Source organism: Plectropomus leopardus, chromosome 13 (genome assembly GCF_008729295.1).
Source record: "Plectropomus leopardus isolate mb chromosome 13, YSFRI_Pleo_2.0, whole genome shotgun sequence".
In the NCBI taxonomy this organism is placed as follows: domain Eukaryota; kingdom Metazoa; phylum Chordata; class Actinopteri; order Perciformes; family Serranidae; genus Plectropomus; species Plectropomus leopardus.
In genome coordinates this window covers 32,425,934-32,498,022 of record NC_056475.1, presented here as the reverse complement: position 1 = coordinate 32,498,022, position 72,089 = coordinate 32,425,934, and the positions used below count along the sequence as shown (strand labels likewise).

Here is a 72,089-nt window from a genome sequence, read left to right as displayed (position 1 = left end):
TTTTCCCTCTTCCTTTGCAGTTCCAGCCCTGCCTGTTTATTTTGATTATCAATAAATATTTGATTTATTTGGAAAATACGTCTCTGTCCTGTTTCAGAAACAAATCTGTGTGCCTTACTGATCTTCCAATTATTAATATTTTGAGGTATTTCCTGGGGCGCACTTCCTCAGGTGGCATTGTCGGTTCTCCCCCTCACATTACCTAGTGAACACATGCCTCACCACGCCACATTTTTGGTGTTGTCGGCAGGATTCCGTACAGGCAGAGATATATATATATATATATATGTATATATATATGTATTTTTTTTTTTTTTTTTTTTGTAATTTCTTTTCCCTTTTGCAACCCAGTTGGTTTGTTCAGTTATTTGTGTTGTATAGGCTTGTGTTTGTGGGCAAAACAGCAGTAAGGTCCGCGATGGATCCCTGAGCTGCAAGCCAGTACCGTTAACCCCTTCTTCTGTTTCCTAATGGAGGAGGAACTCTCCCAGTTAAGAGACTTGGTTGCACAGCTGCAAGCTGAGAATTGACGGATGCGTCAGGAACAAGAGGCCAACCAGCCCGGGACCAGTGTCACATCAGCAGGCCCCTCTGCCCCTGCAAACCCCTCAGTCAACATCCCAGTAACCGAGAGACTGATTTATCTTCCCAGAGACAGGAAATGCCCAATATTTAGAGGTAAAACTGGTCTAAGCATTGTTGAGTGGGTGGAAGAGATCCAGGCTTGTATACGGGCTAGGCATCTGTCATCAGCTGAAAGAACACTGTTCATTTTCGATCATTTAGAGGGAGAGGCAAGAGAAGAGATTAAGTACCGGTCCCAGGAAGAAAGGGAAGACCCAGATAAGATTTTGGCTATCTTACAAGAACTGTATGGGTGTACCAGATCTTATGTGTCTCTGCAGGAAGATTTCTTTTCAAGGAAGCAACAAGAGGGTGAAACACTGCAAGAATTTTCTCATGCATTAATGTGTCTAATGAACAAAGTTGTTAAAAAGGTCCCTAATGGTCTAGTGAATAGGGATATGTTACTCAGAGATCAATTTGTTGAACATGTGTCTGATTGTAACTTAAGAAGAGAACTTAAGCAATTTGTCCGAAGCCACCCTACTGCCACCCTGATAACTGTCCGCGGGGAGGCCATTAGGTGGGCACAAGAAGGAATGCCAGGGGGTGGGAGGGGTAGAAGTCACTCTGTCCCCTCTGTGTTCGGTTTCCAGCATATAGTTCAGGGAGGTCCACACAGCTACAGTAAGGAAGCCAGTTCCTCCTTTAGCTCCGAGCTAGGTGAACTGAAGGAGATTCTCAGGAACCAGCAAGAACAGTTAAATCAGCTCACCAGAAGTCTGGCAGCCCTTAACCATGCCCCTAGAGCTCAGTCAAACCAGCGCCCAAAAACTGTCATTTGTAGAAGGTGCCAACAACCTGGCCACTTTGCTAGGGAATGTAAGGGCAAGTATGTAGCTGCAAGGCCCCAGCCAGCTTCTGTAGCAGCACCCTCCAGTTCTAATGACAGGCACAGTTTTTCAAACCAGGGAAACTTTCACTCCCTGAACCGTTGAGCCAAAGTTCAGGTGGGGGCTCCTCAGGCTCAGATTCTGCCGTAGATGCTCCTGAGAATTTGGTGGCAGCTTGTCCAAACATGGCCATATTGATGGGGGGAGTGTGGGTTCCATGTCTGGTTGATACAGGGTCAATGGTGTCAACCATAACTGAGAGTTTCTTCAAACAGCATTTTGAACCTTGGGGCCAAGAAAAACTCCACTCTTGTAACTGGTTGAAGCTAAGTGCTGCTAATGGGCTAGCCATACCATATGTGGGCTACTTTGAGTTGGATGTGCAGCTTTGTGGGAAAGTAATTGCAAAGCGGGGAGTATTGGTGGTCAGGGATCCCCCAGACAGCATGTCCTCAGTACCTGGTGTGCTAGGAATGAACATTATCAAGGAATGTTACTGGGAGTTGTTTGTACAGCATGGTCCAGCCCTCTTTAACTTACCCTCTGTGTTGCAGGCTCCTGCCCCGATTCAGCAGGCTTTCCAGAAATGTCACCAGGTCCAGGCTAATGCCCCTCCTGATCGTTCAGGTCGAGTGAAGGTGAAGGGAGGGAGGGTCTGCAGAGTTCCAGGGGGTACCATGAAAACTGTAGCAGCCACATGCTCCCAGCATCACCTGGCAGATGCATTGTTTGAGCCTCTTAGCAGTGGGCTGCCTGCAGGCCTACTAGCATCCCCAGCACTGGTTTGTGTGAACAGAGGTACTGTTTACATTTAATGTAGGGACCCAGGATGTTGTACTGTACCCCCGAACTGTTCTTGGTACCTTGAGTCACGCTCACCTTGTGAGCTCGCCTGCAGGTCTTGAAGAAGGTGAGGTAGCAACCACAGTCTCCTCCCAGACTGCTAGCAGTTCAGTGCGGGACAAGATTGCTGCAGTTGATTTGACAGCACTCTCAGAGCAGGAGCAGTGTCAGGTCAGGTCCCTACTGCACAAGTACAGTGGTGTCTTCTCAGCTCATGAGGGAGATATAGGTTGCACTAATCTCATTTCCCATGACATCCCTTTATTGGATGACGTACCTGTACGGCAGAGATATAGGCGTATCCCTCCTTCAGAGTATGAGGCAGCAAAGGCCCACATCCATCAGCTCCTAGAGGCACAGGTGATCAGGGAAAGTAGTAGCCCCTTTGCCTCTCCCATTGTGCTGGTAAAGAAAAAGGACGGCAGCCTTCTGTTGTGTGTTGACTACAGACTCTTGAACAGCAAAACCCGAAAAGATGCATTTCCTTTGCCTCGTATTGAAGAGTCTCTTGACGCCCTTTCCGGGGCCCACTGGTTCTCAACCCTGGACCTGGCTGCTGGGTACAATCAAGTACCAGTCACAGAAAAGGACAAGATGAAAACAGCATTCTGCACACCCTTTGGCCTGTTCGAGTGGAACCGGATGCCATTTGGGCTGTGCAATGCCCCAAGTACTTTTCAGAGACTCATGGAAAGAATATTTGGGGATCAGCACTGCCAATCATTGTTGCTGTACTTGGATGATGTTGTTGTTTTCTCTTCCACTGTAGCAGAACACGTGGGGCGTTTGGATGCTGTGCTGGGCCGCTTGCAGCAAGAGGGTCTCAAAGCAAAGTTGGAGAAGTGCTCCTTCTTCAGACCAGAGGTGAGCTACCTGGGCCACATCATATCCAGAAATGCCGTGTCCACGGACCCTGGTAAAATTGAAGTGGTTTCACAATGGCAGCGACCTAACCATGTCTCTGAGTTGCGCTCCTTCCTAGGATTTGCAAGCTACTACCGTCGGTTTATTGAGGGGTTTGCCAAGCTGGCTGCCCCTGTACATTGCCTGGTTACAGAACTGACTGGCACAAAATCCCGCAAACCTTCTGGACCGGGTCTACCTGCCGCATGGACGGAGCAGTGTGAACACAGCTTTGAAGAACTCAAAAGTAGGTTGGTGTGTGCTCCAGTTTTGGCATACGCCAATTTTTCCTTGCCTTTCATCCTAGAGGTCGACGCAAGCTACAGTGGATTGGGTGCCATGCTCTCGCAAGAACAGGATGGTAAGGTCAGACCTGTAGCTTATGCTAGTCGTGGCCTTAGGCCTACAGAGCGTAACATAAGCATCTACAGCTCAATGAAATTGGAGTTTCTGGCCCTCAAATGGACTATGACCGAGAAATTCAGAGACTATCTGCTGGGACAGAAGTGTGGTGGTGTACACGGATAATAACCCTCTCAGCCATCTATCCACATCCAAGCTCGGTGCTACAGAGCAACGTTGGGCTGCACAACTGGCTGCATTTGACTTTACCATCAAGTATAGGCCTGGTCGAAATAATCAGAATGCAGATTCCCTCTCCCCGCAGTATTTAGCTTGTACAAATGCATCAGCCTACACAGCTTCTGGCATTCTACTTCCAGAACCACTGCAGCAGGCCATTGGAGCTAATCAAGCAGTCCAGGCTACCATCTCAGCTTTCCCTTGCCACACCCAAACTGACCTACGTGTTTTGCAGGAAACTGATCCCATCATCCAGGATTTCCTGAGGTTTTGGACCAGGAGAAAGGGCCCTGATGCAGCTGAACAACGCCAGATCTCCAAGGAAGCTTTGATGCTGGTCAAACAGTGGGACCGGATAGTGGAAAAGGATGGGGTGCTGCATCGCAGAGTCTGTCGTCCAAAAGGAGAAGAGGTTCTTCAGTTGGTGCTGCCAGTGTCACTCAAGAACCAGGTCCTACAGCAGCTGCATAATGAACATGGACATCAAGGTGTCGAACGAACAACTGACTTGATCCATCAGCAGTGCTACTGGCCGGGGATGCACCATGACATCAAGCAGTGGTGTCAGGAGTGTGAACGTTGTCAGGTAGCTAAAGACACCCAACCTGTTGCCCGTGCCTATATGGGTCACCTGCTTGCCTCCCATCCAAATCAAATACTTGCCGTTGACTTCACTTAGCTGTAGCCATCAAAAAATGGCATGGAGCATGTTTTGGTCATGACAGATGTCTTCTCAAAGTACACACAGGCAGTCCCCACCCATGACCAACGAGCTTCAACAGTGGCCAAGGTGTTGGTTAATGAGTGGTTCTGTAAGTTTGGTGTACCAGGTCGTATCCACTCTGACCAAGGCCGGAACTTTGAGAGCAACCTCATACAACAACTTTGCAGCATGTATGGCATTGAGAACAGTCATACCACTCCCTACCACCCAGCTGGTAATGGCCAATGTGAGAGGTTCAACTGTACCCTACACAACCTCTTACGCACCCTGCCTGCGACTAAGAAAAGGGATTGGTCATGCTACCTACCACAAGTGATTTTCTCCTACAACACCATCACACATCAGTCCACTGGTGAGTCTCCATTTTTCCTAATGTTTGGGCAAGATCCTCAGTTACCTGTTGACTTTCTGTTGGGCAGAGTCTCAGAACCTGTCGCCGGCAGCACCCATGACTGGATTGTGGAACACCAGACCAGGCTACGCCATGCTTTTGACGGTGCTACGAGGCATTTGGAGGCAGCAGCAGCACGGCGTAAGCAACATCATGACCAACATGTGCGAGATGTTCCCCTGAGGGAAGGTCAGTTGGTCTATCTCAAAGACGTCGGACTTAGAGGCCGCCACAAGATCCAGGACATCTGGGCCTCAGTAGTGTAGTGAGGTATAGCACCTGACACAGTTGAGTAGTGCTTGTGAACGCACTTCCAGACTCCACTCCTCAGTAACCACTCCCTTAATCACAGCCAGCCTATATAAGGGACGAGTGAGCACATGCTCCTTCTTTTTGGCTGCTGGTTCCTGTGTGTGGTGGCTGCTGTTTGCTGTACTGGTAGGTACGGGAGCCCTTGTCAGTTTAGTTGTCACGTTTTATGTCTTCCCTGCACTTTTATTTAAAGCCCCCCTTTTTTTCTCTCTGTAAGGCTGAAGGTAGCAGTGGTGTCTGAGCCTTCCCCCTGCTGCGGTGGTCTGGTAATCCAGGTGGTTCACGTGATTTACTGCTGTTTTGCCCTCGTTTTGCTTCTGTTTTGTTGTTTGGGTTCCTGTTTTGCTCTTTGTATTTTGCTCTTAGTTTTGCTTTCTTACTCTTATTTGCTTTTGCATTCTATTGAGTTATTTCTTTTAATTTATTAAAACAATTGGGTTGCTGTATTTGTTAATTTTGTTATTAGTATTTTTCTTTTAGTGAAGTGGAGCACCATTTTGTTGGGGAGGCTAGGCACCCCGGGTGAGGTTCCTACACATTGCATGTAAGTAAAGGCACTGGGACACGATTGTTGTTCTTGAGATTGCTGTGAGGATTGCTGTGAGGTTTGCTGTGTTTCACTGAGGTGAGTAGTGGTGGCACCTTTAGGCACCCCTCCATAGTAGTCTGCCTCCCCACTGATGGCCTCTGCTCACTCTTTTATTTAGGTTATGTTGGGCTGAGTTTTTTTTTCGATATTTTACCACATCTCTGGTTTTTAGATTGTATTTGTTAAGGCCTTTTTTTTAGATGACTTTATAATAAAAATATTTTTAATCCCTTTAATGTTTGTTTATTGATTCAGTTTATTTTGACTAGTTAATTTTTCCCTCTTCCTTTGCAGTTCCAGCCCTGCCTGTTTATTTTGATTATCAATCAATATTTGATTTATTTGGAAAATACGTCTCTGTCCTGTTTCAGAAATGAATCTGTGTGCCTTACTGATCTTCCAAACATTAATATTTTGAGGTATTTCCTGGGGCGCAATTCCTCAGGTGGCGTTGTCGGTTCTCCCCCTCACATTACCTAGTGAACACACGCCTCACCACGCCACACATGAATAGAATACACCCTCTCCTGCTCGGCCATGGGTATGTTGCCATTCATGGTTTATTTGGGTTACCAACCTCCATTGTTTCCTGAGCAGGAGGAGGCAGCAGCAGTTCCAGCAGTGGCAGACCATCTTCGCTGGGATAAGGGAGTGTGGCAGATGGTCCGTGCGGCTCTCGGTCGCTCCACCGAGAGAAACAAGCGGTTGGCTGACCTCCACCACACTCTGGCCTCTGACTATCGTGTGGGACAGCAGGTGTGGCTCTCGTCGGGGATCTATCTCTCCAGATGGAGTCCCATAAGGTTTCACCTCGTTTTGTTGGGCTTTTTGAGATAGTGAAAATCGTGAACCCTGCGGCTGTAAAGCTTAAGTTACCTGCTGCTATGAATATTCACCCTGTGTTCCACGTCTCGTTGCTTAAGCTGGTGTCTTCCAGTGACCTCAGCCTTCCGGCAGTCCCCCCTGCTGTACACACACAGTACTTACACAGGTGCTGACTTGATTATGGAGTATCCACTGTTTCCCTTTTTTACCCTGTAGTTTCACAATACTTACCCAGTACTTCCACATTTTTGCATCTGTATAGAGTATCCACATCTGGATAGAGTATCCATCTGGACAGAGTATCCACTGTTCCCTTTTCTTTCCCTGTACTTTCATAGTTCTTACAGGGTTGCGGGCTGGATTATGGAGTATCCACTGTACCCTTTTTTTTACCCTATTATTACATAGTATTAACTTTGTACATACAAAGTACTTATCCTGGAGAATCTTGAATCTCAAGAATCGTGGTGTGTTGTGTAACCCGCCTAGGGGTCATCAGAGTAATTGAATATATTAGGACCAGTCTCTAGATTTGTAGGAGGAGTTGAACGAGAATGAAAGACACAATAAGCAATTGGAGTCACAGGGTGCGTTTCACTTTAAAGTATGTTAAAATGTAGGCATCAAACAAAAATCAAAGGGTCCATATTTAACCAAGAATAAACAAAAAAATAAAGGTTCTCTCTCAAACCAGTATTCTAGTATCAATAAAGCAGTGGATACCATATAAGTGCATTGAGTACATCAATACCTGTTTTAACAGGGCTTCACAATCTGAACACATAACATAAATCCCATTTAACTGGTTGTTTGACCAAACTAAATTGCAAGGAAAGAAATTTGTCTCTGAGTGCCAGAGTTCATCATTCCTGTTTCCATTCCCAGCAGAACAGCATTTCATCCCTTTTTATATCAATCATAAATTATTTACAGCTTTACCATCATGAAATGTGATTATTTGATATTTTAACCATGAATCATGATTATTTAAGATTTTAACATCATTTCAATCATGAATTAAGATTATTTACCATTTTAATGATGAAGCTGATGTGTGTTTCCTTTAAAATCAAAGTCTGAATAACAGCACCAACACCATGTATCTTGTGCACATCACATCACATTCTTATAATCATGGTGGTTTAAAGTGCACAGATCTCTCTTTTCTTAAACACTATGTCATTAGCATACAACTTGTGTCACGAAGTGCTCTTTAACTTCACAGATTATTTTATTCAGGAGGCAGACAAATGAACAGGCAACACGTATAACACTCTTGCTACTGTGTATGAGTTCGGTGACTAACTTCATGTGGTACTAATACCCAGAAGCCTTTTCTTCACTGTGAGTCTAAGGAGCCTACAGTGACATCTAGTGGTGTAACATATATATCACTAACAGGGTCACATCACATCTCCCCCTTTTCAGTAGCTCTCAGAAAAAAGGCACATTAACATTTATTGAATAATTAACTTAGCTTCCAACTTGAAATAAATTGTATAATGTCAACAGCGGTCCAATGCAAATTTCGACCTCAAACACATTTTCACTGTTCCACAAACAAAAAGACCTTTCATATGTTCTCACTTTTCTCCCTTTGTCCTGTTTTGTTTTTCCTTTTTTTTAAGTAAACATCTTGAACTTGTCATGCATACATGACATGGGAGATTAACACCTCTTTTTTCTTTTATTTTGCAACATAGTCTCCTAACCTGATCGGTGGTTCAACTGCTCTCCCTGCGATTTGATTGAATTTAGGGGGAGCCCAGGTAAATTCCACAGAGTCCATCAACGTTCTAGTCAATGCTTGTTATTCCACCAAGTGCTACGCAACATCTCAGCAGTGACCTGCCGCTCCGCGTGAAATACACGGCGAGTCTATTTTTGCCGGACACAGACAGCAACTGCGTCAAGCCGCACAGAGCAGATCATACCAGGCAGGAAGTCAAGCAGACTCAGGATCATGTTTAACTTGACTAAAACGTTACATCGGCCGCATCTGCTGTTTCTTCGCCCAGCAGCCCTCTGACATCTGTCCAGCAGGAGAATTAATGCTACTGATAACAGTCACTGTACATGACATAGACAGTAGTTCAAGTAGTTCATAACTAACAAAGGCACTGTATTTTTTAGGTTACTTTTGGCATTTTTGCATTTAATTATATAGGACAGAAGATTGATAGCGTGAAAGGGGTAGAGAGAGGGGATGACATGCAGCAAAGGGACATGAGCTGGAATGGAACCCACGTCTGCTGCGGCAAAGACACTGCCTTCATACATGGGGTACCTGCTGTATCCACTGAGCCACAGGACACCAAAGCACTACATTGTGAACAAAAACATGGTTAAAATTGTGTCTACCTCATATCTATTTCATTTATTAAATTATTAAATATCCATCTGTATAATTAATAAAATCGATTTTTTTCACAAACTTCAGTCTTTTTCATGTCTAATTGGATTTATTTTTACTGATCTGGAGAGCTATCAAGATTAGGTTGTTTTTTTGGTTTTTTTTGACTGAAAAATTGCCAAAATTCTTTGATCTACTTTGCCTTGGCTGGAATGCAGGTTGCAGCCCAACAAAATCCTATGTTAGAATCACTGAAATCAAGGAAAAATGACCACAAAATCCAGGCAAAATGACAAAATAAGCACAATCTCATAGGGTCTACAGTATCAGCTGGCAGGACGCTCTGCTTCTGAAATGCTTAACAGACATGCTCCATAGGATATAGAGCCGCGTGGAGGAAGGAGCAAAACAGCACCTCAGCCGTAACGCTCTGGACATGCTGCTGGTGGAATCTCAGGGTTAGCAATGACCTTTGCAAGAGTTTTACAGCCTTTTTCTCGTTCAAGCTTGATGTTGACACACACTGAGCTGGCTGTAGTCCAGGTAATGGTTGTGTAGGACAGCGTCAGTCATAGAAGAAGCTATAGGCAGCTTTGGTCTGCTGGTCCTTAAGTCTGACAATTTTGTAGTCTAATGGACTTCGATTCAGCTGCTTGGGTAGAATGGAACTGGTAGTCCTTATCTGTCGACCAATTATAAATTGAGCAGGGCTCAACCCAGTCGTAGTGATTGGTGTGGCTTGATAACTCATCAAAGCCAAGTGAGGATCTGGCTGCCGCAGAATCCATTTTGCTGTGGCAACACTCCTTTCAGCAGCCCCACTGGCTTGTGGGTAGTGTGGGCTGGATGTTGTATGTCCGAAGTTGTATGCCTTACTGAATTCTCTGAATTCTGCAGAGGTGAATTGAGTACCATTGTCAGTTACCAGCTCCAACAGGATCCCCCACCCTTCAAACATGCTTTTAAAGCGAGTAATAACTTGCTGACTGCTGATGGTTGGCAGGTGTGCAATCTCAGTGTCACGTGAATAATAATCCACAACAACCAGATACTGTGTACCATCTTGTTCACAAATGTCAGCTGCAATTTTCTGCCACAGACCTTGTGGCACTGGCATGGTCATTAACGGCTCTGTTTTCTGTGGAGGTCAATTTCTCAGGCAAAACTCACATGTTTTGACCATCTCATTAATGTCTCTGCCAATCCCTGGCTGCCACACTAACATGGTAGCCAGGGATTGGTCAGGCCTTGATGACCTTCATGAATCTGGGAGAGCACATTCTTCTGCAGTGAGAGGGGAATGACAATCCTGTCATGATACAGAAGTCCCTGAACTTCTGATAGACGAACTCTGGAGACATGAATCGTGTGCAGTGTGTATGGTGTTTGTGACACCTGTGTAGGCCAGCCCATGTTGGTGTAGTGAGCAACAGCCTGAAGGTCCACGTCTTGGCTTGTAGGCTTTCTGATAGCATCCAATCGATCAGCTGTGATCGGTCTTGTAGATCACTGCCTGTACATAGGCTGGTAGCAGAAGGCAACCAGTCGGAGCCCATCTGCTCCTGGTATAGGGCTGCCCCCATACCATAACTGTTGGCATCTGCACTCACCGATGTTGGTTTGCTTGCATCATAATATGCCAGGACTGGCACTGTGGACAACATGGTTTTCACCTGTTTTAATGCCTCTTCTTGCGCATCACCCGAAATCCACACAGCATCTCTCCTGAGCAGGCTGTTAACTGGGTGCATGACAGATGAAAGGTCAAGGAGAAACTCCCTAGTAGCTCTGTGACGTTAGTGGGGTGAGGCAGCTCTGTGATAGCTCTGACTTTTTCAGGGTTAGGCTTAATGCTGTCCTATGATGTTTCCTGTGTTCAGGTTGCAAAGCACTGTTAAAACAGCTTTTGATGTACTTAATGCACTCATACGGTATCCGCTGCTTTATTGATACTAGAATGCTGGTTTGAGGGAGAACCTTTATTTTTTTGTTTATTCTTGGTTAAATAGGAACCCTTTGATTTTTTCTTAACCTTGATGAATCTAGACACTGGTACTAATATATTTAAGTATTGTGATGACCCCAGGTTACACGACACACCACGATTCATGAGATTCAAGATTCTCCAGGATAAGTACTTTGTATGTACAAAGTTAATACTGTGTAATAATAGGGTAAGAAAAGGGTACAGTGGATACTCCATAATCCAGCCCGCACCCCTGTAGGTACTGTGTACCTACAGAGTAGGTATTATGTAATTACGGGGTGATAAAGAAGAACAGTGTGATACTCTTATACAGCCCACACCCCTGTAAGAACTATGAAAGTACAGGGAAAGAAAAGGGAATTGTGGATACCCTATCCAGACGGTTCCCCTGTAAAAATGTGGAAGTATTGTGAAACTACAGGGCAAGAAAGGGGAACAGTGGATACTCCATAATCCAGCCTGCACCATTGTAAGTACTGTGTAAATACATCGTAACTACAGGGTAACAAAAGGGAACAGTGGCTACATAGATTTATTTATGAATAACAACAGTATTTATCCAGAAATAGCCAATCTGATGGTCTTGTTTGCTTAAGAATTAAATTGAGACTTTTACATAATGAGTCGTGACATTGCATTTAATTTTTTTTTGGTAAAAAAAAAATTCTTACTAGCATTTCATATGGCATAGTTATGTTTGAATCATCTTCATATTACTAGATTACTGTATTATGTTACTTTTTCATCCTCGGATGACAACACAAGCCTTTTGTGGAGGTGAAGAAAGGTAAGTTTGTTTTTTACTCCAGTGCACCTTATGCATTGCTGCAGTGGTAGATGAATGGTCAATTTCATGTCCACCAGCTGAATGCCTGTATGATTATTATGTTCAATGAAGAGAAAAAAATTAGCTTGGTTTTTTGTTATTTCAAATTATATACCCTAAAATGTCAAAGACAAGTGAGATTAAAGGATAACATTAAAAGTATAATTAGTCTCTTCTAGTACCCTAAGAAGTACCCTTCTAAAGTAGCTGATCATAATTCACTCCACACTCCAGGGATGTTTGTATTGATCTCATTGCAGTTACAGCTCCCTATACTGATCCAACACCTAAATAAAACCTTCTCAGTGGCCCTGCCGAATTCACATTCTCTCTCTGTTCTTCAAAAACAATATAGTCTCTACATTTTATTTGTTAACATATATTGGTCCTTATTAGCACGCTGTCAGAGACTGAGCATGCTGTCACGCTTCCACTCCGAGTTGCCGGTTATATGTGTGGCAAGGCGAGCGGAATAAGAAGGTTGCTGACAACGCCACCTGGGGGGCTTTCACCCCAGGATATAACAGGACTTCATAAGTTACCAGTTTTCGATTTGAAACAAGGCACGCAGTTCGAAAAACTCCACAGGACGAGAGCGTGATTTCCAATTATAAAAATATATTTTATTAAACAATTATTTTTAACTGAGTAACAGACTAAATAAATCAAAATAAAGACAATAATAATGGTGAGAAATGATGTGAGGAGCCACTTAAAGGAAATAAGGGACAGGGCTGGGGCTTACCACAACAGCAGTAACAAAAAAAGGGAGGGATCCAAAACTACACTTCACCGGTGACACTGCAAACCAAAACGTGAAAAAGGAACCACCACCAGGGGAACCGCTGCCGCTCTGGGCCTCAGCACCTGTCAACAGAAAGAAAACAATATTAAAACCATAAAATCAAGGCAGTCCTCACACACAACATAATCAAAAATAACACCCCAAAGCCAAAAGGAACTATACTAAATCACAAATTATCAAAATCAGGAAAAAGAAATATTTCTAAACAATTAATCCGATATAACAGAAACTCAAGCAATAATAATTCAATGAAAAGAAATAACATAAATAAATCCAAACAATAAATCCAATATAACACTGAGACGCAATAATAATCCAACGGAAAGAAATAGAAAAGAAATAAACCCAAACAATCAATAAATGTCTGCCACTCTAATTTAAAACAGTCTTGGCGGGTATGGCTCTGTGGCAATGAAAGTTAGGACGCCTCTCTGGGCGCACGCCGGCAACTTTTGTCTAGGCTGTGTTGCCACAGCCTTTGGCTGCAGTCAACAGGGCCGGATCAGAGAGTCAAGTGCAGGCCGACCCGGAGCGCCGAGTTAAAGCGGCTGGAGTCCCACGAAGAGCCACACGGAGAACAGTTACACCAGCAGAATGGACGAGAGAGGGTCAGCCACGAGCCAAGACAACGCCGAAGCCAAGACGAAACTAAAAGAGAAAGAACCAAGGCCAAAAGGAAGAGCCCGGACACAGAAAGAGCCCGGACACAGAAAGAGCCAGGACACAGAAAGAGCCCGGACACAGAAAGAGCCCGGACACAGAAAGAGCCCGGACAGCAGCAAGGCTCACAGCGGCGCGTGACGGCCGCGTACGGAGAGCAGGATCGGAGGTGTCACCGCGGCAGGAGGAGGAAGCGCACAGCCCAGAGTCTAGCAGCGACAGCTGGGAAAAAACAAATCAGTACACCTCACCCGACCATCGGCAGCATAATATAAAAATAGCAGAGAACTGAGCGTCTTACCCGCAGAGAGTGCACCACACACACACTGACCCGAGGGAGACAGCCCGGCTCCAGGTAACACCGCACTGCCGGACGGAGCGAAACTGAGGTAAGCGCCAGGCCCACAACACAGAATAACTTGAGCGGAATGAGGAGACACAGAGCATGCATACCTTTATTTTGAGATCTAACCTGCAAACCAGCGAGACGCCACCACACACGCTGTCGGCTCCGTGAAGGAGGAAGAGGAAGCGGAAAGGACGAGACGGGTCCGACCTGGTGTATTTATAGGTGATGCGCAATTGTCTGCCACACTGCCCCTCACGGCAGGGAGTGCAGCGCTATCCTGCCACATATGGCACCAAAGAAGATACCGCAGGCCGAAGAAGTCCAGGACATTAAAAAATCACCCGACTTCTTAACAGAAGAGATTTCTGCTGTCAGATTGCAGCAGAAGGGTATCCTGGAATTGGTGGAGGAAGTGAAAGCGCTCTGCATCCAGAATGCAGAAAAGGATAAGCGGCTGACCGATCTGGAAAGACGGGTCGCGTACCTGGAGCAATAAACATGGTTGAATGATGTTATCATCATGGGAGTCCACGTCAAGCCCCAGTCGTATGCTTGGGCGGTAGCTGCTGTCAATGGGGGAGAGCCTGGGGGACCTGGACGTCAGCTCCACGGAGCAACAGGTGGCTGCTTTGCTCAAGTCAAAAGGGATTGAAATCGACTGCAACACCATCGAGGCATGCCACCCTCTACCCAGGAGGAACACCAGCGACAAACCAGCTGTCATTTTACGGTTCGTTAACATAAAGCATAAGGCCACACTGCTAAAGCAAAGAAATAAGCTAAAGGAATCAAACATCTTCATAAACAAGCACTTAACGAAACGTAACGCCGACATTGCCAGAAAAGCACGCCTCTTGAAAAAACAAAGAAAAATTCAACATATTTGGACAGCAAACTGCAAAATCGTCATAAAACTCAATGGAACACCTGAGGAGGCCAAGATACTGGTAATCAAAAACATGGAAAAGCTGGATGTATATCAGTGACATCATTACTGGACTGAAAGGTAACAAGCAATGATACACACAACCATAACTCACACAGAAAGTAATCATCCATCCACATTTGGGAGCAATAGCCACATAATACCACAGAGATAACAACCAACTGGAACTTAAACCTTTTGAATACACCGACCACAAGACACAGGCTTTGGAATATGACATAGACCCGGACAATCATTTCTTTTTCTCCATCAACAATAACTGTGAATGCTACACTGATGAACAGCTCAACAGGACCATTGATACAGAAGGCAAACTCTCCAACATCCAATTCAACAGCAGAAGCCTGTACGCAAATTTTAATTGCATAAAGGATTAAACTGTAGATTTAATATTTGAAATATACCACTAATTCCCCCTGGCCTATGCCCCATTACTCCTTGTCATATTTGTATTTTTCTCTTTAAAACATTCTTCTTAATATATATACATTCATTCCTGTTTGACAATATTTACATCAGTTTTCACACCGAATCAATATAATTGCTATAACTGAAACTTGGATTACGAAAGGAAAAATCAATAACTTTGAACTGGATGGCTATGAAATGAGATATATAAGCAGAAAAAAATAAAGGTTGAGGAGGAGTGGATTTGTATGTGGATAAAAATTTGATATTTAAGGAGCTGGATAATGTGTCTATGGTGATTGATAATATACTGGAATGTGTAACTATTGAAATATGGAATGGAAATAACAAAAATGTAGTTATAAGTTGTATGTACAGAACACCAGGCTCTAGTATGGAGGTTTTCAATGAATGGATAGGGAAAACATTCTCTAAAATGAGCAGTAACTCACTTTTCAGTTGCGGGGACTTCAGCATTGACTTGCTTAACACAAACAGTCACAGAAAGACTGATGAATTCATCAATACATTATACAGCATAAGCTTATATCCAAAAATCACCAGACCAAGCCGGATAACATCACATAGTGCAACTCTTATTGATAACATATTTACCAACAACCTGGATAAAAACACAATAAGCGGGCTTTTAATAAATGACATCAGTGACCACCTACCAGTTTTCACAGCAGACAACAAAAACTATAAAAACAATAAAAAGACTACATTTAAACAACAATATAGAAACTGTCCATTAAAACATTATAATACAAAAGTTAAATATTCAGAATGCCCATGGCTAACAAAAGGTCTGAAAAATGCCTGTAAAAAGAAAAACGTACTTTATAAGTATTTTATTAGAATAAGATCCCAGGAAGCAGAAAATAAATATAAAACATATAAAAATAAGTTCACTAATATCATAAGGGCCAGTAAAAAAGAATACTGTCAGACATTATTAGAGAATAACATAACTAATATTAAGAAATATGGAACATAATAAATAGAATTATAAAAAATGGGTCCCAAAAAATAAACTATCCAATGAACATTATAGATAATGATCATGAAGAATACAATATGTCTGTTGTGGCCAATAGTTTGAACCAATTCTTTGTAAATATTGGACCAGACATTGCAAAGAAAATCCCAGATCATGGACCTTCTGATGTAAAAGTTGAAAATTTAATCAAGAGAAATCGTTCAGCAATGTTCCTTAGTGCTGTGGATGAGAGTGAAATTGTAAACATTGTAAAAGAATCTAAGAGTAAAAGATCAACTGATTATAATAATATTGACATGTTTGTGATTAAAAAGATAATTGAGGGGATTTCTAAACCATTCACACACATCTGTAACTTGTCATTTCAAACCGGAACATTTCCAAACAAAATGAAAACAGCAAAGGTTATTCCCCTGTACAAATCTGGCAACAGTCACCATTTCACAAATTAAATACCTGTCTCATTGCTACCTCAATTTTCCCAAATCCTTGAAAAACGTTTCAATAGCCCCCCAGGGGTCAGTATTAGGACCCAAACAGTTTTTCGTGTATATCAATGATTTATGTAATGTATCAACAATACTAAAGCTTGTTTTATTTGCAGATGATACAAACATTTTTTATTCAAGGAATACTGTGGATAAACTTTTTGCAGATATCAATTCAGAAATGGGTAACATAAAACTATGGTTTGACATAAATAAATTATCCCTGAACTTGAATAAAACAAAATATATGTTATTTGGTAGTCATAAAACACATTACACATATTATAGTAGATGGGGTTACGATAGAGCGAGTACCTGAAAATAAATTTCTTGGTGTTACTGTAGACGACAAACTCAACTGGAAATCACACATCAGATACATCCATTCCAAAATTTCAAGAAGCATTGCAGTATTAAACAAAACAAAACAGTATCTTGATCATAAATCACTCCGCATTCTGTACTGTTCATTGATCTCACCTTATTTAAACTACTGTGCAGAAGTTTGTGGAAATACTAACAAAACTACATTACAGCCACTATTCATTCTCCAAAAAAAGAGAATCTGTATCATTCACAAGGCTGGATACCAGGACCACACAAACTTTTATTACTATTCTTACAGTCAAAAATATTAAAATTTAGTGATCTGGTTAATTATCAAATAGCACAAATAATGTACAAAGCAAAACATCATCAACTGAAGGAAATATTCAACAAATATTCAGAAGAAAAGAAGGGACCTATAATTTAAGGGATTTTTTTAAATTTCAGAACTCAAAAATTTCGTACAACAAGGAAGAGTTTCTGTATTTCTGTCTGTGGGCTGAGACTGTGGAACGGTTTGGATATGGAGCTCAAACAATGTCCAAACATAAAAGAATTCAAAAAAAGGTAGAAATAACTTTTACTAATTTCTTCATTAATGTATATTTCAGAAGAAGGGGAAAAAAACCACCATTGTCTTTTGTATTCTTGGAATTTGTTGTAATTTCGCATTACATGTTCGAAATAAAATGATAAAATGAAATGAAATGAAAGTACCCCGTAGGTACCTAGTACATACAGAGCACTTAGGGGATAACTTTCAATATCTTTCCTTGAAAGTACCTTGTAAGTGTCATGTAAGTGCCAAGTAATTACTCAGTAAGTCGCGGGCTGTATTATTAAATGCTACCCAAAGTATTTTTACTTTTTCACACTACGAAACTGGTCTTACCCTTTACTTACATCCAGCAACGACTCAGAAGTCCATATATAATATTTTATCATATTATTTTTTGTTTATAACATAAAAAAAATTGAATCTTTAAATGTTAGAGCAGTTCACTGTGTGTCTTTATAATTGGCTAAAGTGATGCTAGTTATAATGTGTGTAACTCAGGACTCAGATTCTTCCTTTAAACACACATGTTGATATAGCGGTATGAAATATTAAGAATGCTGAACTTATCACACACATTGTCAGCCAGTTACACCACTTTTTTAACCTTGTCAGAAGTTTTCATGCATGATAATAAACATCTATTAAGAGTTTTATAAATCTTTAAAAATGCATTATAATGTCTTATGTACATGCTTAAAATGCATTTTAGACATAACTTCTGCAGAAAGTGTCCACAAACACTCTGTTAGCTTCATCTGACAGACAATTTCACATCTGCTGAGGGAGATTTCACATGGAGTGCAGTTACATGGACATTAATAACCTGTTAATAATTAGGCTTATCCTGGTTATGATCATATTCGGGATGTTGTTTCACATTCCATGTAAACATCCTAGTTTCTCAGTTCTGTAATTAGCATATTCAGGTTTCTCATAAATGGAATTTCAGGTTTACATGCTCAAACAAATAAACTGGATACACGGAAACCTGATCATAAACAGGTTATTCATGACTATGTAGACGCACTATATGATAACAAGTAGACTCTAAGAGAACACTAAATACACTAATATAATCAGTGCAAATATCTGAAGACTACAAAACGGAGGTTTTAACCAATCATAGCACAGAAACCTTACTACTAGCCAATCACAACACTGTACAAAAGAACGTACTCCGGGGTTTTCTTAATACATCCATGAAAAGAACGGACACTGATTTTCTCTGCGACTGTTGGTTCTCTTTGACTGCACAAAAGGAGGAGTAAATGGAGATGACAAGTGGACCTCCTTGTTATGGCCTCCCATTTGTGCCAGGATAGACTGGAGAAGGAAAAAATACAGGAAGTGCTATCGCCCTTGAAAACTCAACATGTCAAACTTGGTTCAGCTTTGTGCAAAATGTGTTTTAGTACATCAAATAAATGCTTGATTTGGTTTAAATACAAATGGGTCAATAAGTTTCCTCTGAGCTTCAGATTTAAAGTGCAAAGTGTGTGATAAAGTACTGCTGACTGATTAAAGAGGTATATCTTCAGGCTCACTGTGTCACTCATTCTGTGGAGATAAAAAAAAAACCCAATTAATTAAATGTAGGAACTTGTAGACTAGAACCATTATCTTCAAACCATCACAGGTCACTTAGGCTTAACCTGCTAGTCTCAGATTAGGGTCACCTGCTCCAATTTACTCTCCTAAGATTACACCCTGTTATTAATATAAAAGGTTTGCTAGTACAACTGATCTCACTAAGAATCAATGCTGCAGTCTGTAGCTCTGTACACTTCATCTATTGTTTTGGTTTGCGTGTCCACATGATGGAGGTTTAACTTTAACCTTTGGTCAGTGGACTGAATCGAGGCTAAAATGTTGGACTTGCATGCAACAGTGTACAAGAGGATCATAAAAAAAATGTATAGATTGATATGTTATTATATGTGATTGAGAGTTCTTGTTGTCAACATTTATCAGCTAATATATTCATGCAGCTTAAATTGTTCAGTATCTGTTATTATTATTACTGTTATTATAAGAGAAGATATATTGAGGGAAATTAAAACAGATAAAATAAATATTATTTGCAAAAAAGAACAAATATGCATTTGGGAAATTCCAATCATGTCTGCACTGAATACAAAGAATTTCATCTCTATGGCATTAACTGTACCTGCATTTGTTCATATACCCAGTTGATAAAGTAGGTTACATTCCCGTAGACTCCTGGCTTGTTTCTCCAAGCACATCCAATCCCCCAGCTGGTGTCCCCTGCCAGCCACCATACATCTCCCTCCTTAACCACCAGAGGCCCTCCACTGTCACCCTGCAGCACACAGGAGGGACAGTTAGTGTGTGTGATACATATACAGTCTATGTGTGACAGAGTGAACAAACTCACTACTAACCTGACATGAGTCAACTCCTCCCTGTAGCTCCCCAGCACAGATCATGGTCTCAGTGACTTCTCCATTTAACACTTGAGGTCTGTTACAGGTCTCTCTCCTGTAAATGGTCACTTGGGCCTGATTCAGTCTGTCAGGGGACGGTCCTGAGAAAATTCAGTGATTGCACACAAACAGCTTACTTTACCCCTTGAAAAGTAGGTGACTCCTGAAATATTTCAACAAATAATCTACAGGGAGGACTGAAAAGTTTATTCTCAGTCAACATGTTGCATTTTCTGTATATATACATATACACATACACTCAGCATATTGCTCACCAGATGAGTGCAAGGCTCCCCATCCTGTGATCCAGGCTTGATGTCCAGCAAGAAGGTCCACGCCAATGTTGGGGAGACACACCGGCCTCACTGTTCCTGAGACGAGAACATGTATGGATTTACAGAGTTGCCATTGTCAATGCAGAATGCATCATAATTCAGTTCATGACAACTTTTATCAGCAAGCACTTACTTGTAAATGTCAGAGGTGCATCAAGCTTTAAGAGAGCAATGTCGTTGTCATTAGTTTGTGAGTCAAATTTTCGATGGCTGATAATTTTGTTAACTGTTTGGCCAGTGCCAAAGCTCATCTGAAACAAGCTCACGTCACCCGAGCGTACCACCCACAAACCAGGACTGGAGTATCTGCATGAAGTAAAACACTCAAACACTGGAAAAACAAATTTCAGATTCTTTCCTGAATATATATCAAAAGACAGTAAAAAGAAGAAGAAAAAAAAAGAACACTTACGTCTGGAAGCAGTGTGCAGCAGACAGGATCCAGTAAGAGCTGATAATGGAGCCTCCACATATGTGTTGACCATGGATCTGGAGAGTAACTTGCCATGGCCAGGCCCCATTTACTGCCTCTGTACCACCCACAATACGAACACTGGAGGCTGCTGAGCTCACCCCACATTCTGAGGGTTGAAGAAAACAGTTTAATATATCTCTTTTCTTTTAGTCATCACAGATAAAAAAAAAAATTCAGCTATACTTTAAATTCTTTTCTCTGATATTTCTCTGAAGTGCCACTGTCAGACTGGTGAGACCATCCTGATGATGTGAGGTCAGCATTCTGGTTCACTCTCTGTATGTGGTTGACTCTCTGCTGCCCCAAACACTTTCCAGAAATTACAGTCTTTTTGGGCCAATCAGGGATCTGCACCGTAGTTTACGAGGTAAGCAGCCAGTCAGGGACTGCAGTGTAGTTAAAGATGTGACATGCAGACCGCTGCTTGCAGAAAAGTAATGGCTGCTCCTAAAGCAACAAGCGGGGACTCTAACATTAGCGTAAGTAAACACAGTGATAAGCGAAGTTAAGTCGGTAATACTGTCAATAACAACAATTAAACAACATCGGGATGCACTCACACAGGTTCTCAGAGGAAAGTACTTTTTCACTGTTTTTCTGACTGGATTTGGCCAAAGCTTGATTTATCAACTGGCTCTGTTGGTGATGAAGAAGATGTTCCCTGGTACAAATATAATGTTTATTGATGTTTCATAAGTGATTGGTTAATGGAGGAGCTTATAGGACAGGCTGCTCAGCTGGGAATCATGGCCATGCAGATCAGTGTTCACAGTGCTTCAGACAGACAACAAGGACACTGCCAGCTGGGATTCAGCAATCCAGAGGCAGCTGCTGGATGAGACATGCAGAAATATGCTCCAGTATATTGAGAAAACCTCATGGGGATTGTTGTTGATGAGGAAGACGTCACATACAGATGGTAAATATAAATAAATTGTATTTTGTAGATCTGCTGTTACTGTCTAACTAACAACATATTCGTGTAGTAGATGCTAGTGCTAATGTCAGGATTTGCTGAAAACATTTGTCTGTCAAGGCGAGTATTCCTCTAACCGAACGTGTTTGGGTTTGCAGAATCCAGACTGATACGCAGTGAAACATGTCAAGCTCACGTCATCAGGATGGTTTTACCAAAATACTTCTGTCTTGCTTGCTGAGTCCCATTTTTAGAACAGCTTCACATTTCACTTGAATTCAGATATATTTCAGTAGTGCTGCTCTGTCCCAGTTAAAGTAGCTTACCAATACAACGAAGTTGGACTGCTCTGCCTGAGCAACTTTGGCTGCCAAGAAAAGAATGACAGAAACTGTTAATTAACACAGCAAATCGAAAAAAAAAAAATCAACACTTTAAATGTTCTACATTACACAGTGTAAAATACTATTGATTCAGCTCCCAGTGGGAATGTAGTGACTGCTGCACTGTGTATGAATTTATTGTCCAGTGATAGTCGCAGTGCTATACTTGTAAGCGAGCTGTGACTGTATATGTGATCCATGGTCACTTCCAGGATTCAGCTTCATGTATCCCCTGGAGGCCAAAGAGCCTGCACTGATTTGGGTGAAGGAAAGATAATCCTGCCTGTGGGATGGACACAAAACAAGTGTGATCAGTGAGGTAAGATCAATATACTCAGCTGGACCTTTAAATGAGTCAGTCAGTCATCCAGTGTTAACATGATAGTGGTTTCTCTCACTCTACAACTGTAAAACATTTGATTGTAAATGTACCTCCTGTGCCCCATCTGCTCACACACAGCTCTTCCATAGTTGTTGTCCCAGTTGTCAGCACACACCGGCATCCACGCCTGCCTGTCAGATGAATAGCTTTCCAGCATGAAGTTGGTTCCATGGAGACGAACTGTGAAGCAGAGAGAACTCTACTACTCAGCCACCATGATGTTCACTGACAGAGTGTGTGTGTGTGTGTGTGTGTGTGTGTGTGTGTGTGTGTGTGTCAGTTAATTCAGGCTAAGTTAATTCAAGTCAAGTTAATTTTATTTATAAAGCCCATTATCACAAATCACAGTTTGCCTCAGAGAGCTTTACAGCATACAACATCCCTCTGACCTTAGACCCTTACATCGACTAAGGAAAACTCCCCCCAAAAAACCCTATAACGGGGGGAAATAATGGTAGAAATCTCAGGAAGAGAGGCTGAGGGTGGATCCCTCTTCCAGGACAGACAGACATGCAATAGATGTGTGTGTGTGTGTGTGTGTGTGTGTGTGTGTGTATTGTCTTACAGCACTGGGATTCATCCTCTCCGTGAGAACAGTCTCTTACACCATCACACCACTGAGAGGGCTGCAAACATCTCCCACCACTTGTACACGACTTCCCCAGTAAGCACTGGGAGTATACTGAAAACACACAAACATACACATATATGGGGGGCCGTTTGTAAAAATTGAATGACAGATTTTTAACTGAAATATTTTCAATGTTTAGTTCATTTTATTCAAATTTAGCAAATTTTTCACACAAAAGAGACATTTGATTGAAAATATGTTCATTTGTGAAAGAAGTTTGGGTTTTAAAACATGGACATTAAATGTTATATCTAATTCTAAATGTTAAATCAAAACCTAAATGTTAAATGTTAAATCTAAATCTAAATGTGTTACCGTTTATAAAGCTAAATATTTAGAACATATTCAAATTATGTCAATTCAATATTTAACATTTAGATTTAGATATAATATTTTGATATAACATTTAATGTCCAACCAAATTTTCTTTCACATATGAACAAATTGTTAATCAAATATGTGTCTTTTGTGAGAAAAATTTGCTAAATGTGAATAAAATGAACTAAATATTGAAAATATATCAGTAAAAAACTGTTATTCAGTTTTTAAAAATGACACCCCATACATATATACATGACAAATGCAAGAGTACACAGGAATCTGCTGTGATTATTAACACTGTAAATTCATGTGATGCCAAAATCATTTTAAGCAGCAACAAAGATCTGAAATTGAACTTACAGAAGTACCACAACAACAGGCCAGCCACTGCCAAGATGAGAAGCACACACAGAGATGCACACAGTATATATTTCCAGCGGTATGTCTTTGTTCCTGGAGGGATAAAATGAAGTGAATAAGTGAATGAGTGATTATATATATTAATTGCATCTTCAAGATTTTTTTAGCATCAGACATGCAAATACCAGGCAGAGCAGCTGCTGTACTGCAGATATGACAGAAAACACACTGTAGATCTAAAATACATAGTATAATAGTATAAAATACATAGTATAAAAGTCTTATAAAAAATAAGCAACATATTAAAACCATCAGCCTCTAGCTTCCTTATGTTTATGAAGAATTTAAATCCAATAACTACAACTTAGAGGACATTTGATTAAGTGTATCTTTTCAACAGTGAAACTCCTATGACACGATTACAATGCTAATTTTGATTAGCTTTAAATTTTCCCCATATTGTTCTCTAGCTTTTCATAAAAGTTTTTTTTGCTTCAAAATTATAACCCCCTCATAAACAACATATAAAGAGTAGAAATCATAGCAGGCTCATAGTGAACAAGTGTTTCTTTTTGCTGGATAGAGAGTACATTGTTGTAAGAGATAGTCGTTGAACTTTTTCACATTCCAGTTTCACATTTGTTAAGTCTTATTACCAATCTGTTTGTCATCATTTTGAATGTAAAATTTAATGGATATTGTACAAATTATTGTTTCATTTAAATATTGATTATAGTTCACCACCTTAAATGGCTGCAGTTGTTTTTAGCGCAGCTAGGAAGGACCTTGCCTTTTTAAAAAGTAATCCATAAGGTTAAGCTGCTGTCACCACCATGGTCATTTTCATATAGCCTCACATAGGGCACTATTAGGTCCCCAGTGTGCTGATAAAGCGCCAGCAACTTGGCCACAATGGGAAATGGAGCAGATAATTAAAGTAATTCTCTCTCCATTTATTTACTAGTTTACCCTCATTTTATTCTGTCATTTGTTAAAGTAAATTTGTAGTATTTTGAGTAGAGGTGGTTCTTACAGGTGGTTCTATGTTTTAAAGCACAACAGCAAATATGGCAGAAAGTGACTGTTTTACAATAATAGTATTGTGCAGTAAATGATTAAACAGCAGCACAGTAGTAGAGTACCTACAACAGCAGAACACATAGAGAGGAGTCATAAAGTTAGCAAACGGACTCTAATGTTTGTACACAGCAATAACTAGCTAATGTTTTCTAACATGAATTATTTGAGCTGCCATACCAGAGCAGGCCAAGTAAGACTGCAGCAGCAAAATGGCAAAAAGAAATATTAAACTGTGGAGGAGTGTGATATTGCTCATGACTTTAACTATTCAGTCTTACAAGAATGATTACTATTCCACATTCAAAAAGTTACATTAGGTAAGATCAACTTTATGTTTTACAGCGAGAACAAAAATAAGTTAAGGAAGGAGCAAATGTTTTCATACATGTGAGTGGATATTTGCGTTATTACTGACTGGAATTGTTTACCCACCTTTACATTTCAGTGCTGTAGCGCTCCACAAAAAGCTTGTAACAAAATATAAATGATAAATTACTGTACCTTTCTTTTGTCCGGTGCAATGTAGTGTCCCAGGTGTTACAGTGTGGTGGGTGTTGATTGTTTTGGGAGCCACAGCAACATAGCTGGGGGTCCCTTGTGGTAGGGAAGGGTATATACCCTGTTGGGGGGCTTTTGTTGGAGGTCTTCCTTCCTCATACTGACACCCTATATTGTCATAGGTGGGACAATGAGCCTGGAGGTACAATAAAGAAATAGGATTAAAAACATTTTCTATAGATGACATGGGGTACACAGGTGATCTGCCTTTACTCAGAAAAGTTATCATATATGGTGAGCAGGGCTGTAAAAGCAGAGTGAACTGGTAGAAATGACAGAAAAATATGAAAACACTGAAAATTCAGACACTCAAAAATGTCGCCTTTACAATTAAGCTCAACTTACCTGACTGCCATTCATACTGAAACTGGTTACACTGCCTAGTTAGAGAGACTGATGAACCTTGAAAAGGTAATAGAAATTAATGAAGCACTAGTACAATACTTGATGCATTGCACAGCATTCATTTAAGTAATAGTAATAAAACAAAAGATTCATAAACTGAGAAACTTATACAACACAACAACAATAACAACACAATAATAACACATAAGAGAAATGTTTATTTCCCCCACCAAACACTGAGACTGGTCAGGTTTTTAACAACAAGCTACAAGCTGATTCCAGAACTCTTCCACATTTCAAAAATAGAATGCCAACAATGCTCAAATACTGTGTCTTAAATATCTTTATCCAAAATTTTTACTAGATTCCCACCTACCTTCAAATTCCCTCAAATTCCTTGAGCACTCTGATTCAGTCTATCCCCTCACCCCCTGTTTCTCTCTCTGCCTCATGTTCATCCACCGCGTGATCCACAGCAGTGACCACACCTTCTGTGTGCACAAGCCAACCTAACACTTCACAAATGACCCGGGCAAACAGCAGGTACTGATGGAGGCCAACACTGATACTCATTAAATTCTGTCACCAGCCTTTGAGATAAGGTGAAGTGAAAGTAATGAGTAAAAGACCATATTCATCCAACAGTGGCTGTCCATTGATTTATAATGGGCAGTGATGCCCACAGAATTTTTTTATAGGGCTGGCCAGATTAGTGCCACTGAAAATCCTTCTGATCCGATACTGATATACTTTGGTTTCTCATCAAGGGTTCAAGTCCAAAGGGCTTCAACTGACTCTCCATAAAATAAAACGTTGTTTAAACTTAAGTATACATTATCTAATGTGCCCCAAATTTGACATCTTAAGAGTCCAGGCCTGAAGACATTAACATGCCAATTAGATGTCATAGTCATTGTATAACTTTCTGGCAACATGTAGTGACAATATACTTTAATTTACATGAAACTTCCACAGTGACCCCTTCTGGAAGGGAGGGAGAGGAAGAGAGGGGAAAAAAAGGGGAAAAAAAAAAAAAAAAAAATTATGAAAAGTACATTTTGTGTGTAGAGTGATGTGAGTGTGTGTAATATTGAAGCAGGCCCTCAGGGGTTAATGGAGCTGTGTAGCCACAGTATTAACACGGTCATGCAAATATTTCACAATAAAATCCTTGTGCCAACAACTAGAGGGATATCATGCACAAAAAAAAAAAAAAACTTCCACAGTGTGGTCTACAGTTCATATACAGCAACATGACTGGCAGCACTCTATATTCTCCACTACCTCTACCAAGTTGTAAAAAATGCACTGCATTTACTATCATCTCATTACTTCTTGAAGAGTCTGACTTTCACAAAAAAAACAGAAGCTGAATCATCCAGCATTCTACCAGAAGCCCCATTATGGGCAAGGGTATGATGACCAGTTTGTTGCTGCTTGCAGTTTTAATGATTGCTATTGTTATTGGGACCTGGGCACTGAATAGTGGAAAGACCCTAAATTTCTCAATTGTCAGAGTATACATTAACCCACTCACATTTTTAAGCACACCCTCAATCTTGTTCTGGTGTATGTTTTTCCCTAGAATCTTTCTTCATCAGCCCATTATTTAATCTGTTATTTTAGTCTGTCAGATAGTGCTGTAGCTAAATTAAAGGAATTGATTCCATCTGCACTAAATTCGATACGTCTCAATGTTACAGAGGTCTCCAATACCAACTCCAATCCCTCCTAAATTGATTGTCTTGTTGATAGTACTGCTGGCTCACGCAAACAACACTTGACTCAGTTGCATCTCTTAAAAAGAAGATATTGAATCAAAAAAAAAAAAAGCTCCATGGTTTAACTCCCAAACCCGCAAATTAAAACAAATATTGCGAAAATGTTAAACACACTGGAATTCAACCAACCTGGAAGAGTTCCATCTAGTCTGGCAGGACAGTCTTAAAATGTATAGGAAGGCCCTTCGCCATGCCAGCGCAAACTATGATTAATCATTAATAGAAGAAAATAAGAACAATCCCAGGTTTCTGTTCAGCACTGTAGCCAGGCTAACAGAGTCACAGCTCCATAGAGCCTTGTATTCCTTTAGCCCTCAGTAGCAACGACTTAATGAGTTTCTTCAGTGACAAAATTCTACCTATCAGAGACAAAATCTATCAACCCGCAACCGATCCAACCTGAAACACAGGAACCTTAGATACAGCCGTAAGACCTTGACATAGTTAGACTGTTTTTCTCCCATAAACCTCATGGAGGTTAGTACCTCCGTGATTTCCTCATCTGAAGCATCAAGCTGTCTGTTAGATCCCATCCTGACTAGGCTACTTCAGGAAGTTTTACCCGTAGATAACAGTTCTTTATTGGATGTGATCAATGCATCTTTATAAACAGGCTATGTACCACAGGGGTGGCACGATGGTGTGGTGATTAACACTGTTGCCTCATAGCAAGAGGGTCCCAGGTTTGAATCCTGGGTGGGGCAGGGTTTGGACCTTGGGTGGGGCGACCCTCCTGTGTAGAGTTTGCATGTTTGCATGTGTGGGTTGTCTCTGGGTTCTTCAGCTTCCTCCCACAGTCCAAAGACATGCAGGTTAATTGGTGACTTTATTGGCTGTAGGTGTGAGTGTGAATGGTTGTTTCTATGTGTCAGCCCTGCGATAGTCTGGTGACCTGTCCAGGGTGTACCCTGCCTCTCACCAAATGACAGTTGAGATAGGCTTCAGTGCCACCATGACCCTTGAGAGGATAAGAGTTTACAGCTAATAAAAAATGATTGTACCACAGTCCTTTCAAGTAGCTGTGATTAAACCCCCTCTTGAAAAGCCCACTCTCAAACCACAGGTTTTAGCAAACCATAAATCGATATCTAATCTCCCCTTTATGTCTAAAATCTTTGAGTTGCTAATAAACTGTGAGACTTTCCACAATAATAGATAATTTACTGATCGCTTCTGATAAAGGACTGGTCTCGGTAAGACTACAATAAGGTACACAAAAAATGAATAGTTACCGAAGAACTAATGAGGAACGAACGAGGAACTAATCATTAGTTAATGGTCAGTTTTTGAGTAACTCCAAATCAAATGTCATACAGAAGATAATCATTCCATACTACGGTATACAAAAAATTCATAGTTAATGAGGAACTAATCATTAGTTAATGGTCAGTTAGTAACTCCCAATCAAATGTCATAAAGTAACTAATCATTTGTTAATAATATGTGAACTGATAATAACTGAGGGAACTGATGAGGAACGAATAAGGAACTAATCATTAGTTAATGGTCAGTTCTTAAGTAACTTCCATTCAGATACCAGACAGTGGCTAATCATTAGTTAATGATGAGTTAATTTAGAAATGAGTGATGTAACTAATAAGGGATGAATGAGGAGCTAACTATTAGTTAATGATCAGTTCTCTGGTAACTCCTAAAATTAGTTGATTAGTAAAATGATTGATGGAAGGAATGAGGAACAACCTAATAACCAATCAATCAATCTTTATTGACCAGATAAAATCACAGTGAAATGTAATCCTGCATGTTGTGCAACAAAGAAGCCCAGTAAGTAACACTTATAAATAAAGAACAAATTAATAACAATATATGGATGGTTGGAGGGGTCAGTGATCCTATTCGGGATAGTGGCCCGAGAGTAGAAGCTACTCCTGAGCTCCTCAGCACCAGCCCAGTGTACGGAGCAGCATGGCAGAGAAGGAATTTGGAATCCCAAGAAGATCAATGTGGCCAGAATCACAGCCAGTGTTTAGTCCCTCTTTGTCCACTTCAGCATTTCCCCAGATACAGAGGTGGATACAGAGATGATCTTGTCCTTTCACGTGGTCTGGATCAAAGATGGTTTTATCCTCTTTACCTCTATGTTTGCACTGATGTTTAAGTTTGACAGACCTCAAAAGTAAAAAACAAAACTACACAGTAACAACTCAATCATATCTTATTACTTAAACATCCCCTTTTTGCTCAGTGTCTAAGTGGTTAAAGAGTACTGAATCATTACTTAATTATCACTTGACCATTAGTTGCCCATTTTGTGTCCCCTGAAGTAAAGTGAAGCATCATACTGAGTCATTAATGAGTAATGAATCATTACTTAACTAATACCTTCATTATGCTTTTTGTCAGTCTTAAGAGTGGCTACACTTTTATTCACTGGTTAATATTATCCTTCTGCCTTAACAGATGGTGGGTTCTTCCAGTCATTACAATGTCAACATAAATTAGATTAGCCAAATATTTAACAATAAATGCATAATGTTATGGAATAAAGAGGCTCAGAAGACAATAGATTCTGTTCAGACTCAGAGCCCAGTCATTAAAAAATAAATAAAAAAACAAAACAAAAATATAGGCCTTTCAGTTCAATATGTGTCCAGAGTTAAAGGACTTCACCTCTCTTAAAGTTTAGTTCCTTCAAATTTCTGGTCATTCAGTTTGTCCAAAGTTCAGTTCATCCTACTACAAACTGTGGAAGGAGGGGACCCTGTTGTGGGTAGCTCACCATCAAAGCAATATCACATCATCATCATCAAAGAACACCCTTTCCCATGAAGAGGTCAAGAGGAATTTATTAAATTACATTTTAGATCTGCTGTGCAACATTCTCAAAATAAAATATTGTACTGATCTCATCTGAAACAGCAAGCTAAACTCATTTCCCCAAGATCTCAACCAATGACCTGCCTGTCTTTTGTACATGGCACGAAGACAAGGTAAAACTGAAATAAACACAAATAGTAACACAGGTAAGTAGACAAATATAGATTTTAGAAACAAAGCACAAAATGACAAATATAACTATACATTTACTCCTCAGCTTCTAAAATAAAACATACTTACTGGCAATACCACAAAAAGTGAGCAGTGGAAAGGACTGAGGATTGCAAACCTCGTCTGCCCTCAGCAACAAACAAAATGGCTACCCCTGCTTTATACAGGAAGTTATCTATCCGGAACCTATCAAAATAAAAGCCCAAAATTTAAAATAAATCTCTTTGCACATCTTATATGTTACTCATTTGTTAAATCTGTCACATCATGAATATTACAATCATGTTCACATCAAAGGCACCTTAAGTCACGGCTAAATCTAATAATAATCAGTTATTATTCTCATAGCAAAAGTATTAAATTGAAATACATACAGGAAAAGCTAGTTCTTTATTTGTTCCTCATCAACAACCTTAGTCATTATTAATTTAATGAATTAACTAATGATTAGTTACTGTATGACATTTGTTTGGGAGTTACTCAAGAACTGACCTTTAACTAATGATTAGTTCCTCATTCATTTCCTATTAGTTCCTCAGTAACTACTAATTTTCTGTGTACCTTATTATGGTTAGTTCCTCATTCGTTTCTCATTAGTACCCTATTAAGTAATGATTAGCTACTGTATGACATTTGATTGGGAGTTATTAAAAAACTGATCATTAACTAATGATTCGTTCCTCATTCGTTCCTCAGTAACGACTCATTTTTTGTGTAACTTATTGTAAAGTTTTACCCTGGTCTCTGCATGTATTTCATTAGATCTCAATGCCACATTTCACACAATTGACCATCAAATCATACTACACAGATTACAGACTACATTTGATTGGCCTTGAAGAACTTGGTTTCAATTGTGTTTATCAGATGGATCTCAGTTTGTACATGTTAAAGATGAGTCCTCTGTTATGAAGTTCCGCAAGGTTCTGTGTTTGGACCAATTCTGTTCACTTCATATATGCTTCCCTTAGGCAACATTATTAGAAATCACTCCCTAAATTTTCATGTTATGCAGATGTTACACAATTATATTTATCAATCAAGAGAGAAGAACCAATCACTTATCTAAACCATAAGCACGTCTAAAGAAAATAAAAACCTGGGTGAGCTGCAATTTCTTGATTTTAAATTTAGATAGCTACATGTAGCCTGGTTTAAATTAGACCAGCCCCCTTCTCTGTGATTTCACAGTTTGTACAGTTGAAAATACTTGTTGGCCACATGTCTAAGCAGCAAAATCAAAATTTTGCTATGAAATCACGCAGACTTCCAATTCTTATAACAGACATTCAATACAAAGACTTTAATTAAAAAAAAACAATAACTAAAAACTGAAAACACAAAACTATCATAAAATTGGCTATTTCTAAGTAAAACTTCACATACATACTATGTGAAACAAAGACATTCAAATGTTCTGTAAGTCCCACAATAAAGTGACATTCTCCTGAAATGGTGATACAAGTGATAAACACGTCAAGCAACACTTTTCAGCATTCAGAACTGCCACTGTTAAAATCACAGTTTGACTGAGAGGAGGAACGAGAGAAGTGTCACGAGATGAGAAGTGGTTAATGGTTGTTTGACATACCAACAGCCGTCATTCAGATAGAGCCACATAGGACAAAAAAGGCAAAAAAGACTCTTTCTTACATTGCTTGTGCTATTGTTCGCCTTCCTAATGAGAAACACCTGCTGTGTTTAATCAGTAACTGGGTAAGTAGTTTTCAAAATACTGCTAGCCAAAAGACTTTTAGACTCTGTTAATATTTAACTCAGAATTTGACTGTATAACTACCAGGAACAGGAGGGAATGCAAAACAAAAGTCACCAAGTAAGAGACTCTGAAGAAGAAAATGTACTGAGTGACATCACATTATCCTTACATACATTTTTAACATTTTACACCTCTATATGAAGAATTTATAACATTGTTGCTTAAAAAAAAAAAAAGCTGTAAGGAGGAATGGATAATGATGCATTGTCTGAATAAATAGAGAGTTTCTCAAATGGGGGTATGTGTACTTTTAGGGGTACTTTGAAATTGTTGAAGGGGGTACAACTTTCAACTTCTTTTAAGCTCTCCTTACTATCTGAACTAATCCCTAAAGTTACTTACTCAATTTGGAGTTAAGCTTGTTCAATAAAGTCTGTATTTTACTTTGATTAACTTCTCATGTTGTTCTTGCTTTAAAGGAACCCAAGTTAGGTTGAGTCTTACTTTGTTTGCCAATTGCCATATATTCCTGGTAATATTTGATGATTTTTCTTTTGTGAATTCATACAGATTCATATATTCAATCATTAACCTACTCGTGTATTAATGTCTGGTTATACTCAGTTGCTCCTAGATAATTCTTTTCACATTGGACTGATTTTGATATACTTGTACTCCTATATGATCAGTCTTTTTTATAATCATTCTCTTCATAATCATCCTTGTATGTTGTATTCATTATTTTCTATTATAGGCAAAGTGAGCCTTCTTCACCCTGAGTCTGTGTCTGTCTAAAAGCTGGGTCATTTTCACAGGAAATGCAAGGATAAGGTAAAAACAGGATCTTTGCAACAACTGTCGCAAACACAGGCAGACATAAAAAAGTTAATAAAAAGCCAAGCAAAATCAGAGCTTGGAGCAATTTTGGGGACTTTCCACTTTGGTTGCTTCTTTCTGTTATGCAGCATGGGCTGTATTGATGAATGAGCTCACTGTGGATAATCTGATACGCCCAGATTAATTTGTGATACTATCACTGATCGTGTTTTATATTAATGGCTACAGACTTGAATGTCTTTTATCCCGATATTCTACATCATTCATTAATACTTTTTCATCCACATCAGACATGACTGTCAACTTTAATTATGCACAATAAGGATAATAGTACACAAGAGTGTAGTAAAGTGAAATGATTGGCGCCATAGATAACTTTATCAGGGTTTTTATATAGTATTAGGCTATATGCATGACCACAATTTACTTCAATACGCTCACATTTGCACTTGGGTTGTATCATATAGAGCGTTTACCCATAAGAATGTCACAAAACTAATGCTGAGAATTGTAAGCACCTGGCTGGCCCTGTGCTTAATCGACACCTGTGGCTGAACGTTAACTCCGCTAATAATAGTGGAAACTGGGATGCAGACACATTTTAATGGTCACTTGTTTGAATCCAGAGAGGGAACTTTTGTTCATGTTATGTCACTACACAAGAACTGATATTTCCGTAATAAAGGCAGCTGATATGTTCATGTATTGCTGTTGAGAGCAAAAATGATGGCCAGCAAACGGTTCCTGTCATAATATTTCAACAAACACTGTCAAATGAATGAGATAGTGAGGTGAAATATTTAAAATGTGTATTTCCTGCTTTGTCGGCCATTTTCAGAGGCCGTGCCAACAACACATCTGTTTCTATCATCAGTTAATTCAACCACCAGTTAATCCTTAACACCTGTCGGCCCTAGCTGAAATATTTTATATTTTATTACTCAGCGTATCTGGTCCCTCCATCTCATTTGTGTTGTTCAAAATATCCAGAGACCGTCCACATGAAATGCTAAACTGTGTTTCCTGTCTTACGCGGGTTCCCCAATACAGACAAAACATTATTCAATCACCATAAACTCCTTAAAGCACACAGTTTTTCCACTTTTTCCAAGGCAACTGACCCAGAGTGTAAGCTAGCTCTCTTTCTGGAATGAAAAACCAAGAGTTCCCCTCATCTGCAGGTAAACTAACTCATTCTGAAACAAGATCAACATCATCATTAAATTAAAGGTTCAGTTCATTCAAATCAAAAAAGTAGTGATTTGTATTGTAGTTGTTGTCTGCAACTTTTCTTATGCTGCTGTGTCGGCCTGGGGCTTGTACTACAAAGCAGGATTTGGAGTTAGCGAGGTTGGTGGCTGTGGCTCAGAGGTAGAGCATTAAAAAAGGGAACTTTGCAGGGACTAAAGTCCAGAGTGACAGGTGACAGGAAAAAGAGTAGCCTGTATTGTTTTTTTAAGTCAGTAGAATCATTTTATTGTTTTATGCTTTCTATTTCTGGTTTTAAAACAGAATTACAACACTGAACACATGACTTCAGCTGCATTTGCAGTTTTTTTTTTTTTTTTTAAATCAGTGCACTAACATCTGACAGTGTGGCTGATTTTATACTTTTATTTCCAGCTCTCATCACACAGGTGTCTCCTGTTATTCTGAGCTGCAGTGATGAGTGCAAAATCAGCCACACTGTCAGATATCACTAAAATAAGCTTTGAAGAATTAAAATGCAGCTAAATCATCACCATGTTTGTGTTGTTGTAAATCTTTCTGTTTCTCCGTTTTAAAACCAGTGGATATAGAAAGGATGGAACAATAACAATATTCTACTAACGCCATAGAAACAGTATAAACGACTTTTGTTGATGTTATGAGACTTTTTGTGATGTAACTGGTCAGAGGTTGTGGTGTTGACAGGTTGTTATCAGATACCCTCAAGTTATCCTGCTGTGGAACAGGTTAGCTGCTCAGCACAAGTTACCACACTGATTTATTGCAGTAAAAAGTGAACCAGCTTCATACTTCTGAAAACTCAGAATTAATCCTGATGTTTTCTTGCTAACTCCGAATCCTGCTTCCTAGTACTGACCTCTGCAGACACCTACTGCTGCCAAACAACCACAGAAACAGCTCTGAATACTTCTCCAGGTGTGTATTTGTCTGTCTGAGGGCAGAATGTGATACCGTGAGTATCAAAACAGTGCAACATGTATAACTAAACTTTACATGAGTGAAGCTGAGACCACATGAAGGCAAAGTCTGAGGAGAGTTTGGTGTGATCTAAGGAATGTCACTGGAAATAAGGAAGCAGGGAAGAGGTTATTTTATTTTGTGCTTTGAACGCATCAAACTAATCATTCATCTATACTGTATAAAGTTTCTACCTGCTGAGGCTTTGAGATGTCTTTTAAAATACATTTCTGTTATTACCTTAATTAAAACTTGAACTCACCAATTATGAACACCAAAACAAGATAACAGCAACAAATGTGAAACTTTTTAAAAAAAAGAGTATATGAACACCACAAACATCTACTCTGACCTGTTATTGATTGTAACATGGAAAGGAGCACTCAACAGAGAAATTGCATCATCAAGTGGCCAATTTAAAAATGACAGTGCCAGGTCACTATTACTGTAGTATAGCTTTGTAGATAAGCTTACAAATATTAAAACCAAAGCAATGTACCTGTTGTGAAACTTGAATTATCATAGGTCAAACTTTTAGTCACTGAAGATCAGTAACACAACAGTGGTTTCATAGAAACTATTTATTTTACTGTTTCATTTGAGAGTTAAATATTAATCTTTTTTGCACAATATGTGTCATCAAACCAAGGAGTGTTTCAAACACTTGAGCCATGATGTTGTGTGAGTCAAGTTCTACTTTGTTGTTTGAATAAGGCAACTGGCATTGAAATTGTAACAGAACAATTGTTCACAGTAAATGGAGGTTAACAGATGCTTCAACCATTTGGAGTCAAAAGGGAGTGAACACAGTTTAACAGAGAATGTGCTGGGGAGAGAAGGTTCTCATCAGGTTTCCTACAATTTCTGGATCAGAATAGAAGAAGCTCCACCTCCTCCATTGCAGATTCCTGCCAGCCCGTACTGGCCTGACTTCAGGTTGTGTACCATGTGACCCACAATTCTTGCTCCAGACATCCTGATGAAGAGCAAGAGAAAAACAGTGTAAGTGTAAGGCAAAGAGAGGAGTTGGTAATATAAAGGTCTCCTGTTGGAAATAAAAAAATGTAACATAAATGTAAATACTGATAAACATAAAAACCTAAAAGACAAAACAAACACATACAGCCAGTATGGTTTACTCATCATCTGTTTAAAATACAAAACAAAGACTGTTCCTGCAAGGAAATACAGATAACAAATGCTACTTCAGTAATGTTTGGTAAAACCAAGAAGCTGCTCACAGTGTCATTTATAGTTAGTGATGTGATGTCAGTGGCGTCAAATATGAGCCTGAAATGTAACTAGAAAATGCATTTAGCTGGTGCAGTTCACAACATGCCTGTTGGGAGCGGGCCCACTGCTTGGCCTGAGGTTTTCCTGCTGCTTGTAGATTTCTTGAAACCCCTCATACAACATCACACTTGACACTGTGCTGTTTTGGGTCCTGAGCAATAACAGCTTTATTTTTATTATGATGTTTGTTCACATTAAAAAAAACTGGTAAACATGCAACTTAAAGGTGTACGACTTACTGTGTACTTGTAGGAAAAACATTGTAGGTCTCGTTACAAATACCTGACAGTGACATGCTACTGAATATATTGTAGATTCCAATTTTACAAAAAAACCCCAAAACACTTAAAACATGAGGTATTATTATTCATTAAACTATTCAGATTCATATGAAATCTGAAAGCTCCACCTCAACCACGTTAGGTAAATATGAGTCTTTTGGGTCGGCAATGTCTGTTTTTCACTCGTCAGTTTAAGGTAATATTTGAATGCAAGATTGTTACTCTGTGGTATTATACCTTACATAGTTTAACTTCAGAATGAATGTTTTGAGAAGGCCTTTTTCCTTTTACACCGCCAACACCAACATTCCCAGTTAGAGAGAGGGTGTGAAATAAAGCAATACAGAGTTTGTATGGGCCCCCAAATCACTAAATCTGCCCCTGAAAAACACACCAAAGTCCTGGCTCAAGGATACAAACACCCTTTGAATACATTCAGCGAATGTACTGGTGCATAATGCACTAATGGTGCATAAGTCACTTGCTATGACATAACCAAGGAGGTTATAAATTAGCGCATGGATTCATTTGCAGAGATATTTTGCTCATAGTTACATCACTAGTGTTATTAGTTAGTATGATAAGGACTGCAGTTATACAGTAGAGCATGGATTAGAGTAGGTTTACTGAAGCGTTTTCAGCCTGAGCAAAGGGGGTGCCACAAAAGTGTAACTCAAAACACATGATTTGGAGACAGAGTTTCACAAAAATTCGGTAAACATGTACTGGGAGCCAATACTGATCAATATGTGAAGTGTCATACTGATTGGTGCCTGTGAGCATGGCCTACTAAAAATCGTACCCTAAATTATACCTTTATTCAATTACAGCGTCCTGGAAAAAGCTACAGATATGAAACTTGGCACCATGCCCATCACATCAACAAATCTGAAACACAAGTACAACTCAATGTCCTCTACAAAAACAAAACAATTAAACTTAAGAGACCACTGTTAAATTATAAGTTTCTCTGGTTTAAGTGTGTTTGAGTAAAATTAACATTTTTGTTTCATTCTATAAACTACTGAAAACATTTCTCCCAAATTCTAAATAAAAATATTGTAATTTAGAGCATTTCTTAAAGGAAAATAACTGGTCAAAATAACAAGAAAAGAGGCAGTGTTTTCAGACCTTAGGTAATGCAAAGAAAACACACTGATATTAATTTTTAGACAAGACAATGTTAATGTTTGAACTTTAAGAGAAATTAGTATTTGGAGGAAAAACCCTGATTTCTAATTACAGCTTTCATGCATCTTGGCATGCTCCTCACTAGTCAAAAAAAATTCAAGCAGCTCCGCTTTGTTTGAAGACAAATAAATGAGATGTGCTTGTGTTGGAATGGAATGGAACTATTGCAATACAGTTAACAAAAGCAAAACAAACATGACCACCATTGATGAAGCAGCGGACACATCTGGAACTAGTGGTATGGCTCCTTTAAGAGAGAGGGCAGTGTCTGTGTGTGTGTGAGTATATGGTGTGAGTGGTCGAGCAGGTGATTCGAATGTCAGATACTGTTTCAGGGCAGAGCAGAAAAACAGGTCTTCACCCAGCAGTAAAAGTGGTCAGTTTGGCAGTAAATGTGAAGTGTAAGTTACAGTTTTTGGTGAATAAATGCTGCTGCTTCTCAAGACCAAGTGGTGCTCCCTGTGTTGATTCCCAGCTGCTGATTCAAGTGAAGGAAGTTTACCCCAAAGTTACTTTGAACCTGGAGGTAAACAAATCTCCCCTGTGCTCTCTGACTGCCGTCGTGGAGCTGAAGCAGGAAAGGTTAACAGTACAGATTAAGTCTTGTTTGATTCTTATTAAGGAGGGGGAAATGGCGAGACTTCGAGTGTGCTGTTAATGTATTGCTTGGTACATTGTAGTGGTGGGACAAACGTCATTGGTCTTACAGAATTAAAACAAGTTGGAGCCATTTTACTCTGGCTAATGAAGCCCACGACCCCTAACTGCTGCTTGTGCTTTGATTTTGGGCAACTGAGCTGCTTCCTTCTGTTGGCCGAGAAAGAGCTTGAACCCGGTAGTGCATCTTAGAGCTGTATTTGTTCTTTCCTCTTCATTCCAGGTCACATCTCAAATCTATTTGAAAACACTGACCAGGGAGTCTGTGCTGGTTCCTCTCAGCTGCTTACCCGATGGGGTGTCCAAGTGACACGGCTCCCCCGTTGACATTGACTTTTGCAGGGTCGATGTCCAGCATCTTGATGTTAGCCAGCACGACCACACTGAAGGCCTCATTGATCTCCCACATAGTGACATCATCCTTCTTCAGCCCTGCTGCATCCAGCACCTGACACACACACACACACACAGACACACACACATAAGGTGAAGTAATAAGAACTGCATCCATAAATGTGAAGTGTGGTCCAGGATAGAGCACATCTTTGATCAGAATTGTAAAAGAATTCTTGCTCTTTTGAAATTAAACATTATGAAAATAACAAAAAATGTACCACTGCTTTGAATTCCCTAAGCTTCACCCTGCCCTGTTAACGGTATCATGTTTCCTATGATGACCAATTTCAGGATCAGTATTAAAGCTGATCTGCCATATTTTAATGGATCCTATTGGGCAAAGTAAAGCTGATTAGAATGCGATCCTGTCTCTAACTGGACTGTGTGTTGTCCAGCTGAGCCTGCCTCTGCTGCAGCACTGCTCTCCTCATTGATGAATGGGCTGTGACTCTTTGCTCCATATGCCGGTGAAAATTAAAGTGTTTGAATGTGAAAAAATGTTTGGTTGCACGGTTGATCGAGTGTTCTGACACCAATTAAAATGACAAATGTTGCGGGTTTCATAACAGCTGTGAATTAGTGTCAGTTTGGTAAGTAACTTGATAGCAGGCCAACAATTAAGTTGGCTGTCGGCGGGTTCATGTGCTTTTTACGTCTCATATTTGTACTCTGCCAGACCTGTACTCAAGATTGTTTTTGAGTTAAAAGAAGCATCACTCTTTGACACCATGTACAGCTGCAAGAGGACAGTGCTCTACAGTCCTGACAACTGCAACAAAGTGATACACCTTCTCTCTCCAACACTGTTTAACGTCAGTTTAAGGAGTTGCATTCTTCCGGTTAAAATGTAAGTTAAATCATTATCAACACTTTAAACTAATCAATTTTATAAAACAGGGTGGCACAGTAGCACAATGTCCCCACAAAGCAAGAGGAATCTGGGTTCATACCAGGGGTGAGGGGCCCCTTCTATATGGAGTATGAATGTCCTCCCTGTGGCAGCATGAATTTTCTCAGGGTTCTCTGTGTCCTCACACAATCCAAAAACATGCAGGTTAGGTTAATTAATGATTCTGAATTGCCTGTAGTTGTGGATGTGAGTATGAATGTGAAGACGCGGCTGCTTTAACTTCTGTTCATATCCTGAAAAGTTTTTCAGACATTAGTAAATGAGAATGATAAAATGAAATGATTTTTTGCAGCCTCTAGCAGCTGCTGCAGACTGAGAGAAAATAATTAATTCACTGGGCCAACTGCCAGCAACTTTTTAGGTGGAACTAGATTTTAAATTATTAAATTTAATTGTATAAATTGTATATTAATTGTATAAAGAAAGCATATTTTGTGTCACATTAGACATAATTTGGAATTTTTATGAATAATGTTAACGATAGCCAAAAAAATGTAGTTCAAGACTTTTACATAACATTCTGTTTATTCCAAACCATTTCCAGGCCTAGATAAGAAGAGATTGCTCTAATTTCATAACTTTTCCAGAAACTTCCCGACCATGGGAACCCTGCCATAGGTACGGGGAAAACGCCTTGTTTTTTTCTGTTGTTTACCGTGCTGGTAGATCTGAGTGAATTATACTTTGGTGCTCAGATTTTGAATGACTGAACTTTGGAAAATCTAACCATGCTAATTATGGACAGCAAGTCATTATTGCCAAAAGTTTTTAAACATTATATTTGTATGTGTGATCTCAACAGCTCACTTGTGTTAGCTTAGGCAGGTAGCCAACGATTCAGTGTGCTTTAAGAGGTTTTATATCTCAAGAACATCGCATCATCAATGGCAACAAGACTCAGTGTCTAATTGAGACCTGCTTTTTTAGGTTAAACGCGTTGCTAGACCTGGTTACTATCGAACACGCTGTGTTTCATTGGGGCTCAGCTTGTATTCAAAGTTTTTAAGTAGCCATAATTTCAGAAGTTTTGATGACATCTCAGCACGCTGAACTGCTAATTCCTTCCTAATATTTAAGGACTCACATCATGGTCAAAAACTCTACTCACCTTTGGTACAGCAAATGCAGGAGCTATGGGGAAATCAATGGGTGCAACAGCAGCATCAGCAAAAGCTGCGGAAAAAAATATCAATACTGCAATTCAGCAAAATCTATGACAAATAAGAAATATCCCATTAAATGAAGTTTGTATTTGTCAAATACAACACCATTAGCACTGGGGCTACCAGCTTTCTCAGTTGGTCATAGGGATGGGCGATATATTGAATATACTTGAGGTATCTCGGCTTGTTCCATGAACAATATACAAAATGACTATATCATGAACATCGAATATAAACTGTCACATTGTTTTTATAAGCCACTGGTATTTTGGTTCTCTGGCTCGCTCCTCTGGCTCTCTGGCTCTCTTGATACATGATATACAGGGTACAAGGCGGATTTATTTTGTCATTTTTCTTACATGTGGTTTAAGAAGAAATTAATTAAAAGTGGACCCTAAATCCTGCTACATTTTTTGTGCAAGAATCTCACAGCGGAAAAAAGCTGCTTCGTAGTCTGGTGGTTCGGCAGCGGATACTGTATCTTTTTCCAGATGGCAGCAGGGTGAACAGACTGTGGCTTTGATGGCTGCTTTTTCAGTATCCTTTGGGCTCTGTGCAGACACCTCACTTCACCGAGGTCACTCATACTCTGTAGATGGGAACCAGTGATGTTCTGGGCAGTTTTAATCACCCGCTGTAGTCTTCCGGTCCTGGGCCATGCATGAACCATGCCAGCTTGCGATGTTTCCAATCAGTATGTTTTCTATTGCTCCTCTGGAGAATTTAACCAGGATCTTGCTCTGGAATTTAGCCTTCCTAAGTTTCTGTACAAAGTAAAGCCTTTTCTGTGCTATTTTAACCTGGGTGGTGATGTGTGGTGACCAAGATAGGTTCTCAGTGATAGTAATTCCAAGGAACCTACAGCTGTTCACCTGCTCCAACTAAGCTCCCCTGATGTAGACAAGTGTGTGTTTCTTTGCCTCCATCTTTCTAAAATCAACAATCAGCTCCTTGGTTTTAGTAGCAGTAGAATGTTCTCTGTGCACCACTCTGCAAGATTGTTGACACCATCACTGAAAACATGCTGGATTCACATACATCTCAGCGGGCCCAGTCTTTGGGCCCTAGCTGGCAAGTTTCCTCTCCGTGGTGGACCTAAACCTGCTCTGATCCTGATCCTCGCATGTTTTTACTTTGTGCCTGCGCCAATCACCAGCCAAACCAGGAGTAGCAGGGATTCAATACACACCACATCTTTGCTGCCGCACCTGTTTTTCTGTCTCCCCAGCTACTGTCAAACTCAGCATGCCACCACTCACCTCGCCTTCCTGCTGAGAACAGTTCCTTGATTCCCTGGTTGAAGTTGAAGCTGCTCCTACCGCTACGACTGAGGCTGAGCTGGACTCTACTATCCTGGCTGACCAGGCTGACCAGTCTCGCGCTGAAGACCTCTGGCAACAGCAGGGAGCAAAACTGAAGAAAATGGCTAAGGCTGCCTTCACACAAAATCTGAAAATCCACAGCTCCACTCTCAACCAGGAGCCCTTGTCCATCGTACTTAGGAACGGCAGGGGGAAGAAGTCTCCCACGCGTCCCTCTCCACCCTGTGAAATTCTGACCACCAACCGGTTCAGCGTCCCGGATGAGCAGGACTTCCCCCCGCTGACAGTAAACCGTCGACACTCGTCTCTGCTGCCGCTATGTGAGCCAGTCCCCACGGCTCCGTGTGCTCTGTCAGGCCGCTTGGTCAAATCCTCCGGCCACCGATCAAAGCCAGCTTTCACTCTTCCTAAACCGGCTGGCAGAAATGCATCTCCCTGGCCCGTTAACTCATCTTTAGCAGCAAGCCTCCGCTGCTCACTCCTCCTACATGTCTGATTGTTGGTGACTCCATCCTAAGATATGTTAAAAACAAAAGTGCCGTAACTCATTGCTTACAGGTTGCTGAGCTAAAGTTGCTGACGTCATCCGACAGATATTGTTCAGCAAAATCTGTTCAGTCAGCCATTAGTTGCCTACAACTGTCTTTTGACTCCCTCCAACGCCAACTATATAACCATAAGTTAGTTTTAAAAACAGAAAAAACAAATGGACACTGTTCACCAAAGCTAATAACTGAGAATCTTTTAACATTCATTCCGCAAATGGCACATCCATAGAAAGAGTGGCACAGTACAAATACCTTGGTGTCTGGATTGACAATAAAATTAACTTCAAACACCATACTGTCATCCTTACTAATAAACTGAGAACCATAATTGGCCTTTTATATAGGAAAACAATTGTTTCTCTTTTTTATACAGAAAAAATAATAGTTGAATCTGTTTTATATTATGGGGATGTCATTTGTAGAAAAGCTGCTGCCTCTACATTAAAGTCACTGAATACTGTCTGTCACTCTGCTCTAAGGTTCATAACTAGAAATCCTTACAACACCCACCACTGCCATCTTTATCAAAAGGTGGCTGGCCTCATTTGGCTGTAAGGCATGACCAGCATTGGTTCTTATTCATTTATAAAGCTTTGAAACAGATCCTTCCTCCCTATACTTCATCTCTCTTAATTCTGAAGTCACATAATCTGGGTACTCGGCCACAGAATACCTTGTTATTTCCCGTTCCCCATATCAGAACTGAACAAGGAAAAATGTCATTCTCTTACAGTACACCTTTTACATGGAATAATCTGCAAAGGAACTTAAACTTGGAGACTCTTCCATCGTTACGGCTATTCAAATGCCTTATTCCAGATATTGTTTTAATCAAGTGTAAATGTCTTTAATTATAATTTCTATACCTTACCATTTGGTTTTCCTGTATTTCTATTTTTAGCTATTTACATTGCTATTATAGTTTGTTGTTTTTTGTTTGATTCTGTCTCTACCGTTTTTGATTGCTTATGTTTTAAATGCCTTGTTCACGGTCAGTATAATTGAAAATGAGGGTCTGCTTCAATGATTTCCCGAGTCTCAAATAAAGGTTTGAATGAATGAATTTCCTCCCAGTATGAACTCTCATCGTTGTTTGTAATGGGGCCCATGATGGTGATGTCATCTGCATACTTCACAATAGAGTTCTCCTGATGTCTGGGAGTGCAGTCATAGGTGTACAGTGTGTGCTCAGCCCTGGGGGGCTCCGGTGTTGAGCACTAATATAGAAGTGGTGTGACTGCCAATCTGAACTCTCTGGGGTTTGCATGTGAGGAAGTCCAGTATCCAGTTGCAGAGTGTTGTACTGAAGCCCAGAGTGTTAAGTTTTCCAGTCAGCTTCATGGGAGAGATTGTGTTGAATGCTGAGCTGAAGTCAACAAACAGCATCCTGATGTAGTTGTTCTTATTTTCCAAGTGAGTGAAGACTGAGTGAAGAGCAGTAGATATGACATCCTCTGTGGATCTGTTGGTTCTGAAAGCATACTGGTGAGGGTCCAGGCTGGCAGGGATGTTGTCTTTGATGTGCTGGAGAACCAGTTTCTCAAAGCAAGGCAACTCTGCAAGTAACTTGTCAAACATACAAACGCTTCTGATGTTCAGCGCTGCTCACACATTGCTGGATCGGCACCATGGGTCTGCCCAATTATCCGATACCCGATCCAGTAATTTTGTCAAAATCGGAACCAATGTCCGATCCTAATATCGGTTCGGTGGATCCCTAATAGCAACCTCTCATACTATTTACATGTAGATTAAACGCAACCTGAAATGTTACTTTTAATATGTATGCCAGACGTGTGTTTTAGTGTTTTAGCTGAGCTTTGCAAACACAGCTTAGTGTGTGTGTGTGTGTGTGTGTGTGTGTGTGTGTGTGTGTGTGTGTGTGTGTGTGTGTGTGTGTGTGTGGAAAACTTACAAACAATCCTGGCCAGTGGAGTGACATTAAGTCTCTTTGCAGCCTCTGCTGTCATTATGACGAGAGCAGCTGCTCCATCGTTTAGTGTGCTGGCATTGGCTGCTGTCACCGTTCCTACAAAGCAAGTAAAAATTGAAACAAATACAAATTAAAAAAAAGGTTCTTTTACCAAGCATTAGAATTACTTTTATTATTTTATCAAGTTACTTTCCCTCCAACAAATGCTCTTTCCACTGAAATCGACAAGGATGTTTGAAAATGGAAAGGCAATTACATTTCAGAAAGTTAATAAACTGGGAAGATAATGATAGGTTTTCAATATATATTAAGTCCCTAATAAAATTTGTCTTTTTTTGACATATTGTAGTATTAATCTCATGTTTGAGGGTAAATGGTTCATTTTATGGTTATATTCATGTATGAGAAAATGTAACTGATATCTGTGTGTATAGACTGTATCTATTTGCACAGTATAATAGGATTATTATAAGGTAACTGCACAAAAAACAACAACAATTACAGCCGCTAACATCTGGCTAAACATCGCTCACAAATAGCCTGCACTGAGAGAGACAATAAATAAAGCGAAGTAACCACTGAAAAGTTTTTACAGATCTCTGTTCATGCTGCTCTGCACTGTTTACATGTTCTCCAGTCTGTCCGTGGGACTGTATATAAAGATGGATGACATGACAGCTCCCTCAATGTGGCTATTCAATCTGGATTGCCCCCTGGTGTCTGTTTGCAGCATAGGTCATAAGCCCACCCTCCATGTTGGTAAATGGAACAAAGGCCAAAATAAAAACTCAAAGTACATGCCAAATAAATGTTTCCCAAAGATGGTTTCTGTCACTGAAGGTAGTTTTCATCACCCTGATGTTTGTTCAAGTGTTTGATATTTATAAGTTGGTTTTGTTGAATTATTAAATTATACAAGGCTTTTCCGCTATGATTGACAGCTGTGACAACCAATCTATGCACTCGCATTCAATGGCCAGGTGTCCAACCCATCCCCCACATCGGATACCAGTACTGTGCAGATGCAGGCTCTCAATGACATCATCCTCTCAAGATGGCAACGTCCATATCCTGGATATTTTAACCTCACTTCAGCATAGCAGGGGTTAGTGGAGGCATGGCGCCCATCTTTATATATAGTTGGTGTATCGAATGGACACATCAACACCCTCCTCTCACTCATTCATATACACACACACACACACTCCCACACTCACACACTTACACACTCAAGACATTTGTCTACTGCAGAGTCGTGTACAGAGCTGGCAGTGGGAAAGCAAAATGGCAATTCTGTTAAGTGAAAGAATAGTGGTCTGATGTTATTCCCTAATTCAAGTGATGAATGACTCAGTGAATGAAAAAAATGATACAGCAACATTACCATTCTCTCTCTGGAACACTGGCCTCAGTTTGGGAACTTTGCTGAAGTCGACCCGCCTCCACTCCTCGTCCTCAGACACGACCACATCAGGTTTGCCTACAAAATCATTTCAAAATCAGGTTTTTGCTGCTGCATTAAGTAAAAGCCCTACGTCACTGGCCCGGGACCAACTTGCTGTACCTTTCTGGGGAATGCTAACAGGCACAATCTCCTTGGCCAGGAGACCAGACTCATATGCTGCTTTGCTGTGGCTGTATGAACTGATGGCATAGGCGTCCTGCTCCTCTCTGGTGATGTTGCTGTTCTTGGCTGTGTTCTCTGCACAGTTGCCCTTTTAAAGACAGTAAGGCAAAAGCAACAGAAAAGAGGTCAAATACAAAACTGATAAAATAACAAATTTACTTTAAGTGATGAAAAATGACACAAGAAAAATTTTATAGGGCTTCCTCCAACTAATGCTCTGTAAACATGCAATGCATGAAATTACAGATAACTCAAAAGCACACATTGTGTTTCACACACATTTCTGTAGCAGCTCACTGCTGATGTTTTGTTGTTAGGACAAACACATTTCTAAATATTTAACTCACAATTAAATGAAAAATGACTTCACTGTGTACATCATATACAACTGAATGCAAAAACTGATTGTTGGAAAATCCCATTATCTTTAATTTAAAAAAAAAGAGCTTCGGTGCTTCCCAATCAAATAATTCAAATAACAAACAAATGAAACTGGCTTTGTAAACTTCTACTTCTAGACTACTTTCAATGTGGAGCCACATGGAACTTAATTTTCACTTTCAAGGCAATCAAGGCACCACTAAAAAGAGAAAGGAAAACCAATTAAGGTGACGAGCCGGATTATAAGTTAAGTCATGTTAAGTTCTGCCATGCCAGGCCGACTGGTTTGGCCAGGGTTTCAGAATGGAGCGGAATAAAATTATAGTTTGGTCAAAAGAAAAGACAGTGTTACGTGTTATTACATTTGATTTCAAGGACTTTAGGCTCTTTGTTAAAGAAGGGTCTATTTTCAATGTATTCCTATACTCAAGTGTTTCCCTTAAAATTCAAGCACTTCAAGCAATCGGCCTGATGGTTGAGCAATAACTGACAGCCAAAAGAGTGAAAATTTTGATAGGCCGCAGTCCTCATGGCAGTCTGATTAACTTGAAATGTGAAACACACATGTACATCTCAATGTGCTCTACAAAAAGAAAGAAAAGCCTCTTGAACAATTATGGCCACAATAATGGGTTCTTTGCTAATTTGCATAGTTTGACAAACACTAATATGAATAGACTTTTTGGATTTTGGTTTTATCAACAACAAATCTGGTTTATAGCCTTGTAGGCCTGGGATACACAATCCTACTATAACTGAGCAAGATGGATCAAAAAACATGGCTGCCATCTATCAAGAACTCTTGTTAGCGAGGCTTGTAGCTTTTTAAATGTACATTTTTAAATGCATTCAAACTTTATCTCCATGACTTGAAAAATATATACAACAAGGTCATATTTAACAGGAGTTGATTGTTACCATGTGGAATTTGTTGTAGACATCAGTGAGTCCATCCTTGACAATGAGATCTTCCATCCTCACTCCTCCGTAGGCTGGGGTCTCTCTGGACATCACATAAGGCACGTTGGACATGCTCTCCATTCCGCCAGCCACCATCACATCCTTGAAGAACACACAGATGGCCATACATGCATCTGTAGTGACAACTAAACTCTATTTTAGATTGTTTTGTCTCACACTGACCTCTATTCCTGTTATCTATGTACCCTAAGTTGGATGTGTATAAACTCAAAAGGTTACTTCTGTATGTTAATGTGTTTCACAGGATTTGGTTTTTACAGTCATTCTGTCAAAGAACTGAAAGGTGTGTAGTCTAACATGTTGAAGCTGCTAGCTTGCAGGTTTTCAAACATCTTGTAGTAAACAAAGCTTGTTTTGGGGCACAACAAAGTATTCCATTTACTTGTGAGGTCTCAGATTTGTGTGTTTAGATGTACTTTAAAAGTATAAAAATAATATTTCAAGCGATATTTCCAAGTCTTATTCATCCAGTCGTCTGCTCAGTACTGTCCAAACACACCACCCTTTCCAACAGGGAACTGAAGAGACAGTGAAACTTATTTATGCTCTCTTGAAAGCCAGACTCCTTTGATAAAAACTGTAAAACATTAAACAACACAAACAAACTGACTGATGCAACTGTAGACCAGCAGCTTCAGTGTTCAACATGGTAAAACTGTTTTTGTCAATGGAGTCTGGCTTTCAAGAGAGCATTGACGTGTTTCACTTTCTGTTCAGGAAGAGCTTTTGGGGAAGTACTGAGCAGACAAAGGATACTTGGAAATTACAAAATTGGATCAATTGTTTGGAAGACAATATAATATTACACAATAAAATACACAATAGGATTTGGATTGAACTGAATTCTGGGCCTGCGACTGATAGGAGATAATGTTATATGTGTATTTAACACAACCAAGGCCTTCTGCCAGAATGCCCTTTTCGGAATGAAATCTTATTTCATTTGAACCCAAACCATGAGCCTTTCTCCCTAAAACTTCAGGGCTATCTGGCTTAAAGCCCTGAAGGCAAAGTTCTCCCAACAGCCATCAAACATGAATTAACAGTAAGTTCTTTTTAATTGTAAAATTTGGCTCAATAATAACTATTGAGCTTCACAGACAAAACACTTTTTTGCTAGTTAGCATTATTAGCTTAAGTACTTTCACACTGCTTAAACTAGCCTAGCAGCAAACAGACTAAACCCCTACTCACAGATTAAAGGTATAGTCAGTAACTTTTTCCTTAAAAAAAATAATAGAGACCTATACAAAAGTAATCTACTCAATCATCACGTATGGGCTCCTGTTCATGTGTGGTGGTGACTGTGTCTACAGAGACTCAGCCCTCTGCTTGTATTTTAAAGTTATGGCCTTCTCTGAACGAGAATGGGCGGTCTTTACCTCATCTGTAACAGGGAGAGACATTTAAACTGCAGTAAAAAGCAGTATGGAGTCAATATAATCATCAAAACACCATTTTTAGTCTTTTTCTGTTGACAAACGTGCGCGTCACGCATAAAAAATTGGTGACCCATCATCTCTCTAGATGTGCTGCAGCTGACACCGAATTGTAAGCTGATCATCAGAGACTCGGTGTCAGCTATAATTGTGTAAATTTGTGCATTTATGTTTGCAGCTGTTAATCCAGTGCTGCATCTTGTATGCATACTTTCAAACTGTTTGATATCTGCCAGCAAACAGCTAGCTCTCACACACAAATGTGATGCTGCAGGTGGTGCTGGGCTAGGTGGGTGTGTTCTCGCAACTCTTGTCAGAGGCAGAGGGTGTGCGCTTCTGGTGGTTACGCGTCCAGAAGGAGAGGTCAAATTTGAACGTTGTGTTTACAAACTCCCAAGAAACAATGTTACTGACTATATATTCAACACCTCCTATGTAATATTTAGTCATTTGGCATATTTTCAGCTGAACACTGTAAACACAGAGCAGCTAATGCTGCCGTATCGCAAAGTTAGCAGGCCAGGCATGTACGTCCTGTTCCCAAGTGTTGTCAGTACAGCATTGTTTCCATATGTCTATGCTCTGTCTGCTGACCTCCATTTCCTCCAAAACCAAAACTATTTCAAAACTGCTGATTTATTCCAAAGTAAATACTGTAATCCACACTGTATTTTTCCATGGCTGCTAGTCATTATCTGCCTGCTGATGCTTGACATTGAAATAGACTTTCAAAATAAATGCTTATGGTGATGGTTTGGATCAATGTTTTCACTTTGCAATGATGACATTAGGTCATTGATCGTAGAATCGACACATGGATCAAAGTCCACTGATCAAGATCAATGTATTGTTACATCCCTATTAAAGTGAAGTGTTGCTGTTAAACGTGGTTAAAAAAATGACTTCAATTCATTGAGAATTTTCTCAGTCTTTGGACTCTTCGTTCCCGAGAGGCTTGCGAGAGACAGAAAGTTTCCTTCACAAATTCAAGTGAAAGCTGGCTGAGTAAGGGAGAGAGTACTCTTATAATGCTAATGCTACCTGGTGTCCACACATAAGACTCTGTGCTGCCATCATGATGGACTTCATCCCAGAGGCACACACTTTGTTGATGGTTGTTGCTGGAGTGCCGAGGGTCAGGCCTGAAAATACAATCAGACATAATTGCATTGATAAACAAAAATCTCTAGATCTGCCTTCAGTGATGTTTTCATGTGTCTGTCTGCCACAGGAGAGTTGTATATTTGGTAATGGTTGCAGATATGTGTGATAATAAAGGAACTATCATTCACAGAAATTATAAGGGCTGTACCCGACTCAGAATTATGAATTATTCAGCTGTTAAATACAAATATTCAGTTATTCAAGTTTCTTTTCATAAAAAGTTTTAAAGTTTGAATGACGCTCAGAGGGACGTTCAGTGTGACAGTGGCTTTCGTATAATATAGTAAACAAGCTAACTGCGCTAACATGAATCGCAAATGTCCAACTTTTTTTTTGCACACTAGATATCAAACAAAAGCCAGAGACTGTGTCGTTTGAAGTTGCTGTGAGCTGTAAAATCAGCACTTCTAAGAAGAACAGAGAAGATAATGTTGTAGCAGAGCTGGTTTCCATCTACAGAGCATCAGTGACCTCGGTGAAGTGAGGTGTTAAGTCAGTTAACTGTTAACTGGTTAACCCCGGGAACTTTTTGAACGGTTAAACATGGGGCTCTATAGGCTAATTTTGCTGCTCTTTAATTTACTGCACAGTGCACCACTCTGGTCTGGTAGGAGCTAGTGGCGAGCTGAGCTGCTCATTTGCTGATGACTGATAATGACGCTGTTCTGACCCAACAGCGTTGCTGTGGAAACATTGTGCCCACGATCATCCCCCAGCTTGCCCGAGTGAGTAAGGGGCTCAGTATTGAGCTGTAAATCCCCTTCAGCATCATTGACTAAGTTGCTACAGTTAGTTCTGTTGCCACCATTAGCAGTGTCAGCCAAACTGCTGTAGCTAACATCACTAACAATACTAAAAGGGATTTGCGGTCGAAATGTAGCTGCTTAATCACCAGGGCTACCTGCAGGGGAGAGCAGAGGGTGAGCATAATGTTCCCGCAGCAAAGTGTTACCAAGCTGAATGCCGAATTAGCTGTGCCACTAGCTAGCTAATGTTAGCTACCACCTGACCTGGCCATTGCTCTGTGCAGAGAAGCCGGGGAAGCACAGGACCCCCGAGGGTGGGCAGTGGGCATGTTTCCAAATGGTAACACAACTGTCTGTTGGCTAGCTAAGCTAACAAAAAATAAAAGGCAAAAAATGTATATCACAAAAAATCACATTTCACCGCCTCAACAGACAGCACTTTGAAATGCAGCGCTAAGGTAAGGCAAGGGAGCACCAGCCTAAAAGGAAAAGTCCCTTGTAGTTCATGTCTTTTTTCTCTTAAAAATGAACCTGTTTGTTACTAGTTAGTGCAGCTTCATTTTGACTGAACAACCATTTCAGCATTCTTAGTTATGTTAGCAGCACTTGTGCTGACACTTCTAGTTACAGGTTACAGCTGTTAAGTTAAACAAAATGGACATCTGTATTTCAGATTATGATGTGTACAGAAATAGGAGCAACTAAAGGGCAAAGAGATGACAAACATGCTTTATGTACTTGAGTTAATTATTTCTGTTTGTCATGGCAGCATGTGTATAGCTGGTTTCTGGACATCAATATTTTGGTAAAATGCCAATATTTGGAATGAAGGTGAAAATATAGCAGTGTGGTCATACCTGCTCCAAGCAAGGCCTGTCTTGTGGGGGCCTGTCCCTCTCCTGCCTGAAGCACATTGCCCATGTACACTTCCTTTACCTCTTCAGGAGCGATTCCTAAACACAACAACATGAATTCAACTCTCTGAAGATACACCAACCATCTTTTTTTTATGCAGCAATGCACCTACTCATGGAAAATTCAGATAGTGAGTTACATCTGGTGTATTAGCTAAGGCATGCTTGCACACACTTCTGGTGATAATGATGATCAGCTGATGTTACATCTAGGCCTACATGAAGGACAACAGATTTCGTTGAAGAAGTAAACCATGTGAGGGCTGTACCACAAAGCCAGAGTAGTGTGTTAGTGAGCTATGTTTAGTCTAAAGGCGGAGTTTTCTGTCCTAAGAAAGGGGCTCTCTTTTTAGCTGGATAGACCTGATAACTTTTGCAAAAACTTATATATATATACATATATAGTTACGATAGTGCTTACTTTATGCATGCATCATGTGTGTTTTTACAGAGGAACTTTGTATGTCAGTGAATGCAGAATGTGAACAAGAATATTGTTTTATTTTATTCACCAGTTGTTCCATTCCAGATTTGTGCAAAACTTCAGCAACATTTTTGAAATGTCGATAAAACGCTTTTGTGAGATTACAGCATTTCCACCAAGTTATGTTATGGGACTTCTCTTGCAATGTTCTGCGACTTTTCCTCTGGCAATAACATTCCAAGAAGCATTGTGATGGATGTTCAAAACATTAGCAGCTTAATTTCTTTTGCAGCCACAGCACTAGCCGTCATTATTTACAATCCAAGGCCACGTAGGCGTGTTATGGAGCCATAATGGAGAGGCAAGCCCCTTATACGTGGGAGCCGCCACGTATGAGGGATTTCTGGGAGGTGACAGTCCACGATTTTTACATAGAAATTGTGAATTCAAAACTCTCAGATGATCTGCTCAACTTTTGACAAGTTATGTGATGCAAGAACACCTCTTGTAGCTCCTGCTGCATCATGAGGGAGCCAGTTCCTACTAACAAGCACATAGCCATAGCATCATGTGACCTGAAAAGCCAAAAAAGTGTTTACATTGCGGTTTTATGAAATATGGCTTTTTTTGAATCACCTGAAATGCCACCTCATGCATGCCTAAAAACTTTATTTATAATATTTTTTTCAAAATTTACATGTCCCCATTGATGTATTTTATATTTGCAATTTCAGTTTGTGCAATTTAAGGGTTAATGGAAACCCACCTACAGAGTCTGGCTCTACTGAACTTGCTTTGTGGTACAGCCCACAGAACATACCTGCTTTGTCTATGGCTCCTTTAATAGCAATGGAGCCCAGTTTGGTGGCTGGTACTGCAGCCAAACTGCCTCTGAAGGAGCCCATTGGAGTGCGGACTGCGCTGACAATGACGACCTCCTGAAACCATACATTCAAAGTCTGCATTATAGTGTGCAGTCCAAACATTTCAGTGTTTAGCTCGAAATTTCAGTGACTGAAAGATAACTTACATTTAGTGAAGGACGAGACGCGTAGCTTCTTGAGAGGTAGTGGTGAGCCTACAGTAACAGTGACATAATGATTAATGTTACAATGATTCACCTTCAATACATGAAAGAGCTCCTGATTTTAATTATATCTTTCCAGTGAAGTTTGCTTTTAAACCTGAAGGCCCCTCAAACATTTTTTTGGTCAAATTAACATGAAAAGTGTAGAGACTTCACTTTTCTTGTGCTGCTTTCAGACACCATTCACAAGTAAAAACTTTTAACTTCTAACCTCAGAAAATGGGTGTGATTTCCATCAATACCACAGGGGTAAAGGCAATAAGCAACTGGGTGAAAAATGTTCCACAAAATGTAAGAAATTAGTAGATTTAAAAAATATTTTGAAAAACGTACAGAAAGGAGTAAAACTAAATTATAATAATCATCATTACATATTTTAAATTATATTTCAGAACTATTATATTTTTAAGCACTTCTTAAACTGTCTCTTTCTTTTTTGATTTGTTTTGTCGTCTTTAAAAAAATTAACCTTTTTTTCTGTAATTTTCTCGTACTTGCAAATATCTTACTAATTTGGGGGTAATTTCTTCGTTCGTTGCTCACTGCCTTCCATCCATATTTTCTGAAAGAAGTCAAGCCCGTTTGCTAGGGTTTTTAAGAGTTTAAGTTTTAACTCATGCACAGAGGCAGAAGAAATACGTGACTGACAGTAAGGGCACACACAAGCAGGTAACGTTAGCAATACCTACATGATTACACAACAGACTAAAATTAGAGTCATTCTAATAAGTTACGTTTAACGTTACCAGTCGGTCTATTTTTCTTACATATATTGTCATTAAGCCACTGATGTCACTGTAATTAACAGCTTTATGTTGTAGAGTAGCAAACTTCGCTGTTACGCAGTTGAGAAACGGTGATCACGAAAGCATTGGAGCAACCTGCAGCTGGTAACGCTGCCCCGTGTTGCCGTCACTTTGGTCAAGGACGCAGGGCAGACAGACAGACATGTTAGCCGCGGTACTGCGGTTAACCCGGGGCCTGGTGTTTACAGCCGCTAAGACTGTTACTTCAGCTGTTCAATGCAATAAAAAAAAATACAGAAGACAAACCCAGAGCGCTTCTTGCACACGCACTCTCTTACCAGGCGTTGACACATGTGGGCGCGCATGGTTAAAAGTCCACCGGGTGACTCTTTAGACACTGCACACACTTCACCTTCTTCTTACGTCTGCTTCTTCTTCTTCTTTTGCGAGTTTGTTGGCGGATTGCAAACCAACTTTAAAGGTGTATACTGCCACCTACTGTGTCGGAGTAACCCATGTGAAGTCATAGCATTGACTTTTCTGAACAGATCAAAATAAAATGAAGAAAGAATTTTTAAAAATCCTATTTCATAATCCTGCGTGTTTTATATAACCGACCAGCCCCCTTCTCGCTTTCCTGAAGCCCTGCCCTTTTGCTCAGTAAACTAATTTTAGCTCCATTCATGTCCCTTTTCATGTGCTTACTATATTTCCCAGTCTCCTCTCTGAAACACATTTACTGCTTTGCATAATGCGCTCTACACAGACTGCATGAAGATTACTGACAGATATTTGATTATATGTATATCTAATAAAGACCTGCCTGCCCTAGCCTTTACATCCTCTCTGCAGTTATGATATTATCCAGTTGTTCTGCTAGGTGTTAATAATGGCTGCTCTAATAATGGTCTCACCCTTTCCCAACAACTAATATAACTTTTTTTGTCATTTAGCCACTAAGAGTCTTCTTTGCCAATTTGTACATTATGTTTCACACCTATATGAACAGGGACCCAACACCACTGCACCTCTATACACACCCTTTGTAATCCTGAAAGCATACTGTGCATTTTTATCATGAGATATTCTCTGACCACTCACCTTGATGAAAATCCTCTGAGAGCTGCTGCTTAGTTTGAGCAAATGACTGTTTCAAATGGCTGTACTTGCTCTAACCACTGAAGGCCAAAAATAACTGCAATGATTTCTGCTGTAAAAAAGCTGATCGCCAACAATCAGCTTCTGTTCTCAAGCATCACAAAGGGACCGTCTCTAAGCTTCTGTCCTCCTGCTCTCCTTCTGCTCTCCTCCTGCTCTCCCTGCCCAGCAAGACTTACCATGACAGCAGCGTCAAATAACAATTCGAGCCATAAGCAGCAATGTGATTCATGCCAGCACTGCTGCCTCTGGAGTCCCATAGGCCAAGAAGGCCCAATAGGACTCCTTCTCCTACTCAGCTTGATGGCACCCCTCACTGCCAGAGTCCACCAACAGGTTCGGGTGTTGCTGCCCCGACAGGCACCGACCACCTTATGGCCACAGCACCGATTGGCTGCCTCAACAATGGAGGCACGGAACCAGGGTCGGCTCTACCCAATTTGGTGCCCTATGCACCCTAACCCTAACCTGCACCTCTGCACCCAATAACGACACATCACGTGCTCACACATAATTTAGGAACATGTCACTGTTTATTTATTTGTAATGTTAATATATATATTTTTTTCTAGAAAGAAAACACTAAGTGAGGGCGCCAGTGGGCATAGAAAATTATTATTTTATTATTATTTTCCCTCGAGGCCAAGGGGGACTGGCGGCGTGGCAGTTCCCCTCCAGCAGATGGCGCCCTAGGCGACCGCCTATATCACCTGTGCCAAGAGCTGGCCCTGCACGGAACATGGCCCACTCAGACTCAATGTCCCCCGCCTCCCCCGGGACATGGTCGAAGTTCTCCCCAAGGTGGGAGTTCAAGCTCCTTCTGATGGGATTCATGCCGGCACTGACCTTTATAACTAGAAAGATGGGTAAAAACAAGACCTTTGACAGCTTATGATGCCTGCATTAAAGATGACCAACAGGTTTTATGATGATCGGGCAGATGCTGATTCATTTACATCCAAATATCTACTTGGCCAGCTCATTTTGGCAACACTGTTGCTTTCCTGTTTGCTGATATTTGGACAAACTGTCATTGATTTATGGCCAAAAGTTTGCAAAAGGCCAGTGCATCTTTTTTTAAACTGGTGGTAGCTCCTATTTGACCTGTTTCAAAATTTTACAACAATGATTCAACATTATTATTTGACATATCCTGCAAGTTTTGAGATGATTTGACAGGCAATTTTTAGATTTATAGTCTCTGCTTTATGCCTCGCCCATTTTTTTGCATTTGTGATGCCCTCTGGTAGTCACTTTGAATGAAACTTTTAGAGTTGTTGCCAGTTGCCAGTTATGTATGTAGACATTCCCTGCAAGTTTTGTGATGATTGGCTTAATGGTTATTCTATTTATGTGCTGAACCACATACCCTCTAAGAGTTGTTGGTTAATATCTTAAAGACGCAATAAGATATCAACAAGCTTTTGATGATCCACAAAAAATTTAGTACATGGACCTTCAATTTAGGGTTAAATGTCAAAAATGTGTTTTGAAAAAAATTACAAATGTAAGAAAGTCTAGTCAGGAGGACTTGATGGTTCTTGAAGCTTTTCTTTTAGAGTATATTGAGCAGGAGTTGTGTGTTGAATTTCAAGTCTGTGGTATGGGCGGAGCAGAATTTTTGGGCCAAAATGATTGTGCCCTTATCTGGCTGATTGTCATTTTGACTGAACAGCATTTGCACCCTTTTGCCAGTCACAAGAAAAAATTTCATGTGTCTACATAGGCCAATTAAATTAAATTCAAATTAAAATCAAATTAAATTAATTCATTAAAAATAATAATAATGATAATAAAAAAAAACTGGAAAATGCCCTTCCTGCAGAAAATGTGTGTGAATGCTGACAGCTAAAGTAAATTGCAAAGCATTGCTGAAAATACATACATTTTAAAGTGCAAATGCATTGCACTGCACCTGGAAGTTAAAATGTAAAGCTTTGAGATTTGGACGCTGAATTATATTACCAGGAGCCGCTAAAAGCTGAAATACATTGACAAACAATTTGTAAGCTAAACTGAAATATTGTCAAATGTGGAGGTTGAAATTTCTTAAAATGCTTTGTGCATTAAAGGCCATAAAATATTGACAAAAGTTGAATACAGGTATGAATATGAATAACCTTAAAGAGCATGACATTTTTGGTTAAATAATTTTGAAGTTTAGAGGTTTGAATATTTTCTCAGTTCACTGCAAATGTTGAAAATAATTGTTAAATATCCATGCATCCATCCATTTTCTTCCACTCACCCGGGATCGGGTCGCAGGGGCAGCAGCCTAAGCAGAGAAACCCAGACTTCCCTCTCCCAGGCCACTTCGTCCAGCTCTTCCTGGGGGATCCCGAGATGTTCCCAGGCCAGCTGAGAGACATAGTCTCTCCAGCGTGTCCTGGGTCTTCCGTGGGGTCTCCTACCGGTGGGATGTGCCCTGAAACCTCACCAGGGAGGCGTCCTGGAGGCATCCTAATTAGATGCCCGAGCCACCTCATCTGGCTCTTCTCAACGCAGAGGAGCAGCGGCTCTACTCCGTGCTCCTCCCGGTTGACCAAACTTCTCACCCTATCTCTGCGGGAGAGCCCAGCCACCCTAGGGAGGTGGCTGGGCTCGTGACCAAAGGTGAGGATTGGAACAATACCCCATATTCCCGAAGTACCCCCCACAGGACTCCCCAAGGGACATGGTCGGTGTGGACTGGTTGGGCAAACTCCCATGCACCCTCAAGGATCCTGCCAAGGGTCCAGAGCTGGTCCACAGTTCCACGACTAGGATGAAAACCGCATTGCTCCTCCTGAATCCGAGGTTCGACTGTCCGCCGGACCCTCCACTCTAGTACCCATGAATAGAACTTACCAGGGAGGCTAAAGAGTGTGATCCCCCTATAGTTGGAACACACCCTCCGGTCCCCCTTCTTAAAAAGAGAGACCACATCCCGGTCTGCCAGTCCAGAGGCACTGCCCCCAATGTCCAATGTTGCAGAGTCGTGTCAACCATGACAGCACCACAACATCCAAGGCCCTAAGGAACTCCGGGCGGATCTTATCCAACCCCGGGGCCCTGCCACCAAGGAGCTTTTTGACCACCTCGGCAATCTCAGCCCCAGAGATGGAGGAGCCCACCCACGAGTCCCCAGGCCCTGCTTCCTCACCGGAAGGCGCGTTGGCAGAATTGAGGAGGTCTTCGAAGTATTCCTTCCACCGATCCACAACGTGCTGAGTTGAAGTCAGCAGCGCACCGTCTCCACCATACACAGTGTTGACAGAGCACCGCTTCCCCCTCCTGAGACGCTGGATTGTGGTCCAGAACTTCTTCGAAGCAGTCTGTCTCTGCCAAACGTTGCCAGCAGACCCTCACAATGAGTTTGGGTCTGCCGGGTATTACCGGTGTCCTCCCCCACCATGAGACAGCTCCACCCCTCTCTTCATCCGAGTGTCCAAGACATGTGGCCGCAAGTCCGACGACACGACTACAAAGTTGATCATCGAACTGCGGCCTAGGGTGTCCTGATGCCAAGTGCACATATGGACACCCTTATGCTCGAACATAGTGTTTGTTATGGACACAAAGGCCAAAAAAAAAACCCCCCTTGGTTCCAGAAGGGGGGGGGGCATTCCTCCCGATCACGCCCCTCCAGGTCTCACTGTCGTTTCCAACATGAGTGTTAACACTCGGTCTACCAGAATTCTGCAACTACTAGAATGACCATAGCAGTCATTTTGACTGCTCGGACATTATTTGATTATAATTTGGATTATCATTAAAAACATCTAAGAATAAATTGGTGGAATAGGTAAAAAACACATCAAGACACTAAATGAAAACTATAATGAATCAGTGTTTTATTTATTTAATTGACACAACATAACTTCTCTGCAATTACACAGGCAAACTCGAACCATTTTCTCTGTGAAATAAAAACAAATGTATCCTGCTTTCAAAATAGGTTGGTGTTATCATTAGACCTTAACAATGAAAAATGTTAACTATTATGAAGATTCTAAAATGCTGTGATGGCTGCCAGCCAGCTGAAGACACTCTGCTGTTATGATGCCAAGTTTTGCTTATGGCTCACAATCACTCACAGTCAGCACAGGTAACCTGTACCTTCCATGTGCAGCTCCCGCACACTACCTTGTGACATTTGACACAAGTATCCTTTGCTTTGTTTTTCTTACACTTTCTTTGCACTTGGCACTGCCTTCTCCTCTCCATCTTCTGCTGCTCCAACCGGGGCTCTCGCACCATCATTTGTCTGGCTTTCGCTGTCATGTGTCCGGAGCGAAGTTCATTTGCGAGTCGCAGTATGAAGTTCCTCCGTGACATCATCTCATCGGTGCATTTCTTGAACAGGATCGAAGCATTTATGGCAGCCAGGTCAAGAATATTATAAAAGACCGCCAATGGCCATCTTCGTGTAGGTGCTTTCACTGAGTATTTCCTCGCCATTTGATCAAGCACATCTACTCCAACCTTGGTTCTGTTGTAGTATGTAACAGTCTCTGGTTTAGCCTTGTGGCCACCTGTGATGTTGACAGCTGTGTGGACAGTGCTTAGAATGGAGACATTTTTCCTTGGTTTGCACTGATAGACTGTTAGGGTTGCACTGTCACATTTCAGTACCTCTGTAGTGTGCAGGGCCCTTTGCTCCTTTACAGATGGAGGAAGCTCTCGTCTGCTCTTATTTACCGTACCAACCAGGCTGGTTTTCTGGGCCTTTAGTGCCTTGGCAAGTTCAAGGGAAGTAAAGAAGTTATCAGTGGTGATGTTTCTCCCCTTCCCCAGGAAAGGCTCAGCCAATTTCAACACCACACTGTCTCCCAGTCGCTGTCCTGGCCTCCGTGTCTCATCTTTGCCCAGATATGGCGCAGCATTCAGCATATATTTGGTATCAACATCAGCAGCAAGCCAGAACTTGATACCAAATTTGTCAGGTTTGCTAGCTATATACTGGATGAAGCTGCACCTTGCTTTTGTTGGGAAGAGCTGCTCATCAACAGTTATATCAGCACTTTGTAGCAAGTGATGCAGTTCTGGACAAATCTCTCCCAAACTTCAGATACCAGGGCAAACTTGTTCTCCTGCAGACGTGTGCGTCTGGTCTCCTTTTTGTCAAAACGCAGGAATCGTAAGATTTCCTGAAATCTGTTTCGGGACATGGTCTCCTTGAAAAATGCACAGCCCCAGTCAGCTGACCAAAAGCTCCCCAAGTCCAGGCCTTTTCCACCTTGTGCACCACGAACGTAGATTAGAGCAACGAAGGCCTTTAGCTCATCAACAGTCATATCCCATGAACTTTCCCCTCTGACTCTATGTGCCTCAGCAACGGTGCAGGCCCTGATGTGTTTCAGCATGGAATCATCAACCAAACACAGAAAAGAGGTGAGGGCATCTTCAATGTTGCGTTTGGCATGTGCTGTGGGGCCTGCAGCTTCTGAAAGGACATTGTAACTCTGACGCCTTCCGCTGTTTTCACCTGACTGTATTACAGTCCACACTGTGCCATCTTTCGCTGTTTCATGCCTCTGTGCTGAGGGTTGTGGGACAGCTTCTTCATCCAATGGCGGGCTGAGTGCTCTTGTGGTTAACACAGTAGGTGCCGCTGAAGTTTCAGGATGTTCCACTGTCACCAAAACATTATAGCCGAATTAGTTTTATTTCATGGAATATTCATCTTATCAGGCCTTTTCCAATTTATGGCACACTTGATAGACCAAAAAGCTGTCTATCAGAAAATCATGCTGTTGTGTAAATTATTTGGAGGCCCCCTGCAATACCTAAATAAAGGCTAAGGCTAAGGCTAAAGGCTCACAAGATCACATAAAACTAGCACAGGCTTACATTACAGAAATATGCATTATAGCAAACAATAACCTAATAATAATGATGATAATAAGGAGTCCTCCTGTAGGCCTCATACCTTGAAAATTAGCAGATGGGACGTCAGCAAGTGTGGAATTCGATGTTTCCAGTCGTCTTTTTTTGCTAGTGGGCATCTCTGAAATGATTTCTGAATCACTCTCAGAGCTAGATGAAGCTTCTTCCAAACACCAAGAGACATCACTCTCTGAACCTGCTCCTCTGTCGGATTCTTCCTCATCAAGACTCTGAAACAAGGCTAAAGCCTCCATAACAGACATTTTCTTTCTACTTGTCATTTTTGTCTCTCTTGGGTTTAGAGTGAAGCTATAACTAGGTTTTAGCTTCACAGAGCATAAAAAACAAACAGACAATAGAGCAGGAGAAAGAGCGGGAAAATGTAGCAAATAGTGAAATATGACACCCCCTGTAAAAAACATGCAGTCAATTTGACTGCTATGGTCATTCGAGGTAGTAATACTCAGATCTCTTTTGTGTTTTGAAATTTTAATGATAAAACAATGTTAGAATAAAATATACACACATTTAGGAAAAGTCAGGGTCCTATTGGTACATAGGTTTTTTTTAAACCAAGTTATGACGTCGCAAATTTTGAAAGCAGTCAAAATGACTGCCTTGGTAGTTCTAGTGTTAAAGTCACCCAGCAGAACGAGGGAGTCCCCAGAAGGAGCACTCTCCAGCACCACCTCTAAGGACTCCAAAAAAGGTGGATACTCTGCACTGCCATTTCGACCATAGGCACAACAGTCAGGATCCATTCCCCCACCTGAAGGCAGAGGGAGGCTACCCTCTCGTTCACTGGGGTAAACTCCAACATACAGGCACTGAGCCGGGGGGTTATAAGTATTGCTACCCCTGCTCGGCGCCTCTCACCAGTGGCAACTCCAGAGTGGAAGAGAGTCCAACCCCTCTCGAGAAGACTGGTTCCGGAGCACATGCTATGTGTCGAGGTGAGGCTGACTATATCTAGTCGGAACATCTCAACCTCGCACACCAGCTCAGGCTCCTTCCCCACCAGAGAGGTGACATTCCATGTCCTTAGAGCTAGCTTCTGCAGCCGAGGATTGGACCAACAAGGTCCTCGCCTTCGGCTGCTGCCCAACTCACACAGAACCGGACCCCTTTGGCCCCTCCTACGGGTGGTGAGCCCAAGGGAAGGAGGTCCCACGTCGCCTCTTCGGGCTGTGCCCGGCCCCATGGGGCCAGGCCACCAGGAGCTCCCCATCGAGCCCCACACCCAACTTCTCACCATTTGTCGCATTCATCAAAAGGGGTTCCGGTGAGCTACACTTTGTCTGGTCCCTCCCCTAGGATCTGTTTGCCATGGGTGACCCTACCAGGGGCATAAAGCCCCCGACAACTGAGCTCCTAGGATCACTGGGACACGCAAACTCCTCCACCATGATAAGGTGGTAGCTCAGGGAGGGGTAGTGGTGGTGGTGGTGGCAGTGGTGGCAGGAGCTATGGTCGCTACGGAGGTGGATCCAACAGCGGTGGAGGATATGATGGCAGTATGGGACGAAGAGCGCAAGCGAAGTGACAGGGCAGCTGCAGATTTACCTCCTAAATCTGCTCAGCCAAACAGTTGTGGCAGTACAGCTGCTGCAAGAAGAGATTTACAGTAGAATAGTTAAATAGGCAGTCGGCGCATGCTCTGCTGTGACGTCTGTCTGTCTTTCATACCGGCGTCTAGTTTGTTTCATAATTTTGTCTAGTTTGGCTTAGTTTTTCACGTATTGTCTAATGTTGGTTATTGTCCAGTTTGTTTGTTAATACCCAGTCACAGAGCCAGTATGCTGGTTCCGGTCAAAATTTGCAGGATCATTTGCACGATCCTATTAAACCTCAACAGTGGCATGGCGACGGAGTTACAACCGGGGACCAGTGGGTACAAACAGCATACCTACAGCCGGGAGGAGCTTCTCCAACTAGGCTTCTCTGCCCTCTGCAAAGAGAGACTGGCAGCCGATCTTCCGCCAAAACTCCGTCCAAGGAAAAGAGGTAGGCGAGGAGGTGTACACACCAGGCTGAGGAAGCGTCCCTTCACACCCCCTCTTCCCTCCATCTTACTGGCAAACGTATGCTCTCTCCAGAATAAAATGGACTTATTGCACGGCAAATGCAGAGTAGAGTGGACATATAGAGATGCATGCATCATTGCCCTGACCGAAACCTGGCTCAATGAGGATATTCCGGACTCGGAGGTCAGTCTTGACAACTTTTCCATCCTGCGGGATGACAGGACCGCCCGGTCTGGCAAGAACAGAGCTGGGGTTGTCTGCATCTTTGTTAATAAACGGTGGTGCACAAACATCAAGGTCCACCGTATCGTCTGCACACCCAACTTGGAGATGCTGATGCTGTCACTGCATCCCTTCTACCTCCCGAGGGAATTCCCCACTGTCGTAATCAGCTGCGTTTACATCCCACCACTGACACCGGGACGGCAGCAGAGCTGATGGCCGAGGATGCTAGTAACATGATGGCTAAATATACCTATGCCCTGGTGTTCACTGTGGGTGATTTAAATAGCTGCAGACTTGATGGCGCCATCTCTCCACCAGTACATGGACATTCCCACGAGGAAGCATAACACCCTGGATCAATGTTATGGTAACATCTTTGATGCATTCATCGCTCACTCGCACCCTCCACTCGGTTACTCCAATCACAATGTTGTTTTCCTGTTATCATACTACAAACCGGAACTGAAACACAACAAGCCACACATCCACCAGGCCACCCTCTGGTCGGAGGATACCATCGCACAACTGCAGGGTTCACTGGCCTGCACAGACTGGGACATTATCCAGGATGATTTGGATCATAGGGTTTCATTGATCATGGACTACATTCACTTCTGCGTCTCATGCTCCATCCCCATAAGAACTGTTATGCACACTCCAAATCCTAGATCACCTCCCATATCAAAAACAGCCTGAGGGAAAAGCACAAAGTTTTTCAGCGTAAGGACTGGACCACTCTCAACCTACTGAACAGACAAATAAAAAATGACATAATTAAGGCCAAACTCAAGTATAAAGGCAGACTGGAGCAGGAGTTCAGCAGCATGAATACAAAACAAGCCTTCAATAAAATCAAGCTCCTTACCAGTCAGTTACCCAGTCAGGCTCACTCCACAATCAGTCTTTGATCCCACCACCTTTGCTGACACCCTAAACTCCTGCTACACATGCTTTGACACTCAGGACCACTCTGCTACATGTGAGGAGCTGCTCAACGCCCTCCCCCCGGACGTACCTGCATTCCCTTCATTCACGGTGAGGGATGTGCAGCAGCAACGTAACAGGTGCAAAGGTGGAAAGGCACCTGGGCCTGATGACATCTCTGCCAAGCTGCTGAAGCTTTGCGCCATGAAAATGGCCCCCACTCTCTACTCCATCTTCTGGGACTCCTACAGGTCAGCATCCATTCTCACCATCTGGAAAACATTAACCATCATCCCTGTACCCAAGAAATCATGCCCATCTGAGCCAAATCATTACCGTCCGGTTGCACTTACCTCCATCATAATGAAATGCTTTGAAAAACTCATCCTTCACTCCATCCTGCCAACTGTCAGACAACAGCTGGACCCATATCAGTTTGCATACAGGGCCAGGCGGGGACCAGAGGATGCTGTGGCATGTCTCCTCCACCCACTCGTTCAACACCTGGAATCACCTGGCACCTTTGCATCCATCCTCTTAATCGACTTCAGCTCAGTTTTCAATAAGATCCAACGCCACCAGATGATCAAGAAGCTTCTCCACCTTAACATATCGTCACTCATCCACTGGGTTCACAACTTTCTCACCAACAGACCACAGGCGGTAAGGATGGGCACGGTCACAGCATCTACCGTCATCACCAACACTGGAGCCCCTGCAGGGTTGTGTCCTCAGCCCCTTTCTCTACACCCTCTATACAAATGACTGCATCAGCCCCTCACCAGTGACTACATACTACAAGTACTCAGATGACACTCTTCTCACTTCACTCAATGGTGCACCGACAACTACCTTGAACTGAATGTAGATAAAACATGTATTCATGTAGTGTTGGTGGGTTCGCTGATGCTTGTATGTATGAACAGACTGTAAAAAAGAATTTCCCATGGGACAATAAAGGCTGTCTATCTACCTATCTGTCTATCTATCTATCTATCTATCTATCTAATAAATAAAAAAATGAGTATTTTACAACCTTGGGACTTACTGAAAATTCTGCTTTGTCCATGGTCACAAGTTAACTCGTGTTGCCACTGAGAGGCACTTATTTGAAAATGCAGCCAAATTTTGACCCCCACTGAGGGCTCCTGTTATGTGGATGGTGCATTACCTAAGGAAGAAAAGGGCTTATAGGCTTAAAGGCATTGCTACCAAAGCTAGTAAAGATAAAAGCTATATTGCAATATTGTCAAAGCTGAAAATTGTGTTGATGTCTACAAAGCATAAAAAGCAGAGAAGATTGATTACAGCCAATAAAAGAGCAGAGAGCGTTAACTACAGCCAATCACAGAGCAGAGTTAACCTCAGCCAGTCAGAGTATAGAGAGATGACTATAGCCAGTCAAAAGGCAGGGAAGGTTAACTATAGCCAATCACAGAGCTGAGAGGGTTAACGACAGCCTGTCAAAGGGCAGAGAGGACAGTGTTAACTACAGCCAATCAAAGAGCACAGTGTTAATGTCACCCAGTCACAGAACAGAGAGTTAACTACAAAGTACAAGGCAGATTTATCAGTTGTGAACAGTGAACAGACTGTGGCTGGGGTGGCTGCTGTGTTTCAGTATCCTTTGGGCTTTGTGAAGACACCTTACCTCACCGAGGTCACTGATGCTTTGTAAATGGGAACCTGTGATGTTCTTGGCAGTTTTAATCACCAGCTATAGAGCTTTCCTGTCATGGGCCGTGTGCGAACCATGCCAGTTTGTGATGTTTCCAGTTAGTATGCTTTCAATTGCTCCACTGTAGAATTTAACTAGGATTTTGCTCTGGAATTTAGCCTTTCTAAGTTTCCACAGAAAGACTACCATTTTTCTTAAGGGCAGGTTATCCTCACATTTATACTCATTTGTATAGTGCATCTGTCCTATGTTCAGAAACACCTTCATTGTCATTGTATACTGCATACAAATATGCTGTTAAATTAAAAATTCAATAAAAACTCTTAAACTAAGAAAGCAGTTGTAGTAGAAGTTGAGTGCAGTCATGGGGGTACAGTGTGAACAGGAGGGGGCTGAGCACACAGCCCTGGGGGGGCTCCGGTGTTGAGCACTAATGTAGAGGTGTCACCGCCAATCAAAACTCTCAGGGGTCTGCATGTGAGGAAGTCCAACATCCAGTTGCAGAGTGCTGTAGTACTATTACTGACAGTCGCAGAGCAAAGAGAGTTAACTACAGCCAATCACAGAGAAGAGACTTAACTACAGTCAATTACAGAGCAGAAAGAGTTAACTAGAACCAATCACAGAACAGAGAGGGTGAACTGAAGCCAATCACAGAACAGAGATGGTTAGCCACAGCCCATCGAAGAGCAGAGATGGTTAACTACAGCCACTCACAGGGCACAGAGGAATACTGTCAGCAATTCACAGGGCAGAGAAGGTTAACTACAACCCATCACAGAACAGAGAGTGTTAACCTCACCTAATCACATAATAGAGAGAGCTGACCACAGCCAATAACAGAGCAGAGAGGGTTAACTACAACCAATCACAGAGCGTGCTAACCTGTTAACCTCAGCCAATCGCAGAACAGAGACCTCAGCTAATCAAATAGCAAAGTGAGTTGACTACAGCCAATCACAGAGCAAAGAGTGTAAGCCTCAGCAAATTACAGATCAGAGAGTTTTAACTACAGCCAATCACAGGGAAGTGAGGGTTTATTACAGCCAATCACGTATCAGAGATTTGTTTTATTTTTAGTTTACTTGAGTTTAATTTAAAAGTTCAGTCTAGTTTAGTTTTTTTATTCACATGCAATTAAAAACTGCATATCAAATCTAGACAACAGACAAACAAGAAATTTATCAGAAGTCAATAATCCAGAACAAAGAGATTTAACAAAAGCCAATCAGAGTACAGAGTGTTAAAGTCAGCCCCCCCCCCGACCCCTACGAGGGCAAGCGGTTACAGAAAATGACTGACTGACTGACAATCACAGAGCAGAGAGCGTTAACAACAGCCAATCACAGAAAAGAGATTGTGAACTACAGTCAATCACAGAATAGAAAAAGTTAACTACAGCCAATCACCAGGCAGAGAGGGTTGATTACAGCTAATCAGAGAGCACCAAGGGTTAACTAAAGCCAATCACAGAGCAGAGATGGCTTAGTTTAGTTTAGTTTAGTTTTGTTTCGTTTATTTGCACACACAAGAGAACATGAGAACAATGTTCTCCAAACAAATTCAACAACAGAATAATAACAACAAAGAAAACACTGAGCAGTTAACATTGATCATTAATCCAATAATAAACAAGAAATACATAGAACAAACTGCAAATTATAAAAAACAAAACAAAACAAAAAAAACACATCAGGAATAATTAGACATCATAACTTACTGGTTGATATGATGGCTGAGTGGTTAGTGCTACTGCCTTACAGCAAGAAGTTTTCAGGTTCAAACCCTGGCTCACCCTGACATTTCTGTGTAGAGTTTGCATGTTCTCCATGTCTGCATGGGTTTTTCTTCAGGCACTCCAGTTTTGCTCCTGACCAGAACGCTGGCAGAGGATCTGACATTGGTCCCTGAGCTCCGCATGCCACTGCTCACTGCTCCGCAAGGATGGGATAAATGTGGAGAACAATTGTTTATTTAGTTTTGGCTGGATATTAGTGTAGCAGGAGAGACCTCTCTGCCCAGGGCAATTGTGCCCTGTCATGGTGGCCAATCACCAGCAGAGGGCACTTCATAAAAGGGAGTGGAGTCTCCTTGCTCTCCCTCTTCCTCGGTCTTGGCTTGGCGGCTCGCCGCACCTCTCTGGTTGCCTCACTTCCGGACTTCCACTCGACCTGTTGCAGGTGAGCTAGCGGTGGCTGTGCTACTGCACGCTGTTGATATATTGTTTGGTGTCACGCTGAATTATGACTGCTGTCCTAGGTGACGTGGCTGGACACCCCCGGACTGTAATGCTCTGCATGAGCCTCCGCTCTCCTCCTCGGGTGTGTGTCGGCAGAAGCTGTTTGTTGGTATGTTGGCCTCTCGTGCTCCACCTCCTCTAGCCACCGCTCACGCTATTTACTGATACCTGCCTTCTCCTGTGTTTAGGGAGACTCCGTTAGCAGCTAATGCTAAATGCGTCACGGATCACTGCTGCTTTGCTCGGTGTCGCTTCAACCGGCTCGTCCACGCGACTGCGTGCTCGCCGGCTTGTTTTAACAGTGTTGATTCTCCGCTGCAAGTGTTCGCCTGTCTGGCTCGCCGTGCTGCCGATGCTAACCGGGGCTACATGCTAACGATTGTTGCTACGCCGCTGATCTACACGCTGCTGGTGGCTAACGTTGTAGCCGTCCGGAGTTTCGGACACGGCGGGTCTGTCACCGGGTAGTGGACACGAGTACTAACCCGAATTTGGACCGGGCGGATTTATATTGGGGTTAATCCCGGTTTGCTGTTTGTTTTGGTGGTTTATTTGGTTCTGATTTAATGATATGTTCATTTGTTTCGGTTTTGTTTATTCTATTGACTGTATCATTTGATTTGTAGATTGTGTTGTAATTCAGTGAGTTGAGATTTATTTCTCGTTTTTGCATTGATTAGTTCCTTTTCTATTTAGGACTTTGTATTTTACTTGATTGTTTCTTTTCATTTCTATGATTGTAATTGAGTAGGCTAGATTCGTATTTTGTTTTGTTAGTGATTCCTGCCAGCTCTGTCTTATTGTTGTTTTGGTTTGCCAATTCCATTTCATCTTTATTTTTTATTTGTGTTGCAAGTTGATTTGGTTAATTGACCCCAATAATTGTTGTTTCTGTCCTTTTCAGTTGCTGAGTGCTGAAGGTGGCGGCCCCTGGTGTCCCGGGTGGTGGTTTCCCCTTTGTGTGTGTCGTGCATCCCCTTGTTTCCTTTGAGTTTGTGTGAGTGTGGGACCTGCACATACGGTTGTGGTGATTTGTTTTTTTTGGATCCCTCACCTCCCCTTTTGACTCACGTCCCTCCACTGGTAAGCCTCAGCTCTGTCAAGTCCTTAGTGTATATTTTAATATCCCCTTAATGTTGGCCTGTTTTAATTGTCCATTTTTAAGAAGTATTGTTAATAAAAATTGTAATCTTAACTGGAACCACGTCCTTCGAATCCCTTCATCAGTGCAACGGACCTGAGTGTCCTTGTGTGTGTGACACTAATTTCCTAGGGTGAAATTCCCTAGGTGGCGTTGTCGGGTTTTTGTGAGATTGATAACACTAAAAGCTAAACTTGGGCTCTATTCACCCATTCCTTTAAATTCCACGATTCGGATCGCCACATTAGCTTCATAATCTCTTGTAGGTTGTTTTAAGAGGCTGGGTACATATGACCTTTGTAGTGGTATTGACTGGAGAACTTGTGTCAAATAGCAGTGTGCATTTTGACATGTCTTTGACTTGACTTGAGTGGGACCTGACCTTCTGGACTTGGGATGTGAGTAGAAGGCTTGAGATTGACTACTTATGACTTACAAAACAATGCCTTTGTCCCACTTCTGCTTTGAAGTGATGTTATTACTTGTCAAATTTTGGTTTTAGGATTCCATTAGCAGTTGCTCAATAAATGCACAGATAACTGATAGAAAATAAAATACTAAAATGCACCAAGAGGGTACATAAATAACAAAACAGTTTTTTGCAATCAAACTGCACTTAATTAATATTTTATTCAGTGGTTTGTCTTTGTCTTATTGTTAGCTTTCTCTTTATCGAATGTTTCCTCTTTTCTCCTCTCCTCTCTCTCCTCTCCTCTCCTCTTTGATCTCACTCATCAGCTTGGCTTAATCACTGCTCACAGAAGTTGGCTCACTAAATGGCAGATGCTCAATCCCAGAGCCTGCATCTGCTACCTGTTTGTACCAATTAACAGACCCATGATACTGCACTGACACCTCTTCAATGGGTTAACAGATGCCACAATTAGCCACTCATTTGAATAGCTGCCTGCTTAGCAAGAGGCCCCTTGGTGCAGTATCTCCAACTGTGGGGACCACCTTTCATCTATTTGCCTTTTTTCTTAGTGCTTTTCAAATGAGGCATGGGGAGGGAAGGGAACCCCTGTGTTTTGAGCAAACAGTCTTTTCACCAGATCTCTAAATTAGCTCTCCAGACTTACTGTTGAAGCTGAGGGGGAGTTGTAGATTTGCATGGCAAAATGCACAGCACACATGACAGGGTAGGTGCTTCGTGTTCTTTCACCTCTGGCTTGCTGTACTTCTGTTGATGAGAGCACATTCTCTATGTTGTTCTGAGTATTGACTTTCAGCCCAGCTCAGCTTCAGGCAGAGCTCACAGTCCAACACATTCTCATCTAAGGTGTCACATGTTGCTGCTTTGCAGTGGAGTTCTGTGTCTATATATTATGCTCTAGGTATCCTTCTGTGTCTGCTGTTGATGTTTCAGGATGCCACTAGTGGGATGTCAATACAAGCATATGGTGGGGTGATGCTGCACATGGTTATGTATAGACAACAAATGCTGGGAAGTCAACAAATGCATGGCACAGATGTTTAGGATTAGGGGAAGGAAACACATGGTAAGGTTTAGAAAAAAAAACATCACAATCAGATGGCAAGTGAACATATGACTACCACATCAAAGTCAGAGATTTGTTAGACAAATCTTGAGTCCTGCTGATACTTCTGTAATATGATGGTAAATGGACTGTACATTACCCATTCACACACGCATTCACACACCCATTCGCACACTGGTGGCCGAGGCTACAGTATAAGGTGCCACCTGCTACTAAGTAATCATTCACATGCACTCACAGCATCGTAAGCAATTTGAGGTTCAGTATCTTACCCAAGGATACTTCAGCATGTTGCCTGGAGGAGCCGTGGATCAAACCTCTGACCTTCTGATTAGAGGACGACCTGCTCTCATGCTTACTTAAGAGTAATACATTCTGATTATACAAACTATAAGTTTGAAACCTCATGGTTATTCATATACAGTAAATATGGATAAAAGACACAAAATCAAGGTCTGTAGAGGATATTTTTTTACAGTTGAAGCCTGGTTGATTGGTTGCAGCAAGTAGGTTGTCAGGGGCCCTGATGTGACAAAACAAAATAATTATAAAAGGTGCCAGCCCGTTCTCACTCTGAACTCGTCAAATAACACTGCTCTGTCAGTGCTTATGGCGTATAAGCATGACATACCACCCAGCCACCTTCCGCATCCAACCAGAACGGCTTCACCAGATGAGAACATGCTCCGACAGAACCGGTGGTGTTGTTATTATACGCTGATGAAAACCTGGAAGGCACCGGGCCCGTCTATATGCAACTGCACAGGGATGTGAGAATGCAGCCATACAGAACTGGTCGCGTGTGTATGAAACACATCCCGCTCGCCCTATAAGTGTGCTTATAGGGCAAGTGGGAGAGGAGGTAGATGGGTCCCACCAACAACTTCTGTGCAGGAGTCCACAGTTCACTTCCTGTGCGGATGCATGTGTGCATGTGTGTGTGTGTTTTAATTTTTTTCTACACTTTACCATGTGCCTCGTTTGCCTAAACCTGACCATCGTAAAGGTCTGCAATGATGTGTAAACATAAGG

The 72,089-nt window shown here is 41.3% G+C and overlaps 2 protein-coding genes across 5 annotated transcripts; both read right to left on the bottom strand.

Moving 5' to 3' along the window:
• Nucleotides 1-16,384: 16,384 nt before the first annotated feature.
• On the bottom strand, nt 16,385-35,863 carry tmprss2 (transmembrane serine protease 2). Of its 4 annotated transcripts, none has more exons than XM_042499681.1 (14): nt 31,949-35,863; nt 25,568-25,624; nt 25,166-25,358; nt 23,585-23,677; nt 22,838-22,954; nt 22,323-22,452; nt 22,057-22,173; nt 21,834-21,874; nt 20,529-20,697; nt 20,250-20,422; nt 20,057-20,152; nt 19,740-19,882; nt 19,505-19,657; nt 16,385-18,894 (listed from the first exon to the last, which is right to left on the bottom strand). In XM_042499681.1, exons 2-14 carry the CDS (start codon nt 25,580-25,582, stop codon nt 18,886-18,888), a joined length of 1,449 nt encoding a protein of 482 aa, XP_042355615.1. In that variant the 5' UTR covers nt 25,583-25,624; nt 31,949-35,863; the 3' UTR covers nt 16,385-18,885. The 4 variants fall into 4 exon arrangements, with proteins under 4 accessions (XP_042355615.1, XP_042355617.1, XP_042355616.1 ...); XM_042499683.1 differs by having other exon boundaries at nt 32,011-35,863; XM_042499682.1 differs by lacking the exon at nt 31,949-35,863 and adding an exon at nt 25,944-26,192.
• acat1 (acetyl-CoA acetyltransferase 1) lies at nt 35,776-54,736 on the bottom strand. Its single transcript, XM_042499684.1, has 12 exons — nt 54,640-54,736; nt 53,499-53,546; nt 53,289-53,406; nt 51,988-52,083; nt 50,262-50,362; nt 47,719-47,862; nt 46,357-46,507; nt 46,177-46,272; nt 44,775-44,888; nt 40,935-40,999; nt 38,811-38,968; nt 35,776-36,074 (listed from the first exon to the last, which is right to left on the bottom strand). The coding sequence occupies exons 1-12, from the start codon at nt 54,664-54,666 to the stop codon at nt 35,954-35,956; spliced, it is 1,239 nt and encodes a 412-aa protein (XP_042355618.1). The 5' UTR covers nt 54,667-54,736; the 3' UTR covers nt 35,776-35,953.
• Nucleotides 54,737-72,089: the final 17,353 nt, after the last annotated feature.

Coding starts and splice junctions, on each gene's coding strand:
- acat1 (XM_042499684.1), bottom strand. CDS start 54,666: ATGCGCGCCCACATGTGTCAACGCCTG. Junction 44,889..46,176: donor AGTGTTCCAGAGAGAGAATG/GTAATGTTGCTG, acceptor CTTGCTTTGTAG/GAACGGTGACAGCAGCCAAT. Junction 36,075..38,810: donor TCACTTGGACACCCCATCGG/GTAAGCAGCTGA, acceptor GCTCTTCATCAG/GATGTCTGGAGCAAGAATTG.
- tmprss2 (XM_042499680.1), bottom strand. CDS start 25,451: ATGATAACTTTTCTGAGTAAAGGCAGATCACCTGTGTACCCCATGTCA. Junction 23,678..25,165: donor TTGCACCGGACAAAAGAAAG/GTACAGTAATTT, acceptor TTATCCCTCCAG/GAACAAAGACATACCGCTGG. Junction 20,423..20,528: donor GCTGCACACTGCTTCCAGAC/GTAAGTGTTCTT, acceptor TACTTCATGCAG/ATACTCCAGTCCTGGTTTGT.